This window comes from Sceloporus undulatus, chromosome 2, assembly GCF_019175285.1.
Source record: "Sceloporus undulatus isolate JIND9_A2432 ecotype Alabama chromosome 2, SceUnd_v1.1, whole genome shotgun sequence".
NCBI classification, from domain to species: domain Eukaryota; kingdom Metazoa; phylum Chordata; class Lepidosauria; order Squamata; family Phrynosomatidae; genus Sceloporus; species Sceloporus undulatus.
In genome coordinates, this window is record NC_056523.1 from 239,284,956 (window position 1) to 239,357,044 (window position 72,089).

Consider the following 72,089-nt stretch of genomic DNA (forward strand, 5'->3'; position numbering starts at 1 on the left):
AAAATGGAAGAAAAAAACAGAAATAAGCTCTACCTAATAGCATTCTCTTGGGAGCAAGAATGCATTGGTCCCTGAGAGGTGCAAAGAAATGAGACGGAGAAATGCGGAGCTCAGAATAACAACAACGGTTGTCAGCAGAGAGGAAGAGAAGAGGTGTCTGTGTGCTGTTGCAAGGATTCTCATGCAGATATTAATATACTCAGGGTTATTATAAGGATACTCAGACTGTGAGGCTGGGAAACAGTTGTTACTCTGGTGTACTAGCAGTCAGAATATCAGAATACATACATGCCACTCAACCCTCATACGCTATCAAAAGCAAACTAGAGATTGCATGCTCTGATGTAATTTATAAGGAAAAAAGATCACAATAATTTTTGGTGCTATTTTTTAAATCTCTCTGATAATTTATCCATAAATTTCAAGCATGCTACAGCTACAAGAGGCTACATTAAGAAAACAAAAATAATGACTGAGGTCCAAAACACACTGCAGAAATAATCCAGTTTGAGACCACTTTAACTGCCCTGGCTCAGTGCTAGGGAATCCTGGGAATTGTAGTTTATTGTGGCACCAGAGCTTTCTGACAGAGAAGGCTAAATGTCTCACAAAACTATAGTTCCCAGGATTCCCTAGCATTGAGCCCGAGCAGTTACAGTGGTTTCGAACTAGATTATTTCCGCAATGTGTCTTGGACCTACATAGCTTTAAAATGAATTATGAAAACATTGAAAACTATACCTTGTCTCAGACATAGGTCAAAAATGGAGACTGCTGTCAAGAAATCTGTAACCTATAAAGCAGGATGACCACCCCATTCCCAAGCGGGATCGAAAGGCAGAAGGCAAATAAATAAATAAACAGCATGAATACATAATTTTAAATGCTGATTGATTTAAAGTTAATCCAGGATGGATTTTGCTGCTGCTGCTGCTGCTTGCCATGCCCTTATAGGAAATGCCAGTTTTGTGATGGTATAAATTCTGAGTTTGACTCTCTCTGTCAGTAACAATTTCCACAGTCATTAATTGTTCTGTCAGAGATGTAGAGAGATAGCCAAATCGTCCATATTATTAGTTTCATTCAGAGATTATACTGATTTTTCAAGTTTCTTAGAGAAACCTACAATTGCCATTTTTACAGGGTATTTATTGCTGCTCCTTTACAAAATAAAATCAGTATATTGTGTGGTCTGTAGTTATTTGTGTTTTTATAACAAGTGTTCTCCCCATTCTAAAGCAAGACAACATTTTCTTGCCAGAAATGCAGGTTGAGGCTCCCTTTGTCCGAAATGTTTCAGAACAGAAGTATTTTGGATTTCTGAGTTTTTCAGGTGTTAGAATATGTGCATATACATAAAGAAATATCTTGGAGATGGGACCCAAGTCAAAACATGACATTCATTTGTTTCCTATATGCCTTATTCAAATAGCCTGAAGGTAATTTTATACACAATATTTTTAAATATTTTTATGCATGGAACAAAGTTTGTGTACACTGAATAATTGAAAAACAAAGGCATCACTATCTCAGCCACTCCTGTGGACAATTTTGGATTTCGGAATATTTTGGATTTTGAATTCCAGATAAGGGACACTCAACCTGTATCTGGAAGAGAAATTACAACAGGAGAAATTCTAGCAGAGGCAGCATTCACTCTCCGTTGACCATTTGAACTATTGATTTTTCATATTTTAATATTTGCCCCCTCCCTGACTCATTAATGCAAATTGCAAGGCTTTTAGTATTGGGAAAATTTAATCCTCCATTTGGCATCAAAGCTATTACCACTAGCCATTAAAAAGAGCAAGCACAGTAGCAATAGTCCATAGTTGTGATGGCAGTACAAGACATATATAACTGAATCCATCTTGCTGTCCTATATGTCAAGCCTCTTCTGTTGTCTGTATCCACAGAAACAGAACATTGCATTCATTAAAACTGAAACAGAAGTGATGTTCTCTGTTGTTTTTGGCTAATAGAGCAGAACCTACCTACTGGAACCCAGTATCCATCACAAGCTTGCAGAGACTATGAAGTCCTCTTTAAATGGATTCATCTCCACATTTGGTGAATGTGTGGAGGGGGGCAGCAGGATGGCACCCTTTGCCCATCTTCCCTGTGGCTATGCCATCCTTCTGAATGTTCAGCTGAACAAATGAAAGAGACCCTTGATGTTAGCAAACTAGTCATTTGCTAATTTCGTTCTTAAAGGAAGCAAAAATTTTTTTACCTTTTTCTTCATTTTTTCTGCAAAAAAAGGGGTCTTCAAAAACTTCACTTTTCAGAGATAATTGTGCCAAATCTACAGGTAGTATTTTTGCATGGATAATGCAAAATACTAGTTCTAGTTAGTCCCCTCCCCCCCCCGATGGCCAATGATGTGCTGGCTAGTAGCTGATTTTAATGTATATTTTAATGTGCTTTTGGTGCTTTTGTATATTGTATTTGATATTGTGTTGTACACCGCTCTGATTGGAAGAAGGGCGGTATATAAATAAAGTATTTATTATTTATTATTAATGTAAGGAAGCAGCCTTTCTGTGCAGAAATATTATTTTATGTGCTGATAGCACTGCTGTCTGAGGAGAAAATGCTATAGATAGGGACTATGAGTAAAATTTCCTTGTGGGTTTCTTGTGAAGAAAACCATTTTGTGCAGGAAACATTTTCTGCACATAAACAAAACAATCTTTATGTGCAGAAAGTTTATATTCTGTACTGCAAGCCTGTACTGCAAGCCACAAGCTTGTGAGTTCAATCCCAGGGGCTCCAAGTTCCACTCAGCTTTGTAACCTTCCATAGGTCATGAAAATCAGAACCCAGCTTGTTGAAGGCAATTAGGTTACACACTGTAAACTGCTTAGGGCAGTGATGGAGAACCTTTTACAGACCAAGTGCCCAAACTGCAACCCAGAGCCCACTTATTTATTGCAAAGTGCCACGTCCCTCTGGCTTTCTATTAAGAAACTCTGGCAAACTCTGTGCTAGGGCAATAGCACGTGTGCCCACAGAGAGGGATCTGAGTGCCACCTCTGGCACGCATGCCATAGGTTCGCCATCACTGGCTTAGGGAGTATTAGTTCACTGATAAGAGGTATAGAAATGTACATGCTATTGCTATATTTGTTGGCATATTTATTTGTCATAAAACTAATAGGACGTTTGGTAAGTATTCTAACATCATGATCTCTATGACCAACACATCTGGTAACTCACGTAATTACTGTCTTGTTGTAAGATTGTGGATTTCAACAGGGAGGATTAATGGGTCAGAGTGAATGCAAAACCACTTTTGTAATCCATTCTGTTTTATACTCTTGTTTGTGCTTCCAGTGGAATTGTTAGACAATCTTCATTAAGTCTTCTAAATGGAACAAAAGCTGGTCACTGTGCAATCTTGGATGCCCAGTGAATAACAGGATCTAGTAGGGCTAATGCAAAAAGGTAGAGCAATCTTAATCTGGGCTTTTCTTTCTAACATTTGCTAGCTGTCTTTCTCTACTGATCCAATGTAGGAGCAATGGACTCAATGTCTATCTGTCAGTATGTTAGGCACTGCATAACATGTGCATAACTGCATGTGATAAACACAAATATTAGGAAAGGCCATAAGCCAGTGCATGACCTCTTTAAAGCAAACCAAATCAGAAAAAGCACTGCAGCCTTGGAACTTCTGGCTGGCCAAAGAAGAGGAATGAGCATGGCACTGTAGTTTTTTTCCAGGTTATTTTTTCACCTGCTCACCCAAGTTTTTAAAATACTCAGGTGTTGCATTTTTATCACTCTCAGTTTTGCTATATAGAAAAAAGTTTGAATAGTTCATATATACCAGCTCTAAATATATTTTCAAATGAAGACACAATTTATATGTTTATTTTAAAAAATAGATTATATAGTGGAGCTATCCCGTTCTAATTAGGAGTTAGCAAACTTCAGGCTTCTGAAATATATTTTATCTATTTTGCACACACACACACCATTAAAATAGTGAGATCTACCAATGGGGAGCAAAGTGCAACATTGGCTGCTGCTATGCTGTAGAAATAAAGCAGTTTGATGCCACTATAACTTCATGACCCAAAGCTATAGAATTCTGGGATTTGTAGTTTGCTAGATATGTAGTCTTTCCTGTCAGAGAGTTCTGGTGCTTCACCAAACTACAAATCCTATAATCCTATAGCACTGAGGCATGGAAGTTGGTGTCAAACTTCTGCATTTCTGCAGTCAGGCAGCAGCTATAGGAGCTACATTGAGTGGCCTTGTGCTAAAATGGAAGTAACTGGGTGCCTTTAAACACATGCTCAGCCAAGGAATTGGCAATCAGAATCAGAATCAAATTCACATGTTCTTTCATATAAAAACAAAAACAAAAACTGCTCCTTATTTCCTTCCAATGATATTTTTTTACCCTCTAGAGCTAGTTGTCTATAGAGCCCAACGCCCTGTTCTATATCATATTTAGCATACTGGTTACTTTAGTTCTCCAAAGAGAGAACAGCAGAGCAGAGTTGCATATGTGGATCATAGCTCACTGTGAAATAGAGGGGAGAGCTGGGTTAAGAAAATGAGTATCTTGGCCTTGCTGGAGGTGGCTGAGTACCGGCAGATGCTCCTCAGAATGTTCCCTACAGCTGAGCATCTGGCTTCCTCATACACTCCTCTTCCAATAAATAAGCAAATGTTCCCAAATCTGGAGCATATGTTCAAAGAGACCTCAGGCTGCTTCAAATTAAGCTACCCTAACGTAACAAATACTAGACGTTGCTGGAGGAATTCCTTGTTTTCTGACTGAAACTCAACAGTCCTTCCTTCACTCTCTCCATAGAGCCATGCCTATTTCATCTTAAATTTTCAAGCCCTTGGCAGTGACACAAAAGATACTGAATGACATTAAAGTGGTGGTTGAGCAGAATTTGATGCACCATGAGATGAACGCTTCTTTGTTCCAATGGCTGCATTCAAAGTCACATTCTTCCACTTAGAGAGAGTTTTGCAGCGTGCACATTGAAAGCACAGTACTGTTAGATTGGAATGACAGCAGTTCTGTGTATTTATACTTGCAAAGTAACTTGGTAACCTAGAAAGAGAGGAATGTCAGTATTTGATTAAAAGGAGGAAGCCACATGTGGATGCTATTCTAGAATAATACTATGGGAGAGTATCTTTTGGTTTAAAATTGAGCCAGGATTTCAACATAAGGGGTGGCAATAGGGAGAGAATTTTGGTTTGTCCATTTTTTTTAATCAAAAGTTACCAGAATTCACAAAATGTGAGCACAAAAAACCCCAAGAAACTGACATAATTGCCCATCTCTAACAATGGATGAAAAGTTCATTTCAGTTTATTTTCCCCCCAGAATTTACCCAGATTTGCAAATGTCTGTTATGGGAGGAAGAAACTATTTCCAGATATGCCAATCACTGTGAAACAGGGGCACCATTAGTTGTCAATGAGATACCTAGCCCTCTACCCCACTGCTTGGCTGCTGGTGGCATTCATGTCAATGGAGGAGTGGAAACATTCCAGATATAATTTGAAGATTAAAGTTGCTATCCAAAATGATGCATTTATTTTTTGATGATAAGTTTCAGCATCTTGAATTTGTTATTGTCTCAACCTATGCTGACCCTATGAATGAGACATCTCCAAAACTAGAAACAGGGAAATGTTATCAGCATCCCAAGGTACCCACGGAACACTTCTCCAGCACCATGTCTCAAATGAGGTTTTCTTCCTATGGGCTTTCTTCACCATCCAACTCTCACAACCAATGCAATGGCATAACGATCCTAACTTTTGTAACCAGTGATATAACTTTGCAGTTTAGAATCTTGTCCAGTTCCTTCATAGTGAGGAGGCATTGCACAGAAAGCACTGTGGAGGGAAAAATGTATATTTCTGCACAGAATAATTCCATGGAAGATTTCTCAATATTGGGAGAACATTCCACAGAGATATGGAGATTATTTGTCTTTGCATGCAAGGATGAAGGATGTGAATATTTACAGTCCTGTGGTAACTGTCTGCTTTGAAAATGTTCTATAATGAGATGCACAGCTCTCATTCCATCAGGAAAAGTAAGAAAATGCAGCGGTGGCATCACCATTAAAGTGGGGCCTAAATTTGATCCCTGTCTATGATTCCATCTATTTATTATTATTATTTCTCCCTTTCCTAATTCCACCATCAGATATGTTTCTTGGTCACAAAAAAGCAAGGAGCATCTGCATAAAGGGTTGAATCCACCCAATTCCAACCCATCTGTGTTGAAGAACAAAAGAGACAGTACTGTATCTCATGAGCAGAGTAATTAGTATTTGCAAGCAGAAGATTAGCAACAGCCAGTCCCAAACCACCACCACACAAACACAGTATCTAGTAGAGAAATACAGGAAGCTTAATTGTCTCTGGCTTAAAAAATTAAGTACTGTAGGTTTATTTACAAATACTAACAGTTTCAAAACATCTTATGGTGAGATGCTCTGTAACATATGTTCTTCAGCATGGAGCAACTGTTGCAGGCATGCAAAGGTAGCTACTTCTAATACTCGATAGCTGAGGGTTATGTACCACATTTTTTTTTACAACTGTAGTAACATTCTAGTCACTTTCTTTTCTTGCACTGCTTCAGGCTTTTTTCAGATGTGGTCCAGGCAGCACTTTAACAGAGAATCTTGCATCCTGGAATATTCTAGAGGTGCAATCCTCTGTCTTTGGGGCCAGATTTTTATGGTGGGGTGTGTCCAGGAAAGGAGATGACCCTTCTTCTCCACAGTTCCCACTCCTGCATTAGAGTGTGACAAGATAATAAGAATTAGATTTGCATACATCATTATTACAGTGGTACCCCGGGTTACGAATTTAATTCGTTCCGCGGCGCCGTTCGTAACCCGAAAGATTTCGCAACCCGAAAAAAGGCTTTCCGCTAGCGCTGGAAAGCCGCGGCTTTTAAATTTCGTGCCAAAAAGCGCCGAAACACACCGAAAAAATTCGTAACCCGAACAATCTTTCGTTACCCGGAACAGTTTTTTCCAAGCTAACTTTTTCGTACCCCGGAAATTTCGTAACGCGATCAATTCGTATCCCGGGGTACCACTGTATTATTATTATTATTATTATTATTATTATTATTATTATTATTATCCTTTATTTATAAAGCTCTGTAAATTTACACAGCGCTGTACATACAATCTTTTTAATTGGACGGTTCCCTGCCCTCAGGCTTACAATCTAAAAAGACACAACACAAAGGGAATGGTGGTGGGGAAGGGGCCTCTCTAGTAGGATAATACATATAAAATACATAGCAATACAGGAAATGATTCAATAAAACAGGCAACAAAAGAACATCAAATAGCAAGTGACAATTATGCAATGCCTGGGAATGCTGCCCTGAACAGGATGGTCTTCAACTCCGTTTTGAAGCTGGTTAATGAAGTGATGGCTCTTGCTGGCGGGGGAAGAAGGTTCCAGGAGTGAGGGGCAGTGAGTGAAAAGGGGTGAATCCTAGATGGGGCAGAGGAAATTCTGGGCTGGGACAGCAGACCTTGACTACCAGAACGGAGAGCCCTAGTGGGAAGGTGAGAAGAAATAAGGTCTGATAAATAAGGAGGGGCCAGTCCATGGAGGGCTTTAAATGTCAACAGCAGGAGCTTATACTGAATGCGGAAAGGGAGGGGGAGCCAGTGAAGGGATGCCAACACAGGAGAGATATGGTCAGAGCGGTGGGTGGAAGTGATAATGCGTGCAGCTGAATGCTGAACAGAGATTAAAGGACGGAGGTGAGAAAGAGGAAGTCCAGCCAGGAGGACGTTACAGTAATCAAGTTGTGAGATCACTAGGGCATGGACCAGGATCTTGGCAGTAGAGGCAGAGAGATAAGGTCGGATTTTGGCAATATTGTATAAAAAGAATCTACAAGCCTTGGCTGTGGTCTGGATCTGAGGGATACACGACAGAGAAGAGTCAAAGATAAAACCAAGACTGCGGGCTTGCTGGACTGGTTGAATAGAAATGTTGTCCACAGAGACAGAAAAGGAGTGTTGAAGGTTGGGCTTAGGAGGAAAGACAAGAAGCTCCGTCTTGGACATGTTGAGCTTCAAACGCCGATGGCACATCCACTGTGAGACAGCTGTGAGACAAGACGAGACTTGCTGTTCAAGCCTTTGAGAAAGGTCAGGGGTGGAAAGATACAGCTGGGTGTCATCGGCATACAGATAGTAGGAAAAACCAAAAGAGCTGATGAGTTTACCTAAGGACAGTGTGTAGAGAGAAAACAGAAGGGGACCCAGAACAGAGCCCTGGGGAACTCCAACAGATAAGGGAACAGGAGATGAAGTCTGACCACCTGCAACCACTGCAAAAGATCTGTCTGACAAATACGATCTAATCCAGTCAAGAACAGAGTCTGAGAACCCAAGGTCAGAGAGTATGTCAACTAGGAGACAGTGATCAACGGTGTCAAAGGCTGCAGACAAATCAAGAAGGATGAGAACAGAGTAAAGGCCATTAGCCTTGGCCTGTAAAAGGTCATTCGAGATCTTAGTGAGAGCTGTCTCTGTAGAATGCCTTGGGCGGAAACCAGACTGAAAGGGATCGAGAATGGAGTTGGCTTCAAGAAACTCAAGACAGCGAGAATAAACAACCCGTTTCAAAACTTTAGAAAGAAAGGGAAAAAGAAAAATTGGATGATAGCTAGACAAAGGGGGGGGGGTCAAGAGAAGTTTTTTTCAGAATTGGGGAAATGAGAGCATGTTTGAAGTCTGACGGGAAGGAGCCAGTAGAGAGAGAGAGATATGGAGAAGCAAGGGGAGAAAAGAAGGAGTGATAGAGATTAGAAGACGAGTAGGAATTGGATCAAGAGAACAGGTTGCAGGTTTGCAAGAGTTCAGGAGTGTAGATAGTTCATCCAAAGAAGCAGGAGGAAACACTTTGCCTATCATGGGAAAGTCTCACCTGGAATGTACACTGATACTCTGTAGGAATCAGACAAAGGTATCTACAGTGAATCCTCTTTCTATTTAGTCATATCTGCTCATTGAATTCAGTCTCTTTTTCACCTATTTAAGTGGATACTTAACAGCTGGTTATTGTGGTTTTATTTTACACAAAAAAAACCTTTGAAATTATTTTTAGCACTATCTTTTGTTCTGAACCTAATGGCAGTATATAAACGTTGGCCAGAATCCTATATAACTTTTCACTCAGTGTAAATTTGGGTAGCAAATTTGGGTAGATATCAGAGGTATTACAAAACCTGAGTTGCCAACATGTGTCACGGGATATCAGCAAGAGTCACCGATGCTCATAGGAGATGCCCCACATGCTTTGTGAGCTCAGTGGAGATCAGGAACCATAGCACATTGGTCCGAATTCACTTTAGTCCCATTGTGCATCAGTCCTTTTGCCAGCTTTGCTGCTTAGTTGCATTAACAGCAGCCCTCTACCATCAGCCCTCCATATCCATGGATTCACAGCTTGGAAAATATTTTTTAAATATATAAATTTCAATAATCAAACCTTTATTTTGAGTATTAGGAGCCCTGATGGCGCAGTAGTTGCATGCCTGTACTGCAGCTACTCACTCAAAACCATACGGTTGCGAGTTCATTACCAGTGAAATGGCTCAAGCTTGACTCAGGCTTGCATCCTTCCAAGGTTGCTAAAATGAGTACCCAGATTGTTGGGGGCAATTAGTTTACAGTTGTAAACCGCTTAGACACTGTTAGTTCAGTATGAAGTGGTATATAAATGAAGCTGTTTTATTTTGCCATTTTACATAAGAGCCACTATTTTACTATGCCAGTGTATTTAATGGGACTTGAGCATCCCTGGATTTTTGTATCCATAGGAGGGCCCTGGAACCAAACACCAGTGGATACCAAGTGCCCATTGTATCTACACAGACATTGCACATCTTCACAATTCTCTTTCTCACTGATGCAAGTCCACTTATTAGCACACCAGAGCCTAAGAGATTCCTGGCCATTTTAAAGAAATAAATAGAATAAATAAATAGAATGAGAGAAGATCATGGTAGAATTTTTTTAAAATGCTGTCAACTAGCCTTCATGTCCAAAGCTTAAGACAATGTGGATTTCTTCAGCACTCTACCCTATAAACAATAGATTACCTTTCAGAGAGCCTTCTATTGTGTGATGTACAAATTCTTTTTACTGGGAGAGCGAGAATACAGAGGAGAGGGAGGGAGGGATGAGAGAGAAAGTGCACATTTGAATGAGTTCGGTGACATTTGCTGCTGCACACGCACACTGGAGCGTTTCCAGCCACTGATTCAGTGCTCTAAATATCTGCCCAACCTTGTTAGCTCCTCTTTCAGCCACTGTAGTATCCCAGATGCTCAGTAAACGACTGCCTTCGATTGCTCACTTGCCTTGACAACTGAGCTCTATAAGCTGACCGCCAGCAAAACTCAAGTTGAATCAAGGGGCTGCTTGAATAATTTATATGATTGTTACTTTTACAACTTCAACACATTTAGGTTTAAATCCAGTGCACATGAACTGCTGCACAATAATCAAGTCTGTGCAAATAGGGCCGAAGAGGAATCTACACTTTTTCTTGGGGTGAGGGGAGGGGGATTGAGAATAAGAGAAAGAGAGAGAAAGGCCAGGAATTCAATTACATTTGGGGCTTGTTCTACAATACCAGCTGCAATGTACCTTGTAATAGGAAAATAATAGATAAGTCTTGTCAGTGACTTACCTAGCTCAAGTACCATGTTTAAACTTTCCAAGATTCCAAGTGTGTCTTAAAAAATATTTGCCTGCCACCCATTGTATGTGTTAACTGCTGTCCAACAAGAAACTGGCAAGCAGTGAACTTTCAGCAATTATTAGAGAAGAACCAATTATTTTCTTGGTACTTTTGTGAGAAGCCAAGCTCTTCTAGTGTACTTTGGGGACTCTAGTGACTTCAAATGACAGCCATATTCCCATGAAATCTGAACTAATTGTTATCATTTCTGACATATAGCAGAACCAAAGTGACTGCACCTCATGATTTTCTTGGTGAGATTTATTCAGAGGAGGTTTGCCATTGCCTTCCTTTGAGGCTGAGAGAGTGGGATTGCCTAAGGTCACCCTCTGGGCTTCCATGGTTCAGAGGGGATTTGAACTCTGGTCTTCTAGAGTCCTAGTCCAGCAATCAGATGACAATACCACACTGGCTCTCAGCTACTTAGTATTATGAAATAATGTGGGAAAGCAGATAAACAACTGTTTTAAAACAAATTTCATTTCATTTCATTTTTTTGGAGCCCCTAGTGCCAGAACTATTTATAAGGGAGGTTAATTTCCCTTCTCTGTATCCCACCACCATTAGAAGAACAATGGAAGGAAACAAGCCAGAGGGTCTTCTTGGTTACTAGTCCTAAACTGTGGAACTCCCTGCTCCATTTTTGTGGCCCTTCTTCTGCAAGCAATTTCTGCAGATATAAAATGTTCTTGCATGTTACTGTCAGGAGTATACTCATCTAAGTGTGTACTTTCTGCTAATACACATTTCATTGCATGTCATTTTAAGTACTGCATTATAAAATTTGGAAAAGTGCAGTTATTGAAGTACAGCCATATTTGGTTCATGCAAATTAGTTTTTTTACCCTCTCTTGTCCTCACAATGTTCAAAATGCCTTATACTATGGAGCTAATTACTGGCAGCAAACTTACTTAAACCTATTGGCAACTGAAGAACTGAGAAGGATAGATTAAAGATGCAATCCCAACTTGTGAAACATTCCTTGCACTTCTAAACTGCCCTTCCACTATCATGCAGCTAGTAATCCCTAGGGTCACTGTAATATTGCATTATGTTTATCTGATGGATTCATACCTTCATTTTATTCCACATTCTTAGACTGCCAGAACCATCTAGCTAAAGTTTTATAACAGACTAAAAGGAGGTATGGGGAGAAGAATGCGGAAATGGATATATTTGTGACTGGAGCTATTAAATTCCCTTGACTATCTTGACCTTTGCTGGTTACTTTTATGGGCAGAGACACAACAGATTGAGGGCAAGCCTAATAGTTTGTTTTTATTTCTCTCTCACTATTCCTGTACTAATCCTACAACATGGTGACCAAACAGCACATTCTTCCCCTTAAATGATTCTATTTCCTACAAAACCAACCTCATTTTGTACTTGCTGTTGTTCCTGTTCAATGGGAGGGATACACTGCTATTCCGTAATGAGACTATTCAGCAAACACAGTAGCCTCTTTCTATAGTGGCTGGTTGCATGCCAGTCATCCCTCACCAGTCACGAGTTTCTATTGTGCACTATCTGTAGCAGCGGTGTGGGAATAGAGAAGGAAAACAGTTTGGGGCTAATGTGATACAATATTCATGACTGCATGCCATACAAGCAGCATTCGGGTTTATAACTTGGCTATTGCATGGCCAGCATTCATTCCTTCAACACACATTCATTCTACTTGAAAAAGTGTACTTTACAAGATCAGTCCAGAAAGGTGTTGCATCTAATAATGGAACAAACCCTCTACCATTCTGCTATACAAGGCATTCTGGAGAAAAGAAAACCACAACCATATGTCCTCCAGGAAAGTTCTTTTGGTTTATGACCAAAGCAGCAGCACCAGCATTGCTTACTACCTATTAATTAGTTTATGTCATTTTTACACAGCAGACAGTGCCCAAAAAAGGCCACAGTAGGCAATAGCTGATCAGGAACTGAAAAAAATGTTTACCATTTACTGGTGTGTAGATGATCAGCCTATTAATAAGCATTTATATTTGGAAGTCTGATCCTCCCCTCCCCCCAATAGCACCAGTCACAAGTCACATGTTGGTGTGACTTTTGTAATAAAAAAATGTACAAAATATATACGTTTGACTTATTGATGCATAGAAATTTGCAATACCACATAATATGTAGTCTGGTATGAGAACTACTGTTGCTAAGTGAAGTTATTTGAGACAGCTGCCATGTCAGTGGGGTTGTAAGTCCACTCCAAGTTTTAATGGGAACCCTGTTCTCTACATAGCATCAGCAGCTTCGATAACTTTACAGTTCACTCTAACACCCGATCCAAATTACCCAGCATCCTACTGACTTCAAAGCTATCAGATGCCACTGGCCATACTGCACTTTTTTTAAAAAAAAAGTTGGGGACTTTAATATGTATGCATGCCTATTTTTAACACCTGTATATACATGTGTCCAGGAACCTAGGTCCAATCAGTAGTGCTAATGTATAAAATTGTCCTGTGTTGCCACTGATCTAACAGTAATTTTTTAAAAAAATATATACTTCTTGGGAGTATTTGCATCACCACATGCCATGTACATAAGCCTTTTTGGTTAGGGTTTATAATGACATCGGTGCATAGGAGAGCATTCCTGAACCAATATTCTATTAACAAAAAAAAAAAAACTGTGTAAGAAGTTGGTATGGATGTTATAAGACAGAACACATATTACTTCCTAATTTAACTCATCAGTCTCTCAGCACCAGAGCTCACTGTGTCACTTTCACTTCTCACAGACCTTGAAAAAATTATTATTGGACAATTCCCAAGATCCACTGGCTAACATGGCTAGCAGCCATATTGTCTGAAGGATGCTGGAAGCTGTGAGCCAAAAGTAACTTATCCCATCTATGATTTGTCTTTCTCATTGCCTCCCCCATCCTTATCCTATCTCCTTCTTATGTCTATAGAACCACAGGGGATTTTTTTAACTCTTTGTGGTTCAAGAATGGAGCCTTATAGTAGATTTAACTCGGCAGTTTATTCAGTGGCATGGTGCCAGGGGAACTCTGGCTTAGTAGCCTTAGCTACAAGCAAATAAGTTTATATAGGTTTCATATAAAAGGCTGCAGTGCCAGCAACTGAGCAACCAAAATTTACAACATACAAATGAATTCACCAATAAGAAGTAAACATTATTTCTAAGTTATGTACATCACCCTTGTTTTTGGTCTTTTATTCTGCTGTTCTCGTTGTTTATCAGCATAAGATGGTTAGATGTCTTGGAATGTCACTAAGAGTGTTTTTGTTCATCTTTAATCTAACTTGAATTCACTAGAAACTTGCAACAATTTCTGCATTTAAGCAAACTATAATTTTCAATATGGTTTTACCTCATTTAAACCTTACTGTTACATTTTGACTTTTCTACTTCACTATGCTGGAAGACTGTTGTTGTTGCTGTTGTATGCCTTCATGTCATTTCTGATGTATGGCAATCCTATTATGAGATTTTCTTGGCAAGGTTTGTTCAGAGGGGAAGTTGTCATTGCCTTCTTCTGAGGCTGAGAAAGTGTGACTGGCCCACAGCCACCCATGGCTGAGCAGGATTTCAAACATTGGTCTACAGAGTCATGGTCCAGAACTCAAACCACTACACCTTGCTAGTTCCTGCTAGAAGATACGTGGGATATTAAACTAACTTGCCTGCCATTGCTGATGATCAGGGGCTTTGGAGAGTATACCATCCATGTTGACCTCCCCAACCCCAATCTCTGTATTTGGAGTTGTATTTTAACTTGACCAATTTGTTCCTGTGGAATCATGTATATAGTGAGTGAAAATAAAAATGTCAGTGCTGGTGAGGAGTTTTTTATATGGCAAACCGGTAATAGCAAATAAAAGGCACAATGAGAGCATGACATATTCTTTAGTCAGCTTGTGTGATAAGAATATAAGCCAGGATACATCTTGCTGCGTGTATCAAGTTTCAGGGAAACGTACCTACACCTCAGGCTGCATCTACACTGCAGAAGTAAAGCAGTCTGGCACCACTTTAACTGCCAGGGCTCAAGGCTATGGAATTTTGTAATTTGTAGTTTTGTGAGATATTTTGCTGTCTCTGTCTGAGAGCTCTAATGCCATGACAGTTAAAGTGGTGCCAAACTGCATCAATTCTTCAGTATGGTGGCAGCCTTAGATGGCAGCTGAGTATGAACCTCAGGGGAGTGTTCAATCAAGCACTCAACAAGATGGCAGGTACTTGGCCGAAGTCAAGCTGGATATTTCTGGAGCAAGCAGCCTGCACAGCCACTGCTAGTGTTGCGTGATTTTACACATCATAAAACTGATCTTGCAGCAAACCTCCACATGGACCAATTTCACTTGTCCAACTCCTCCTTAAATCATCTCTTTTAAAGGCACAGTCGGCATTTTGTCCAGCTGGCAGGATTCTCTGACATCATGTTGGCAGTTGCAACCAAGAGCAGAATTTGGCCACTGTGTTGTATTTTACTATAATAGATACATGTCAATTTAACCTGGTCTTTTGCTCTCAGACATGCTAGCCAGGCTGTTGTTCTGCTTGAGGCTGGCAATAGTTGGAAGTTCACACTGACCTAGTTGTTTCTAACTGGCATTAAATTGTACCAGTGAATTGGTGACACCAGTGCCGGTGGGCTTCACAGGATTATGTGAGGTGGAAAACAGGTATTACGAAGCAGACAAGCCATTATAGCCTAGTTCTCACAAACAGAGGCCTTTTTTGTTTGCCTCAACTGCTGTGTTGAAAAGGTTTTACAGTATTAGTGGCAGGGAAGGAAAAATTGCTCTCCTCACATGCTGTGGTCCTGATCCAGATGTTTTCTCACATGCAGAGTTCCTGATTTTACAGAGTTACTGATTTCAAATTTAGGGATGGGGAATAGGCACAGAATTACATTCCCCAACTTTAACATTATTTGTAGTTTGATCCTCCGGTATCTGTTTCACCTCACTGAAAACCTGACATGTATTGAGCTTGAGATGGATTTGTTCTTTAGCATAGTGAATGAAAAGAAGCTCCTTTGTATAATGGAAGCCTCTGAAACCTTCAAAGATGGAACACAAGGTACTGACAGAACAAACAAACACGGTTTGATCCGCAGTTTGTTTTCAGGTAAGAGTTGGCACATTAGGGAAGAGGAAACAGAAGCAATACCACCACCCAGGGAAGACAGCAAACCTGCTGCCTACTGCTTGTCTATTGGTCTGGGTTCCTGCCTCTCTTCCTATGGATTTCTGCCTTTCCTCCTCCAAACCCTCTCTAATCAGAGTACTAAGTCAGCTGTTGGCAAATTATCCAGAGCACCATCTGTCCCATTTTGAAAGGGAATATAAACTGTCTGCCTGGGGAGACAGGGTCACTGCAAAAAGGGGTGACACCAAAGTGAGTGACCCCAAGGGGTTTTCCTTCTGGGGAATTGTTTTGGTGCTGCTGGAGAAAAGATGAGGGCAAGTCCCCTTGTTCATAGGGGGAGAGGAGGCCCCTTTTTCTATTAACTTTTGATCTTTCATCAACTTGCCATCATCAGTAATATGTTATACAGAAAGTAGGGGAGAGTAAGGAAACCAGGGAGTGGCCATTGGTAGAGTAGTGGGCAGAGGGAGATATGGTGTAGGGAGACAGTTATATCACCATGAGATCAGAGAAAGCCAGAGTGCTGGTTGCCCCCAGATTGTCTGCAAGTTTAAAACTCTACATGGCCTTGCCAACAAGCCCCTGGACTAAAAATGTTGTTGCTCATTTCCAAGTTAGTACAGTTGGTCCTCTGTATCCATAGATTCTTTGTCCACGGATTCAACCATCCACAGCTTGAAAATATTCAAAAAATATATAAATTCTAAAAAGCCTTGATTTTTTCCATTTTATATTAGGGACACCATTATGCTATGTCATTATTTTTAATGGGCTTGAGTATCCATGGATTTTGGTACCCAGGGCAGGGGTCCTGGAACCAAACCCCAGCAGATACCAACGGCTGACTTTAATGGAAAAAGGAATCATCCTGAATGGGTATGCCAATCTGTCTTGTATTATGGAAACCTGGCTAGATAAAGCTGTGAGGAGTTGATCTTCCCCAACTTTCTCTGCCTAGGTTTTCTATACAGCAGTAGATGAGGCACAATGAGATGGGAAGGCAGATGTGTTGCAGCCTCCTGTGATCCAGTCTACCTCAACTATGTCAGCGAGTGATTTTGAAGGCAGGAGATTAGGACAGAACAGGTGTAACGCTTGCCTTGCTGCACAAAGTTTGAGCTGGTGGAGTGGTCTCAGCAATGGAGCATTTCAAGAGGTCCCTGAGGGTGGTTGTCACAATGTTTCCAGATAAAGGGAAACAGTTGGACCTATCTCTGCTGCTCCCCTTGCTTTCCATCAGTAACTGGCTGTCAGAGGAAGGGGCATTGCAGAGAAAATGTTTCATCAGGTGACATATCATAACTACATTCTGGCAATATGGCAGGGGGTTGGACTGGATGGTCTGTGCGGTCTCTTCCAACTCTATGATTCTATGATTCTAATATGTCTCCTGGTGTTTGGCCAATGTTTTTAATTTGTTTGCCTATTTAATTGTTTTGAACACTTAATACTACTTGATACTGTACCCAATGAGAGCTTTTCCTGATACAGGAGAATGTGGGTACAAGATCTTTTTGTATTCCTGCATGGCAGGGTGCTGGACTGGAAGGCCCTTGTGGTCTCTTCCAACTCTACGATTCTATGATCCTCTTCACCCCGTTGGCCCTGAGTACTTCTATGTAGTCATGTGGATTTCCTTCTCCTCTTCTACTTCATATGCATGTTCTTAAAGTCCATGTATCTCAGTTTCCCTCCTTCTGTAGTATGGGCTTATCAGGATTTCCAAAATACTGTTTTGCTTCTGATGACCCCAGTCTCAGCCTTCCCCAGCTCCAGCATCAGCTGCCGTGACCTGGAATCTATTAACTTCCTGAACAAATTACCTTTCTCCTTTGGATATAGACATTTGAACAATTCCCCATATGTCTGAAAAATCTGCCCTCATGTGTTGCCTATGCCACTTGCCCATCATACGTAGACTCTTAAAGATCTGTCAGCATAATCCACATTCCTGGATTCCATGCCCTTGAATGCCCTGATATATTACTGACAATAACATTCTGAGTTTGCACTAAAGATGCTAAAAACATGAGCTTGCTTTCTGGGCTATTAAAGATCTTTGCTACCACCTGAGCCATCAGCTATGCTGGAGGTGCTAATACAGCAGTAGAGCATGTGAGGATAGCAGCTGTTTGTTGAGCAGCAGCTGCAGAAGCCTTAGATGTTGACAAGGAGCACATCAGGCTTCCAATGCCATGGCTGCTTTTTAGCAGAGAAAGGATGCTGCCCTGTATCTGTGTACATATAACAGAGAGAGAGAGAAAATGATGAGCAGAAGGAATGTAAATATGACAGAGAATGGAGAGAGGGAGAAAGAGAAGAACTCTCTTACAAATATCATTTATAAATAAATTAATGAGGCTGGGATTATTTTTTTAAAACTATTACAGCATGTACTGCTTCTAGGTGAAGAAGGCAGGGTTTTCTCTTTCTGTCCTGGGCGTGGGAGACACATGTGTTGTTACAAAGGCCTACAAGACAATTGAGATTCTGGGAAAACAGAACACCTGAAGGCACTTCCTTTAAACTGAATTTTAAAAATAAATCAAGCGACTGGGGAAAGTAGTGGTAGTAACTGATGAGCTGGGCAGAATGACTGGCACTCTCAGTTTAAATATGCACACTGCCAGATCTGTCTGCACCGGCAGCATAATGTAATGTTTACAGATGTTGCACTAAAGCATCAGATGGGAGTCTGTACCTAAACATTTATCGACTAGGACAGCCACTCTGAAGACTATATATTGCCAACATTTTAATGCTATATCCTATATTTATTATACCATCAACTTCACATATGCTCACTTAGCAAAAGGATACAGAGGAAGCTGCATGCATCTGTATCATGTTTCATCTCTGTCCTGTCCTGTAGTATTGGAATTACCAGTATCCTTGACCCTTATCCCCAGAGTCTACTTTCACTGGCATAATTATACATGGATACTTGAAAAGGGAAGAGCTTTTGATGCCTACATCTGCTGTTCTTCCTAGGCTGCTCCCACACTGCAGAAATAATCCAGTTTAATTTGACTGCCACGTCTCAATGCTATGGAATTCCGGGATTTGTAGTTTTGCGAGATACTTAGCCTTTTCTGTCAGAGAACTCTGGTGCCACAACAAAAGACAAATCCCAGGATTCCATAGCAGTCAGCCTAGGCAGTTAAAGCAGTGTCAATCTGCCTTATTTTGACAGTGTTACAGCAGCCCTAGATGTTGATGCATAGCTGCCATATAGATCTAGAAACCATTCAAGACTGGCACCAGTGCAGCCCATTGTGTTAGACTCATTCAGGCTCATTCTCTGTTGGGAAACATCTAGTCCTCCAGATGTCATTGGACAGCAGTTCCCATTGTCCCTCAGCATTGGCTATGGCTGAATAGAGATGATGGGCACTGCAGTCTAACAGCGTCTGGAGGGGCATGCATGCACTCCTCAGTCCCAGCCTAAGCTGTATGGCATGCTTGCTAAACCAAATTAAATTGGCTCATTTTGTTATAGACATTTGTGAATTGTCTGTATCTATCATTTATTCAAATTGCTCAAACATGAAATGTGAAATCCCAGCAGGAGTTTAGTTTCTGTCTGAAAAACCATTTCTTTAAAGAAGTGAAAGGTGTTTATTTTCATGGGGTGGAAAAATATTTCTACCCTAGACATATTGTATTATGTTCAAATTAACTAGACAACACAGCTTAGCATGCCAGTAATTGGGGAGAAAATAAAATCTGTTCAACTGAATACCCAGTAGCAATTCAGAATAGGAGGATCTCATCCAGATTTATTGCTGTATCTGGGTAAAGAGCTGATGACTGAGCACAGTCAGGATACACCTAGGGCAACATTTTAATATGTAGCTGGGCAATTTAATTTGTCGTCCCTTAAAAAAAAAAGATAGACTACAGGCATAAATGCATTTGCACAAAGAAATACACTGGCACTTTAAAAGCAATTAATTAAGTATGCAATTTATATGAAAACAATTTACCCTTGGACATTATCTCTGCACCCAAAATGCACATGCAATTTTCCACGCCTTCCAATTTGGAGCCATAATTTATTTTGATTGTGCAATTAGGAAAGAAGTGTCTTATTAATTTCCATCTCTCAAAGAGAAGCAAGACAAATCTGTCAGCCAAAATTTTGAGCCTTTAAGGAAAAGGATAATGTAGTTTCTGCACTGGGGAGGTAGAGGGATGCTACAAGAAGTTTACTCAGGGCTCAATCATAATTTAAAAAAAACCACGGTGAGGGTACGTGGCTAGTGTGGGAGCAAGATATATAGCTAACAGCTCTTCCTCATAACACAAGATGCACAAAATGACAAAAACATTAGAAATTCAAGAAAGATCACTTAAGAGAAATTATGAGCTCTAGGCTACTATTTCCTCCCACTGATTTAAATATATTTTTATTTGCTTCTTGAGAAATAGTGCCTTTTTTCTTTGTGCACTTACAGGCCACATCACATTAAAAAAAATAAAGTGTGGTTATTTAGTGAAGCAGGCAAGAATTTGCTCATCAAATTCAGGACCAGTAGAAAAAACTGAAAAAATGTACTTTTGTTGTTGTTGTTGTTGATAAATAAATAAATAAATATTTTCTGTGAAATATCTGTCTTATAACAGACATTTGTGAGACTCGCACTCTCACAACAACAAAATCACAATTACAGTAAAAGTGCAGTCAAAAACAGTAAATACAAATTCGTTGATCATATATATCAATAAGGTTGTGATGTTTATACACAAATAAGAGCAAAGTTCCTAAAGAGTCCTGTTTCATGATCATGTTAGCATTTTTGAGTGAGTCCAGATCAGCCTAAAAAGGTTTGGTGACCAAACTTTTATAAAGCAGTCAAAAAAAGACTACTTTAAAAGCAGAATGCAGTTCTGCAGTGTTAAATAAATGAAAAATCCAACACATCTTTTGATTTTCATAGAAAACTCTGAGATTTCTAACCCATGTTTTAAGCTTGGTATTATTTAATTATTTTTTAACTTTGTAATCAATGTTTTAGCTTTGTCTTTTTATAATATTGTAACTCGCCTTGAATTCCATTGTGAAGAAAGGCAGGATATAAATCTTGGAAATAAATAAATATGATATGATATGATATATTATATTATATTATATTATATTATATGCTACTTTTTATATTTTCTATCATGTTTGGGTTGAATGCTGCCAACATTATAGTTCAGTTGCCACAGTTCTTGTGCAGTGCCAGAGGCTCTTCTTGGTGGAGCAGTTTTGTTTGGACTCTGGTTGATGTGCTTGATAGTCATTCTTATATTTTCTGATTCAAGAGAGCTTTTTATCACTACAATTAAATTTGAAAATCCTTGTCATCCCTTTGTGTGTAGCACAATGGACAGGGATGTTAAAACGATATAGGTTTCTTCTCAAGTACCCTTTGTCTTGCTGCTCTCCTGCACAGCCTAAGAACAAGTACATGGTGTTGGATGCTCATTCCATAGCTAAGTTCATGACAAAAATGTTCAAAGATACTCTGAAGAGATAGCACTCAGCCTGTACAGTTTCATATCCCCAGCTAGCCAAAATCCAAAGTGGGAGATGTAAGGAGTGATACTTTATAAGTTTCGATACAATAGAGTAATAATAGAGCATGCCCTTAATCTTCTGAATGATGTCAGCCAAAAGCAGAGTACACTGAGTCAGACACAACAGTTCCATCTCAGAAGTGAGGCAGAGTTTTCACTGAAGCTCTGAAGACATTCTTTCTGACCTCTTTCTATTTACAAAAGAAAGCTCTTTTGCTCTCTTCTAGCTGACTTGGGATATCATGACACTGTTGTGGAAAAGTCTGTTTTGGAACCAACCAATAATTGTGAGATAATGGACAACATTGTTGTTTTTGTTTTTAATTCCCCAGTGTGTCCTGTACCCTTATAGATATATATTCCCAAGGGCCTTCAACAAGGATTAGGGAACTGTGGACTTCCAGATATTGTTTGACTGTAACTCCTATGGTCCTTGGATATGCTGGCAGATGCTGAGGCAACCTGTAGTCCAACAATATCTAGAGGGCTGCTGATTCCCTACCTGTGGTCTATAAAATTGTAGTTGTATATTTTGTATTATCCATATTTTGTAGTACCAATGCAGTGGCTTCGGGGTTAAAACACCAATTCTGATGATCGGAAGATCAGAAGGTTGGCAGTCCAAGGCCTGAGTGCTACATGATGGACTGATCTCCTGTCACCAGTCCCAGTTTCTGCCAACCTAGTAGTTTGAAAGCATGCAAATACAAGTAGATAGATAGGTACCACTTAAGTGAGAAGGTTAACAACATTCGGTGCAGACATGCTGACCACATGACCACCATAGCAGTCCTCGGACAACTCTGGCTCTTCGGCTTAGAAACAGATACGAGCATTGCCTCCTACAGTCAGTTACAGCTAGACATTCATGTGAAGGGACTACCTTTACCTTTTATATTTGGAGTATCCATAGCCACACATGAGCCATTGTTCTCTTACCTCAAGCGTGTGTTGTGTCCATTGAGACAATCAGTGGAAAATGATTGAGAATGTCTGGCAGCAGTTCAGTAAGAAAAGACACAGTTCCCAAAACATTGAAAAGTGATGATGTCCTTGCACTGCTAAAACACACAAACAGCTATTGTGGAAAAACACTGGGTTAATAGGATTTATGTAGGACAGCCCTCCACACAACTCTGATGCCCTCCAGGTGTGCTGAACTACAATGGAGGGCATTTGGGGTCAAAATCATTTTTTTAAAATAGGTTTTCTTTTTTACCTGTGGTAGGCAAGGCTTCCAAAATTTGAGGATTTTGGAGCAAAAAACTTTGAACCTCAGGGATGCACAAAAACAGCCCTGGGGGGCATATGTAGCCCATGGACCACACTATGGCCACCCTTGCACTTCAGCTTTTGTCAGATCTCAGTGCTGACTGTGGGCAATGGCAATTGCCAGTCTGGTAGGCATCAGGTCGGGGAAGCTTATTAGCAGACACTGTGTAACAAAACAGATTGTATTGTGGGCTATCTGTGTATACCATTCTATGGTGAGAGATGTTTGAGATGGCCAAAAGACCTGGTAAATAGTAGAATAAATACTGTATTTTCTTTCTTGATTTCACAGTTCATGGCAGCTGTTCCCAACCCGGCATCCAATCATACTGTAAATAGAACAGGATTTCATCCATATTCTTTGTGTCGCTTGAAGTCTATTTATCTGTGGGCAGGGCTGCCTTCCCTCCCAGTCCTCCACAACATCAGAGGGTGTCTTCTGGCCACACAGAAATAGAAAGAGAACTGAGACAATGGAAATGGATGTTGGAAATTAACTTCCGAGACAGAAGGAAAACCATCCCCTGCCTTGAGTTTGAAAAGTCACATCTGGTGCTGGAAATGCATGGAGAATAAATCAAGAGAGGAGCTATATTGTTTGTTTATCTATTTATTTATTAAAAAAGAAAATCCCAATCAGAGCAGGTGTAATGCCTGCCAAGGCTTTTTACCAGTCCAGATGGGCCCTGAGTAAGAAAGTCTTTTGCAGACACTGTGTAGCTAAATGAATAAATTGAGTCCACTGTTTCTGTCTAAATTTGCAGCAAGTGTTATCCAGGAGATACATAACAAGTCAAAGGAATAATAATTAAAAAAATGTTTGAACATGCCTCCATTTATTGAGGGCCTTCCCCACATCCATTTTTGAAAATAGGCATTTTCTGATATCTTCACCATAGCAGGAGAGGTTACAAAGTATTTAAAAGGTGAATTGCCACCTCTGGAGGCTTCCAAGAGAATTCACCTTTTGTTCTGTCCAGAAAAAAAACACTATCTGGGGAGACTGGAGTGAAAAGGGGCTACAAAAGGGCCCGAGGCTGCACTCTCCCCCTCTACCTTACACTCCACTTTACATATGTATCCAGGATCCCACAAAACATACCCTTCCTCAGTGGAATTTATGGGCTCTAGCCGGGAGGAATAATTTGGATAACCAGCTGCCTCTTACTTCTCAGGTTTGAAATAGTATCTCTCTTTTCTGTGTCAGCAGATTTAGGGAGATTAATATAGAGGTTCACAGGAGATTTGGGTGTGATTTTTACAGTAGATCCATTTCTTGATGTAAGCTTAGTTTCTTGGAATGTCCATCCCATATTTTCTGCCATGTGCTAGGAAGACTAGAAAAATAGGGCTGTGGCCTTGTGCATGGCAGGAACTACAGAACAATGGTTTGCATCTTTGGAGTCTCTCAAGAGCCTAGACTTGGGCCCGTTACAGACGGGCTAAAAAGTACATGCAGAGCACGGACTAGGGTTAAGAGGGGGCGGTGCTTTTGCACCGCCCTAACCCTAGTGTGCGCTCTGCGCGCACAAAATGGCGGCGGCCATTTCACACGGCCGTCGCCATCGATACGTGACGACCACACCGCCTCCAAACGAGGCGGTGTGGTTGTGACGTATTGGGGTCGCGGCAGGGCGCCCTTTCCGCGACCCCGGAAGGAGCTCCGTTTCAGAGCTCCTTCCTGGTTTGGTCCACTGGACGCAGCCTTCAGACAGCTGCGCCCAGCGGACCAAAGGAGAAAGGGGCCAAACGGCCCCTTTCTCCTTCTCCCCGCTGCTGTGGGGTGTCCTTGGGGCTTGAAGCATAGATTTGGAAGAGACCACAAGGGCCATCCAGTCCAACCCCTTGCCATGCAAGAATACTGCACTCTCAACAGATGACCATTCAGCCTCTGTTTAAAAATTTCCAGAGAAGGAGACTTCATCACACCCAGAGCAGCATACTCCACCACTTAACAGCTCTTACCATCAAGAAGTTCTTCCTTATGTTTAGGTGGAATCTCTTTCGTTGTAGTTTGAATCCGTTGCTCCAGGTCCTATTCTCTGGAGCAACAGAAAACAGTATAACATCCCTTCAAATAGTTAAACATGATTATCATTTAAGTAGCATTCATTTTGAAATAAAACTTTTCAGAATTCTTTAGTGAAAAGACATGCGTGAAAAAACAAGAAACACACATTCTTTCATGACTATGATGATACTACCTCTTCCTTCAATAAGAGGAATTGCTCTCTGATCTAAAATAAAGCAATGTTTACCAGTTAAGTGGTTGGATCTCTGAGGTGTTCCTGGCGAAACACCTTTTATAGATTGGCAGTTTATTTGTAAAAGATCTTGAGTTTTATTGATTTACTCTGGCCTTCTGTTTGGGGTCCCATAGTTCAAAGACAACACACTGGAAGGTGATACCACAAATGTTTTAAGCTTTGTGTCAAGTTTCACTCCATCAAAATACTGACCACTAATAGTTCTGTTTCATTCTTTTTCATCTCTATCCAAGAGTTCAAAAAACCCAGAGGAGTCCTTTTATGAATTCAGCTGAATGACTTTGGAAAAGGTAATTCAAAAGGAAGATTCTAATGCCATAAAAAGATATCTTTCATAATTTTAACATGGCTAGATGAGCTTTTCACGTAGTTGGGGGTCTTTTGAAATTAATGCCTATTATGCTGGTGGTGGGGAAAGTGCTCACCTTGAGGCTATTACATTTTGAATCAAAACTTTTTGAATCAAAACTTAAGAAAAAGGAAAAAGTAACTTAAGCACTGCAGAAGTAATGCAGTTTGACACCACTTTAACTGCCATGGCTTAATACTGTGGAATTTGTATTTGTATTTTTTGTGAGACATTTAGCTTTCTCTGTCAGAGATCTCTGGTGCCACAACAAACTACAGTTCCCAGAGTTCCATAGCACTGAGTCATGGCAGTTAAAGTGGTGTCAGAATGGATTATTTCTGCAGAGTGGCTGCACCTATATAGGATTTTTCATTGGCACCCCCTAATTATTATTATTATTATTATTATTATTATTATTATTATTATTATTATTATCATTGCCCCGCCTCTCCAATAAGATCAAGGTGGCTTACAGTGATAAATGCATATACAGTGGGGCCTCTGCATATGCAGCCTTTTTTAAGCGGCTTTCAGCGTATGTGCTCAAGCCGCTGGGCGCGCGTGGGGCGAAAAGGGCGGCGCGTCCCATTCAGTTGAATGGGCGTGCGTGCCCGTTGCGCCACGCGCGCCCCCGTTGCACCCCGTGCACCTCCGCGCCGCCGTGCACGAGCCCCATTATTTACAATGGGGCTTGAGCATAGGCGGAAATTGCCATACGTGGCGGGATCCGGAACGGATCCCCTGCATATGGCGAGGTTCCACTGTAATACAATAAAATAGATTCCACTACCCACTCCCTCCTTAAAACAACAACATAATAATTGCACATACAATTAAAATTATTTAAAACAGTCAGAGCCAGGGAGCAGAACACATGGGGGGGGCATTAGAATAATCCTTATCAATCTATATCTATTGGACCCCTTTTGCAACATCAAAAAATTCAGGGCTGCATATGTTCCTCCTTAGGTTCTTTATAAGTGTATCAGGCACAATATTCAGAAATCTAAGAATTCCAGCCTTTGTTTCTATAGAATCCCCCCCAACCCCACAGCTCATATAACCACAAAGATAGGCTTGGAAGTGTGAATGATATATGACAAAAGGCCAAACAAGACATGAAAGAGGGAGCTCTGCAAATAGAATCTCTTAAGGTAGTTGTTATTTACTTGTTAATAACATTTGTGGGAATATCCTAGTCAGAAATATGATCATGACAACAGATGTGGGGAGAAAGTAACCATATTTCTGTGCCATATTCCTGGGGGAAATCACACACACACAAGGTATCCTGTGCAGTTAGCTCCAGGCTGCTGCATTCGAATCCAGATTGAAGGGAGGAGGGGTCTCAATGGTGATTTGGACTTTTAAGAAAAATTGGCAATAAATCTTTTTAAAACTTCAGCTATGAGCAAAGTCTACATTATACAGAGCAAGATGGCTGGCCACCATAGATAGCTGATTCTCTAAATCATAAAGAAATGACAAAATTTTAGTTGTTTCCTTTTTATTGTATTTTTATGGGCAAGGAGAGATGCATGGGAGATTTTCTACCTCAGGTGCAGGACCCAGATTTAGATAGATACCATTCTGCCTTCTCCTTTAGATAGCAAAATATTTCCAAACAGGCCTGAGTTTTGATTTCAGAAAAAAGCAGAAAGATTGTGGTTGCTGCCACACTGCAGAAGTAATGCAGTTGGACACCACTTTAACTGTCATGGCTCCATCTTGTGGAACCCTTGGATTTGTAGTTTGTTGTAGCACCAGAGCTCTCTGACAGAAAAGGCTTAATATTCTACAAAACAACAGATCCCAGAATTGAGGCATGATTGTGAATTTTAAATGACAAATTTTAGATGTGGATTGTTTTAATATGAGCACATCTTATTTGTCCTTTTAAATTGATATGTGTTTTAACCAATGTGTTTTAGACGATGTTGTTGTTTGTTATTTGATATTGTCCCCCACCTCATTCCATGCAGATAGGCAGGTAAGAGATGTGTGTGTGTGTGTGTGTATAATATTAAACTGCATTAATTCTGCAGTGTAGATGCAGCTTGATTTGAATTGTTTCCACATTACTATAGGTCCATTCGATTCTTCCTGAAGCAGTCTTCTGGCAGAATGAATCTAGTTCTCCTGATATCTACTTCTCAGCTCCTTGAAACTAACAGCTTGTACATTTAAGTTTTTGTAAGATGCCAGCTAGTCATTCCATAACGGTTCAATTGTCCTAAGGAGCTGATAGAATCGTTTCCTGGCTTTATATAAGAAGTCCCCGATTCTTGGTTCCTCCATCTAGTCAACTTGTCTCTGAGAAAAGAAGCGAAAATGATTATTTGTCTTGCTTTATTCACTTATCTTCTTCCTCAGAAACCTGACCATTAACCTATCTTGGACCATGACATCTGTTTCTTGTCCACTGCCTATTTGTTCACTGATTCCAAAACGTGACCATTGGTCTCTTTAGAACACACATTTTGCTTCTGACTCTGCTGGATTCTATCAGTTTCCACTATTCGGCTTCACTCCTTCATGATACCCATGGGATCTTGACTCTGTTCCACCATGATGTTCTTTTTTCTTCTGTCATATAGGATTAGCTCACATAATCAGTGATCCAAGATAAGTGTACACACTATAGAGCATCAGGCCTGGGCAAATACTCCCAATTTCGCACATGCTGCAACATTATATCCAGTCATACACCTGTATCAACAATGTATTCAGTTCCTATCTGAGAATTTGTTTATCTTTCCCACTGAGAAAGAGTACATGAATTTTGGTGGTGGTGGTGATGGTGGTGGTGGTGATATTTTCCTTGTGGTTTGTTGTTGTTGTTGTTTTTGCAAAAAATATGGTTAAAAAACTGTATTTTGCACCATATCCAATCTTTATGTAAAAACACTATGTTTTGTGCAAACAGAATGTGCTTTTATGTTTGTAAATTGTACTACAGCTTTTCTAAAGGCATTTCAAAATAGTCCCAAGAATGCCACACACAGTTTGAAAACTCCTGTAAATCATCAATACTTGTGATACTCTTTCTTGGCAATCATAAGAAAATCTGCAAATATTCTTTATAACCTTATTTCTATATTCTTCCTCCTCTTCCTCCCTCTGCTGGGGTTTATTGTGGAAGCTGAATATATTGCATGAGTAAAACATATGTGTGGTAATCCACATCACATGGAGGTTGTATATCTGGTGCTGGATTACTATGCAGCCCTGCAACTCAGCATTTTAGGAAACTTCTGAATTACAAATTGGCCATGAGTGATCTCTACAACATCTATGGTGTTCTTTGCCTCTCTTTATCCACCTGATGTGTGATTAAATGGCCACACTGACCATACCTTTATCCTAAAACAAATGCTCTCTCATGATTGCATCTGAATGCATACTAATATGTATACACTTGATGAAAATGGCACACCAAAAGGCATATATTATGTGAGATGACTTGCAAAACAGCATGTATTTGGTTGGGGGGGTGGCAGATGTTAAAAGCTGTTTGGACTTTTTGATGTGGCACTTTTTAAACACCAATTTTCAAACTGATGCAGAAGCAGGGTGGAACAAGGCTGTGCATGAAAAAAACATGAGCAGAATAGAAACCAAAACAGACAGATTGATCCCTCCCTAAGAGCAACCCACAAGAAGAGCGTATCATCACAGCTGACAGAGAAGTACTGATGCTAATGCTGTAGTGTAAATTCTTCCTTGAATGTAAACACGATATAATCATTCTTATAGCTGATCTGCACATTGTGCTTTGAATCCTAACTTTTTTGCCATATGAATGAAAGAAACTTCAGTTCAATTGTACTCACAGAGAGAGTGCTTTGAAAGAGCAGATGAGATTTGAGGACAACAGATCTTGGATGAATGGAAGTTCATTCGTTTTTTGAATGGTGTGTTAAAATCCAAACCTGTGCCAATGGGGTTATGCTTTTGTTTTCACAGCCAACAGTGTGGATGTCATGCATAGCATTTCAATGGCTCAAGACCAAGTATCTGGAACCTCTGGGTTACCATGTAATTTAGAACTCCAGATTCAGGGAGTAATTTGGAAGGATACCTTAAAATAACATCTCATAGTCGAAAATAATCTTAAATAATACAGAAGTATCCTTCCAAGGTGCCAAATGAGCCATTCTTCATGTTGAAATACCACTAGTTTAGGAAGCTGTGTGCTATAAAATGCAAGGTAGTTATCTTCTGAATCTTAGCTAAGTCCTTTTGATTATGCCACTGAGATAATGATATACAATTGTTGTTGTTTTTCCCTGCTCCCCCCTTTCCCCAGCATTAGCCAGTCCAGGATAGGCAATTATAGGGCCATTTTGCCTTGCAAAAAGAAACATGAGGCTATATGATACCTTTTGCACTGAATCTCTTATTTGCAAATGTATAGAGTGAGTAGATGGGGAGCAAAAACTCATATCTGCTTACCATAGGTACTCCTCACAAAGCAAAACTGGTTGTTGGTGGTAAAATTACAGCAAGCTGCATTTGGCAGCTGGAAATCTCTGAACAACCTCTTCCCAGCAATCTCCTGACTCATTTTTTCCCCTGTTCACATACCAACCCCACAAATGGCTTCTTGCCATACCAATCTTTGCCTTGACTCTGGGAGGAGAGTGTCCTGCCCTACAGAGTCTAGGAACACCAACTGGCCCAGTAAGTAAGCATCTTCAGCTATTACATGAAAAGCCTGCAGGGCATCATCTGTTCACTCAGCAAAACAGAACCATCAAGGCTCAAATAAGTTCTTGCTCCACTTTCATGTTCAGGGAGGCAAAGAAGAAGATTGATCTTTATAAGATGCCCACAGAAAATAGAAGCCGTGTCTCTACTGTAAACAAAAGGCAACTTAAAATGAAAATGAAAATTTAGTGTAATTTTTTTAAAAAATAAAGAAATGAGCACATTTTACTGTAGCAGTGGAAAAGAGGGAGGAATGAAGGTGAATGAGCACAAGAAGCAGAAAACATGGCATAGCATAGCCATGAAATCAATGCTGGAGGCAAAGATAGGAACAAAGAGGATCTGAAGAAGTACTGATAAGAGCTGAGCACATGAACTATAATAAAGTACTGAGAACAGGGGAACGGGGGGAGGAAAATGCAAAGAAGGAGAGTATAGGGAAAGTGGGACACTACTGAGTGATATTTTCTAGTGGTGAGAGATGGTTGAATGGACTGGATGAGGGCAAACAAACTGAAGCTTAATCCAGACAAGACAGGTGCTCTTGGTCAGTCAAAAGACAGATCCAGGCATAGGGATTCAGCCTGTGTTAGATGGGGTTACACCCCCCCCCCTGAAAACTCCTGTTTGTAGTTTGGGGGTACATCTGGATTCAGAGATGAGCCTAGAAGCCCAGGTATCAGCAGTGACCAGGAGCACTTTTACACAGCTAAAACTCATGGACCAACTGCATCTGTTCCTGGAGACGTCAGATCTGGCCATGGTGTTATATGCCTTGGTTACATCCTGTTTGGATTACTGTAATGTGCTCTAAACAGGGTTGCCTTTGAAAAGTGCTCAGAAACTTCAGCTGGCTCAAAGAGCTGCAGCCAGGCTGTTTAGTGAAACTGGCTACAGGGACCATACAACTCCCTTGTTACAACAGCTCCATTGCCTGCCAGTTCATTTCCAGGCACAATTCAAAGTTCTGGTTTTGACCTATAAAACCCTATACGGCTTGGGTTCAGGTTATTTGAAGGAACATATCTCCCTGTATGAGCCCACTAGACTCTTGAGATCGTCTGGAGAGGCCCTTCTCTCTGTCCCACCAGCCTTTCAGGATCATTTGGTGGGAACAAGAGAGTTGGCCTTCTCAGTGGATACTCCCAAACTTTGGAACTCATTCCCTAAGGAGGCTAGTGTGGCGCCATCCTTGCTATCCTTCTGGCACCAGGTAAATACATTTTTGTGCAGGCAGGCCTTTTAAGCTGCTAAGGGCTGGGTTTTAAATTTGCAATATAAATTTTAAGGTTTGTATTTGTAACATGTTACATTTTAATTTATAACTGTTTTAACTCTTAAAATTGTTTGTTTTTTTTAATTTTATATTTATATATTTTAATGTCGCACTGTTTATAAATTGTATTGTTTTATATTTGTTGTTTGCCGCCTTGAGTCCTTATATTGGGAGAAAGGTGGGATATAAGAAAAGAAAATAATAATAATAATAATAATAATAAGTAGTGAGTTCTTACTACTGAAGATCTGGATCATTGCAGTGCAATGAAAAAGGCACAGTTGGTGACAAGGTGCAAAATGCACCAGGTCAAGTGGGGTTTGTGGTGCCCCCCCCCCCCCCCGCTGCAAACTGCACCATGTGTAGTTGAGGGGAGTGTGAATGCAATGGAAATAACTCGATTTACACACCAGATTATTTCCTAGTGTGAATGACCCTAAAATTCTTTTTTAGTTTTGTTTGTTTGTCTGTTTGCTTTCTTGCTTGTTGTTTTTAGTTCCTGGTAGGTTGTACCTTCTCTACATATTGAAGTTTTTGAGGGAAGGATGGGATTCTCCATCCCATCTACATTAAGTGGAGGGAGATGCTGAAAAACCAATAGAGTTGTACACACCCAGGAGTAAAAGGAGTAATCTACAGCTGTTGCTATACTCAGCGGAATAATTACCTTACCATTCTCTCCTGTATCAATGAGACCCTGAAGAAAAGAGCCTCAAAGGTTTTCGGCTGTAATTTGAAATATGTTTTGCCTTTTATGTTTTACTCCCTGAACTAAAATTATACTCAAGCTAAATGAAGAGAAAAGGAAGACAATATAGAAATACAAAATGAACAGTAATCAAGAACGTAATATAATTGTAGGATTTTCTTTCTGCACAAAGAAATCTACAGAGAGACAATGCACACTAAGGATGTTTCACTATATAAATAATAAGTGTTAGCATTACTATTGGATGCATTATGTATGTATTATCTAACAGCAATAAGAGTAGTACTATTACAGTTAGTGTGCTGTTCTTTTATCTTCTGTACTAAATTTTAAATGTGTTTAAACTCTTTTAACATTCTATTATTAACAGAATTGTTTGTGTACTTCTTTCTTAATTTTTGTATTAAGAAAGTTTTACCTGTACTTTTTTTTTTCATTTGTTGTAAGCTACCTTGGGTTTCCTTACCAGTAGAAAGATGTGATATAAATTAAACAACCAAACAGATTGATCTTTCTTTCTTATGTTGACTGGGTTTTTGTATGTTTTCTTTTGTTTTGTATGTATTCTTTTATTAGTTACTCAAAGAATGAATGAATGTCACAGACAATATTCCTTCTCTATTTCTATTTGTTTTTTCTCCCAGAAAGGTACCAGTTCTAGATTAACCAAACTACAGTTTATAATAAAGGGGGCCGGATTGTACATACCTTTCTCTTTTTAATTTCTTTTTATTCATATAACAGAAAAAACAGAAAAAAAACCACTTGCTATACAAAACACATTTCTGAAAATTTTAAAATACATCCACCCACTAACACCAATACATTTATCACATTCATATAATTAATACTAAATTAATTGCTGAATAATATAATTAATACTAAAAAAAGACTAGCATCAAAGTATTCAAAATGTTCCTTTTTCTTATATATTCCCTTTTTATCCATTTCTCGATTTTATTCTTTTTAAATCCTTCACAATTATTGTTCCTATGTCCCCCCCAGTACTGCTTTAAATACACCAAAAATTCCAAACAATCTTTCTTAAACGTTTCTATTGACCAGTTTCTTATTAAACACATTTATGTATTAATTTCAATAATTTTCATACATTTTAAATTTTCAATCTAATTTATATTGCTTTTTTATTATTATTTTTCACTTCTTGCTGCTGTGGTGATATAAAATAGCCTCTTTTCATATTTGTTGTCAAGGTCTTCCTGAAACATTCCTAATAAATACAACTTGGAAACCTTTTTAAAATTGATATGTGATATATTATACATTGCTTGATGAATCTGTGATCTTTGCTTTTTCACATGACCACCACATATGATATAGCATACCTTTTCTTCTGCTCGTTTCCAACATTTATTATTAGTATTTTTTATATATATTTGCCAGTCTATCTCAGATTGTGGATATCTTTCAACAGGAGCTTAACCTTTGTCATCTTTTCCAGGGACTTAGGCCTTAAGCAGACCTGCTCTTTGTGCCGCCTGGGTCCAAAAGTAGGGCTAGATACGGCTGAGTGGTTACACACGCCCAGCACTACTTTTGCCACCCGTGCACCATCTTGGTGAATGTTCGTCCATACAGCGCACGCCATGGTGACGCACAGGTATCAGAGCGCCCAAATGGTGCTGGCTGGAAGGGGCATCATCATGGCGCGCAAGCATGCCTATGGCATCCCGTCAAAGAAACTGCCAAGGGCAGTTTCTTTTTAGGAAACAGGTTGGTGTTGCCCCAACCAGGGGCAAAGAGGGGCAGCTAAAAGCCACTCATATATATAGACCTTTAGTAAAGCAAATGTTGCTATGTGATAATCCTCTTGGCTTCTGCACATTGGTTTTTATTTAATATATTTAGCATTCTGAAATTGTAACAAAAATAAATGATGGTACCTAATCAATAGGCAGTTAATAGCCACATTCCCATACTTAGGAAAGTGATACTGTTGTATACAGATCTAATTGGCATTGCCTATAAGTAGTTTATCCTGCCCTCACTTTATGATTTTCCCCTTTCCTTGTTCAGTTATTTATCACACAAATTACAATATATTGTGCATGTCAGATACAATTTCGGCAGTTTGAGATGCTATTAACATGAGAAGCTAAAAATGTTCACATTGAAATACTGATGAGCACGAAAGCAGCAGTTTATATAGTTCTCTGGTGAATGCTTATTTTGCTGTTGCACCTCTAAGTAATCATAAGGAGCAAGCCCCAAGATACACCATAGTAATCTGGAGATTAAAGGAGCCTGGCATCATAGTTTTAATAAAGGACAAATTGTATAACATAATCAAATGTTACAGATGAGGCACTGATGTACAACAAGATTAATGGACTTAATAGAAGTCCTTTTGGTGCAGCAGCAAATTATTTTCTGAACTTTACTATGCAAAGCTCTTTCCCAAAACTGGAAGGCAGATTGGTGTTCACATTGCTCCCATTAAATTCTGTGTAAACTCTTTGAGCTGCTATATAAGTTTCTTTGGACACAAACTTTAGATATTTTTGTGCAAATTCACTTTATTCACAACCACATTATCTCATAGGTTTTATGGCTTAGAAGTGATAGTTTGCATCCTGCTGATGACATATGCAAGTGTAAATAAAATGTATACCCATGTGTGTGTGTGTTTTTGTTTTGGGTTTCTTGTTGTTGTTGCTGTGGAGGTTGGTGTTCTTTTTCTCACTCTGCAGTGATGAAAGTCCTTCCCAACCCTGACCCTGGTCTCACAGTTTTGCTGTGATTTATCCACCGCACACAGACACTAAGGCCAGAATCAGAAAAGCATCCGGCTATGTCCTTGTAACCAGATGCAAAATATGATATCATATGGTGAAGCCTCTGGAGGATCTTGGGAGACCTTGTTGGAAGATACCATCAATCTGCATTTGGCTATGAGGTCACAGACAGCTGCCTCTCCAATCCTTCTCTACATAACCCCAACTACGGAATGACTATATATTGTGTGGGGCTATCAGACCAAAATGTAGAGTCCTGAAGGTGATGAAAGGGGGGGGGGGGCAATAATGTAGTCCAGGGGTAGGCAACCTTTTTGAGCCAGGGGCCGGGTTGCTGTCCCTCAGACAACTGGGGGGCTGAACTCAAAATGGCGCCCGGAGCTGCGCGGAAGCTGCGGCCCGCGGGCCATAGGTTGCCGACCCCTCATGTAGTCAACCCTGACGAACTGAGACAGACTCTCAGCCCAATTTGCATCGTACTTTTGCATATTTATTCTAATGTATAGATGAGGGTTCCCGGTGTTTTTATTCAGTAACTGGAGACTACAATACAGAATGGAGTGCAAACTAAATGACATTTTCAAGTGCCAAAACATCTAGGGCACAGGCACTATTAAATATAGAAAGTGTGCACTGCAAACAAGACCAGATGGACTCCAATGATCCAGATGGATTTTCTAAAGAATTATGGGCCTCTGGGGAGGAAAGCGAACTTCAGAGTAGACTACCCCTTGGGGATTCTTAACATCTCTATACATTACAGCTAGTCCATCTTGTCAGGATTTTTCATATATCACTGTTTTTCTTTCCAGGTTAAGATCTCAGGCATTGTTCAGTTTTTAACTTGCCATATATATTCATATATATTCAGAGAGCCAGTGTGATGTAGTGGTTTGAGCACTGGACTACAGCTCTGGAGGTTATGGGTCAAGACCCTGCTCAGCCATGGAAATCTACTGGGTGACCTTGGGCAAGTCACACTCTCTCAGCCCCAGAAAACTGTGATAGGGTCACCATAAGTTGGAAGTAACTTGAAGGCACACAACAACATCATTATTATGCATTTGCTTAGAAGGATATAGAGCAGTGAACAAAAATCAGTAAGAATGTGTGTGTTTTTTTGTTATTACACTGCTGCTGATGATATCAAAAGTCTGTGGCATGATCATATGCTCACTTTTCTCCTGGCCAGTTATCCCTGCTCCCTTTTTAAAAAAATATATTGGCAAGGTTGTTAAGATCAATTATATATAACATATAGCAGCTATCTATTTTTGGCTATGAGAGGCATTAAACCTTTTCAACACAACATGTAAAATTAAATTTCCAAAGGTGCATAGCATAGTGAAGTCAAAGCTAAATGTCACCAAAATCACTTAGATGATGAGAACTGTTCCTGTGCCAAATGTCAGGTTCCAATCTCTTTCCGCTTAGCTTGTAAAGTGGCTCAAAATATTTTTGCAGTGGATTGTTTATAATGAAGCAAGCAGTTGTTTATACTTTCCACTGATATACTAAAACACCACCACCACTTCATCTAATGCTTTTGAAATAAAAAGGTGCATGTAAACCACAGACAAACATGGAGTTCAATGCAATATACTGGTCCCTTTGTGCACCCACTCAGAAATAATGAGGCTATCACGTATTTTTAACTATTTACGAAATTTGTAACCTGAAGAGAATCCTCTCTACTGTGGAAGAAATAGCTGAGGCCAGAAATCCCCCTCACCGTAAAGGGCAAGCCACCTGGGCTATATTTATCACAGCATATCAGCAGCCAACCATTCAAATGGGGGTTCTGCTTTACTCACTATCCCTCCTCTCAAACCCTAAACTTTAAAGGGAGATGTATGATGAGCCAACACCAATGTTCATCCCCTACCCAAATAATAATAAACCATCAGATCTTTACTCTCAAGGGGCCTTATAGCTACTGCCCTAATCCCTTCCCATCCTCTGCAGCTCCTGCTCCAGTGTGATGTTTTGGCCCAGCCCCTAAAGAGCCTTCTCTAAATGCTTCAGGGGCAACTAGTGCAGAGTTGGATTCCTAGGAATACTGCACTGAGTCGCTTCCTTAAATACTGTATATGCATGTATCTATGTTATTCTGTTTAGCCTGCCACCCTCTGCAAAGTTCTGTTCTTCAGCCTCATCACTACATGGAGGTGATCTTGGTTTCTCAAAGGCTGTGGCAACTGAACATAAGCTCTGGAACCAAGCTGATAGGGCTTGGAGTTTTGCCGAAACCTAACAAAGAAGCTTCATTTATATACCGCTTCATACAGCCTAAGCAGTTTACAACTGTAAGCTAACTTGCCCCATCAATCTGGGTACTCATTTTAGCGACCTCGGAAGGATGCAAGGCTGCATCGAGCTTACACTCTTTTGCTGGTCTTGAACTCGCAACCGTATGGTTTTGAGTGAGTGGCTGCAGTACAGGCATTTAACCACTGCACCACCAGAAGCTCATCACCAGATGGTTGACCATCAAGTGACAAACTAGCCACAGCAAATTTGAAAACAATAGTGTTGAGTAGTTACAATGGTTACAAGTTATTCAGTCAAAGTTAACTCATCCTTTCAGAATCCACTGTAATATGGAGGTTTTCTTTCCTTCCCCACTACCATCTATGTCTCTCTTCTTTTGAGGTTTTATTCCATCTGAGATTTCCCTTGAAACCTTACAGAAAAATAGGAAATCCACCCTGGCAAATGCAGAGCAGCAGATCACAGGAAAATAACATATACAAGGTGAGGAGCATCATTCTGATTTTGCTCTAAGGGGAAAGCTGATAGGGTTAGCAGCTGGCAAATCAGGTCTACTTTGTGAAAACTAGGAGTGGTACTACACACTAGGGACAGGGGAAGATACTATTGCCTGTTGTCAGGGATTCCAAGGCTTGAACTGGTCATTGACCAGATAATAAATAACTGAAGACATTAGTCTAAATCCTTCCATTGGTCCCAATTAGAGCAGATCATTCAATCAATAAGATTTTCTTAGGTGTTGACTCAACTAACCAATAGTTGACTCATTAGGTCTAGTTGGACCCAGATTCAAAATTAGAACCAACTTGGTGAATTCAGGTTGGTATGAAGGGATTACCATCTCATAATCTGATTAATGCAATATGTTTAAGACAACAAAGTCAAAATTCCCCACAACAGTGACACCTTTATAGGATCAAACTAAAATGCACAAAATATCATGCAAGTTTTTGAAGCTTCACTGTGTCTTCTTCATCAGGGAAGGCTCTTGACAGGGACGTAGCCAAGGGGGGGGGTCCTTGGGGTCCGGACCCCCCCTCCATTAGAAAAATGAATGGTGTGTGCTGCTGCCCCGCCACACCCAAGCCCCATTATAATGGTGGCACTTAGTCTGGACCCCCCCTTCCCAAAATCCTGGCTACGTCCCTGTCTTGGAAATAATACAGGAGAGGAAAAGTGATGGTATTACAGGTCACATACCTAGTTTTGTCTCTGGTGTTACTTCTGTTGTCAGTTAAGATGGTCTGGATGATATCAATGCAGGCAGAGGCCCCTCCCCTTCTTGGCCATGTGAACACAGGCAATAAAAATCTCTAATCCACTAGCAGCAGCAAAGTAACTTCCATTGAGATCCAAGTAAACTGTCCTTTTTGGTCTAACTCCCCCTTTCTTAGGCAAGGAATATTGAATTTCTCTGTTTGTTACATCGGGGGGGGGGGACTTATAGGTGCTATAGGTAAAACTTGCCAATTGTAGTCCAAATGAAAAGTTTTACCTTTGCTGGAAACCTCAAAAAGTTAAGTCCTAGTCCATGATCTCCCTCTGTTAAAGTTTCTCCTTTTGCAGTAAAATTCAGTACAGTATTGCACATTCTCCATGAGTTGGCTTTCCATGGTTTCAGTTACCCGCAGTCAGGGATAACCTTCTGGGGCCCTATCACACCACAGAATTATAAAACTATATTACAATTTATTGCCATGTCAACTTCCTATGTGGAATAATGGGATATGTGTTTACAGAGGGTATTTGAGGATTGTCATCCACAGAATGCTTAATGCCACACCAATACACAACCTAGGACTCCTTAGGATGCAGCGATGGCAGTTAAAGTGGAATCATAGTGCTATAATGTGTGGTGCAACAGGACCCCTGGTAGTACCTAAGCTATTGAAGTGTGATCAATGACTGAGAACAGAACTTTTTATGTTAGTACACCACCCTCTGGAAATTCCTACCAGTCCAAATTAGACAGATGACAGCCCTTCACGGTCTACTGATAATGTCATTGTTCCAACTAAACTTTCTCAGAAACTGTGACTCTTATCCCTTGCTCTCCCACAATTGCCACATTTAGTTTTATAAAGTATTCTGTATTATTTTATGCAGCTTAGGGGAAAAATGAATTTAAGCAGCTCATTAATATTGACAAATAAGTAAAACAATACAAAAAATATACAAAAATAAAAAGCATTGAGCAGAAACTTGAATATTTTGTTTAAACTGCCTAAACATTCCCAGATGCTCATGGAAATTGCCCACTAGACAGACTGTATGACCCATAAAACTATTCTGGGGATGCTGAATCATTCTAGGGGCACGGCGAAACTAGTTTTGGACTAGCCTAAACTGACAGGTTCAAGGGTCATTTTGAATCCCAAAGAACAATTTGCTAAATGCCCAAGCCAGGTGTTCCTTGCTGTAGGCACTTGTGTGACCCATTTTATTTTAATGCTCTAGGAATTGTCTAATATCCCTGCCGTTTTTTAATTATCTTGACAACAATGTGACTGAAGATAGATCAAAAGTATCCTTTCTGTGAATGCAAAAATTTTTCACCAAATGAGCTCTCAAAGATCTTCCTCAATTAAAATAATTGCCTGGTCTATATTGCCTTTATTGGGGCTGTGTGATAGAGGCAGATTGCAAATGGGCATAGCGGGCGTTTGGGACTGGAATATGAGATGTGAAATCTGAAAGCTGGCTGTCACTCACTGATATACTAGCTGAAACTTCCGATTTTTAGGTGAGAGTAGCATTATTAAATCCTGTGCTAACTCATTTGAGCAAGGTGGAAATAAAGTGAAATAAAGAAATTCCTCTCTGGATCGATCAGAGCCAAGCACTTTTTGAAGGACAAGGCTGTTCTACATTGGGGAAAAGCAGTTGTCCATTAAGGCCTCCTCCTTTAACCCACAATTGTTAACAGAAAAGAAAATCAAACTATTTGTGGAAGGATAGCATTCCTATTCACTGTGTATTCTGAGTTCTTTTCAAGAAATGTACTTAGAGTAGGGGAGAAATTTATTTGGCCTTCATGTGACCCAATGTTCTCCTTTTGAAGTGATATAAAAACAATAAATCAGGCATCTCACACTTGTCTGAATTTTGCAGCTGAGTTCTCCAAGTTTTTTTTTTAATGCTTATTGGAAATGCATGCAAACATGCATGTATCTTGTATAAAATGATAGCTTGAAGACATGATTATATTAGGAAAATTTCTTACAAAAATGTGTATACTAGGCAAACATGTGTGCAGAAATTGTTATATTCAGTGCCAGGGGGAACATCATGTAAACCTTTTGATGATGTTGGACTGTATTCCTCTCCACTGGCTATATTGGCTAGGGCTAATAGGAGTTGAAGTTCAATAACAGCTGGAGGACCTGTATGATTCTGACCCCCACTGTAGCCCTTCCAGTCCCATCCCAATCTCTCCATTCACATTCTCTCATGTTGATTCACCCCTAAAACTTTTCATATCAAACCTAGTCTTCCTACTATCTCATCCTATTCTGATAGGTCTCCCATCCCAGTTCCATGTTGTCATCTGCAAGCCTTCTCCACTAGCAGGCAACACCAGTGGGGTGCACCTTTCCTTCCCATTTCCAGCCATACAGCCACAAGTGAAAGCAAAGTGCTTGCCAGGAAGTTCACAGATTCATCTATCACTACTAAGATATATAAAGGATGTGGTGGCTTAGTGGCTAGGATGCCTATTTTGATGATTGGAAGATTGGAAATTCAAGGCCTGAGTGTTGCATGAGGGGCAAGCTCCTGTCACTAATCTCAGCTTCTGGCAACCTAGCAGTTTGAAAGCATGCAAATGCAAGTAGATAGATAGGTACCATTTTGGTGGGAAGGTAACAATGTTCAGTGCAGTCATGCAGGCCAAATGACCACCATAGTAGTCTTCAAACAACGCTGGCTCTCCAGCTTAGTAACGGAGATGAGCACCATCCTCTACAGTCGGTTATGACTAGACATTCATGTCAAGGGACTACCTTTACCTTTACTAAGATATTATTGAGATCCCACCCCCTGCTAGAAATTGGTGTCATTCATTTCTACAGTTCTCCAATTAGCAAGGAATGGAGCACGTGTTTATGGATTCCGTGAATGAAATATATTAATAGGAATGGAATGGAGACAGTCCCTAAAGTCAAGGATTCCAGGGGGACTTTAATTAGAAAGTGCATGTTCTCAGGCTGAGACCTAGTTTAGGGAGTCTATACAGTTTGTTATGTATGAATGTGTTTCTGTTTCAGGAAACTGATGGATGGATTCATATGGGCAAGAAAATTGCATAAATGAATGAGCATTGAAGAACTAAGCCCAGTATAGAACTATAAACTGACCACTGAGTAGCTAGCAATTTTTCCCTAGTGTGTCTAGTTTTAGCATGTAAATAAAAATAGAAAATAGGACAGCGAACCTATGCCTAGAGCAAACTATGCACTTTCGAGATATAGTCAGGTTTTTGTTCGAGGAGAAGGATAGGGAAAAGCTTGATCACAACATTAAAACAGCCGCAGGCATGAGATCTGTGCCTGTGGCAAAAAGGAAACGTCAACCCGTCTCTTGTGTTTGGCTACTCACAAGCATTCAGGACAAGACTTTCTCTAGGTCCTATTGTTACACTTGGGAACTCTGCAAAGGCATAAGCCAGAACTGCTCCCAAGACAAAAGGATGACTCTGAATACAAAAAAACTCCTTTCCTTGATAACTGATACAGCCATTGCTATCAAAGTGAAAGAAAGGGCCATTAAAAACCAGGGGCAATATTTTGTCTTATGTGTGCATTCAGAGCTTTTGTTCAGAGGAATAAAGGCACTCACATTAAGATGAATCTTTGGTGCACATTTCTATCATTAGCTCATTTGATATATATGTTTTAAATATTGTTAATTTATTTTCTGATATTTAAATTGCTTATATTAGAGTTAGACTTCCCTCATGTTAAGGAACTCCATATGTATGGCTCCAGTCCAGCATATACTATCTAATATATAGTATCAAAAATAGTAGATAGGAACTTTTTCCTGGACTGTACCAGTTGAAGTGAGGGCTTACATATTTTCCATAATATCCCATATAGCAAGCACCTCTGTATATGCAGGTGTCTATTATGTTTTATTCATGACTGACCATGATTCCATGCAGTGCATTGAAAAAGCTTGCTTCAAAGGCATCTTGATTCAAGAATGGCAAACAATGCACCCTGGCACACATGCATATTTCTTAATGGCAGTGGCAGCCCACAAAGTTGAAGTGTAAACCCATAATGCAGCATAGCACCAAATGTACAGGAACCATGTTGGATGAGAAGGCAGGATTTTCATGAGTAATTTCCCTTAGGTCCTTCCACCACAATGAAGTTCATGAGTGTATAGAAGGTTAAGGAAACAATTCAGGATAGAAGAGTCAGTCTTTTATATGCAAGTTCCAACAGCATATGCATTTTTTTACCCAACGCATGAGCCAAAAATTGTATCTCAAAGGTGTGATTCAAAATATAGATGTGGCTTGGTCCAAATGTTGGTACAGAAACTGTTGGCTAGGTTGTTTACAAACGTGGACCAAACAAAATTATCTCATATCCCTGAGAGCAGCAGTGAATTTATTCAAATTGACAGCACCACATTACTCTGCAGAAATGGAAAAGGAAGGGGGGAAAGAGATAGACAGACAGAGGTGACTTGTGTCTTTATGAAGTGCTGATCCTAGCATAAGATACCCAGGGTTGCTTCAAGCAGCAAAATATCTTGAATTCCAAAGTTCAATTACATGTGAAATATATTTAGGATTTTTTGTTGTTGTTGTTGTTGTTGTGTGCCTTCAAGTCATTTTCCACTTACACTGATGCTGCTGTGGGCTTTTCTTGGCAAGATTTGTTTAGACGGGCTTTGCCTTTGCCTTCCTCTGTGGCTGAGACACTGTGACTTGTCCAAGGTCACCCAGTGGGCTTTCATGGCCAAGTAGGACTTTGAACCCTAGTCTCCAGAGTCCAACACTCAAACCACTATACAACACTGGCTATCTTATTTGGGATGCAAGGCCTAAATTTGTCTAATGAAATAGACTAACATTGTGAACTTTTCCATTTTAATAGCACATACTGTAAAAACCTTCGTTATTTGGGCATCAGAGAGTTTATTTCTGTTTTAGTTTGGAAAACAATCACAGATTAATTAGAATGCCTTTATTTGTTTGGGGGTGATTAATAATACACAAGGAAATCAGGTTTTACATAATTCATCAATCTGACACAAGCCAGCACTCTCTAGTTCTGTTGAATAAAAACCAGTTATTTAATGACACTTGAAAAGCAACCTTGCATTCATTCACTGAGTTCTTTGGAAAGTGGCCTTAAGAGTCACACTAATTCACTTTCCAATTTATAAATCACATTTCCAAGAGGAAAAAAGTGACATATCTGAGTATGAGATGTTGCCAGGGAAGACATATGTTTAGCATCTAATAGAAATGTTTAACAGTGCGATCCTATAGTCATTGTAAATTGTCCAGTGATGACCCATTAAATAGATTAGAAATTCTTCTCTGGGGTCAGAGAGAGAAGAGGCCAGCAGAATGTGTGGAAATCTCCTTTCTGTCTCCTGGGTCAGGAGGTTAACCATGTTCCATGTGGACTGTTCTCAGCCAGGTAATCTTGCAGCTGGCATCTCTACTTTGCCTTTGTTGTAGGTTGTCTTCCCTGGCTGAAGGGAACCTGCACATGTTGAACCCTAACCTTGACACAGACATGAGCTTTAGTAAAGAGGATAGAGCCTGTGCTTGGGCTGGGATGGGTTAACCTGCTCCATGTGTTTGCTCTTAGGGGAAGCTGAAGAGCAGATGAAGCTGATCTTCCCAGACTAGATAACATCAAGACTGTATGCCCTGTTGTCCCTACCTGACAGAATCTGAATCACATACCATTTAAATACCCATCCCAGTTTTAAAAAGCCCAATGGCACAAAAATATTTTACCTGCCACTGAAAGGAGAGCAGGGATGGGGCCATCCTGATCTCTCTAGAAAGGGAGTTCCAAAGTCTGGGAGCAGCCACTAAGAAGACCCTCTCCTTGTTTCCCACCAAATGAGCATGAGACAAGATCCTCTCCAGATGATCTTATAGCTCTAGTCTAATTGGTTCATTAGAGACACAGTCCTTCAGATAACCTGGAACTTAGTAATAGAATGTCAGATGAGGACTCTGTAAAACCAGGAACTTTGTCGCACAGGCCCTGGAACAGGCCTGTCACATTCTAAAAGGGAACATTTTGGAGATGGGAGGCGGCAAAGAACGTTGTTTACCCACAGTGAGAATGCTGCCACTGCCACCGATCATTCCCATCATGTTCCAGATGCATCTCAGAGAGGGCGATTTTCAGGGACATTTCTCAAGCGTTCTCATTCATTCATGAAAACCTACTGAGTGACCTTGGGTAATTCACATTCTCTTAGTCTCAGAGGAAGGCAAGGGCAAACTTCCTCTGAACAAATCTTACCAAGAAGCTCCAGGTTAGAGTTGCCAGAAGTCAGAAATGACTTGAAAGCATGCAAGAACAACCACCACCACCTCAAAACTCTAACTTGGCAGCCTGGAAGTGCCCCAAGAGAAACATTTTTGAGGCGTTGAGATCAGGACACTTTGGGGAAATGATATCTGAGCACTCTCCCAGTCATGGGCTACCCTGAGAATAGGCAACTTGAAAGACTCCTTGGGGTCCTCTCATGACTGCTCATCTTATGGTGTTGTGTGACTGGAAGAGCACTCAGACATCATTTCCCAGCACTCTGATTTCCAGCACCTTGAAAACACTTGCGTTGGGGCACTGCCAAGCTGCAAAGTAGCATTTGGGAGGGTCAGGTTCAGTCATTAACAACTGTAAATGTGATTCTTTGGAAGACATGAGATTGTAAATTGAGTTTACGATCTCATAACTGCTAAATAGGATGCCAGCCATAGTTTCCATCAGTTAGATGGAAATGTACTAAATGGTCCAATGATCCAAATCAGTATAAAATAGCTTCATGCAGGGGTCACTTGTAAGCCAACTTCATATGACTGCACGCTTCCCCTGCTGCTTCAGCAGGCATACAAACTGACAAAAAAAAATACCAACACATTTTAAAAAGGAATCAGTGGGGAGTAAAGAAGGCACCTGAAAGGGGGGGAAGGAAAGCTTTATCCTCTCTTGTTTGGCATCAGTGACTTGAAAGAAAAAGTCCCAGATGGGCTGGCTTGTTTCCATCAGTCGGCCACCCAACTCATCCCCCTGAGTTCTGCTGGTTGCATTTCTTTTTACTCATTGAAGTCTGCAACATTTCATAGCTCAACCTAATTTTTAATATCGTTAAATTGTTGTTTTCCATTGCTTCTAACATAAATCATGCTACATTTTAAATACAAAGCTACCTAAGCATGCTGCTTAATTTGATACCATGCTGTTTGCCATTGCATGTGGTCTTTCAAAAAGTTTCTATTTCACTTAATGGCGTCTGCATAAAAGCTGATCCAAATGCCTTTTGAAAGTAAGACTGAAAGACGCAAAACATCAGATTCCAATAAATACTAGAAGTGCTATTAAATAATATACAATAATTTTATCATTCAGTAATTTTGTATTTTAGAGCCTAAATACCCTAAAGACACTAGATCCTGCCTGATCTTAGAAGCTAAGTAGGGTCAGTCCTTCCTGGTTAGTGCTTGCTGGGAGACTGCCAAGTAATAACAGGTACTAGTGTCTGCTATATTTCAGAAGAAGGAACTGACAAAACTGCCACTGAGTATTCCTTGACTAAGAAAACCCTTGCGAAATTCATGGAGTAAATTGTCAGGCAACATGAAGGCACATGCATAAGGGTGGCCCTTCCATGTGTGTGTGTGTTTGTTTGTGTGTAAGGGGTTCCCCCACTCTCTTTCCCCCTTTTAAACCCTCATGAGAGATTGGCTTGGGCTGCATCTGCATTGCAGAAATAATCCAGAGGAGAAAGGAAGGAAGGGACCTGGGAGGAGGAGGAGGACGGGGGACACATTTTTTGTGTGTGTACATAAAAGTAATCGATGAATCGATAGAATGGTTTGCCTTTGTAACTAGTTGTTTGACCAATATATCGATTTTTCAATTACTTTTCTTTATTTTAAAAAACCACCCAAAATAAAAAGTCAGCATTGGGAGGAGGTGACATCCCTGGAAAGGAATGGTAAACACCCCTCTGCTATTTGTCCTTCCCCTCAGAATGAATCGATTCTGAGCTGCTGTTCCCACTTATTCAACTTCAGAATCAATTCTTTTCAAAAGAATTTCTTTCAAACTACTGCCAGGAAAACCTGGGTTTTAAAAAGTTTGCTCTTCTTTATCACAACTGAAATCAATCGAATAAAGATCAAAATCAATTTCAAGTGGGAATGATGGTCATATAACCAGATCTGCGATTCACTGTAAATTGTGGGAATGAGCCCTATGATGGCATTAAAATGGGAACAACATGCATCACTCCTTTCCGTCTACATCCATTAAAATATGTAACCAGGTATCAGAAACCTACTCAATCCAGGGCCCAGATCATGGTTTCAGCTGTACTTATGCAGAATGCTGATGCATATGGTTGTGTGAATTGTGCTTATATTTAACCACAGGCTCTTGCACACGTTACATTGACCACATGAGAAAATGTTTGTTTTCAGAACAGCTGGATGTTCTTGTTTTCAAAATAGCTACAAGAAGCTCCTTTAAAATTGGAATTGAAACGTACAGTAGATCCACTGGAAGCCATGAACCCCCACTGACTGAATATGCTCCAGAACAATGAAATCTGGAATCTTTTTGGCTTCTAACTGGTAGGGAATTTTGCCTTAATTAAACTGAGTTTAATTCTAAATTGCTTTTAAATGAAGCACTTAGATCGCTCCCCCCAATTCCACTGCTGAATCCTACCTTCTAAAGCTAAGTTGTCAGTCTTTATCTAAGACTTTACATAGCAAATAATCAATACCTTCTGAAGGAAAACCCAAGGCAGCTGGGCTGAAGTCCACATAAATCTCACATGCCGCCGGGGGGAGAACAAATACCTTTCAAATAAATGATTTCACTCAGGGCTTCTTCAGATGTTCTGGTACTACACCTATTTCCCACTGTATATGCTAGCAATTTCAGATTGGAGATAGGGAAAGCAAAACAGACAAAATGTGTATCTAGTTGAGGAGCCCTGACTGCATTCCTCCTTGAGATGGGAGAGTTGGGGTGGTTGTACCAGGTGTCCTTTCACACTGCACAATTATAGCACTATGATTCCACATTAATTATCATGGTTTCATCCAATGGAAGCCTGGGATTTGAAATTTAGGGAAGCGTATTTAGAATTCTCAGCCAGAGAGGTCTAGTGACTGACCAGACTGCAAACCCCAGGATTCGGCTATAGCATTTAAATTGCAAGCAGAGCACTATAATTGTACATAGTGTAAAGGGACCCTTAGTGCAGAGTTTGCTTGCACTAGAGATGACATCCTGGGGCAGTACACATTACATTCTGAGCTTGTACAAACTCTCAGCATGTACAGGGCGGTCTTACCATTAAACCCCCCATGATCACAGGTGCTAGGGAAAGCATTCCTCCTAACCCCGCTTCCCATCATTCCTCTGCCTTGGAGGTCTAGGCTCTGTGTTCCATATAGCCCATCCTGGACCAATTAAACTATCTTACTTACTTCTTATTTCATGAATGGTGGTGGCCCCATCCCATTTCTATATTTGACATATCAGCTTCTAATCATGGAATGGGGGGGAGGCATTTTGTCCTTTGCATGAAGCAGCAAAATGTCTTGAGTCCAATAGATAAATCATTTCTCAGTCCCTTGCTTGGAACCCAACATTGGTATAGTTTCCAGGCAGAACACCATTGCATGTGAGCACTATTAACGTGGCTATCTGCTGATGCACAAAAACAGTGGAAAAGATGCTTTGTAAGCATGATATATTTTCCTCATAGCTGGAGGCAGGGATTCATGAACCCAGCTCAGAATGGGAGTCATCACTTCACTAATCCTCTGTATTGCTGTATCCTTCCCTCATAGTAATCCCCACTCTTCTCTGCTCTCATTTCCAGTCCCTCTTCATCTACAACAAAACACTCCTCATGTTATTTCCTTATTTTGAACACCAACCTCACTAGACTTCTCCCTGCTCTTTTACTTTGGTTGCTTGCACCATATTATGTTCTCCAGTGGCATTCATCTCAGTGGAGCTGTGAGTCCATTCTGGGTTTTAATTCAAACTGTAAAGCACTATCCTAGCCCAAACCCTATTCTCAAGATACATTCAGCTCTGCGGATAGCTCCTTTAAAGGTCAGAGTAAACCTGGTTTAAAGACAGATTACTACCCCTCTGAGATGTAGTCCACTATCTGCCACTGACCTTCTTCCCCACCACACCCTATATGCTCAAATGACTTTCTTGAAAGTGAACAAAGGAGGTATGCTGTTTAAATGATGCATGCATCCTAAGAATCCGGAAGCTGCACCAAAGCTGCACTCCAGTGCTTAGGAATGGAGTGTGGCTTTGGCGCGACCGCCGGACTCTTAGGACCCATGCATCATTTAAATAGCATACCTCCAAAGAGACCTGAAGCAGCTTTATTTTAGCAGTCTGTAACAGGCCAAAGTGTGGCTCCCCTGCAGTGTCTTCCTCCAATTCCTTGCTTTAAAAAAAATGCACCCAACCAGCACTGCCTGACTTGCAACTGGATCACCTGATATTCTCAGAAAGTACCTTTCCATCATACATTTCTGGTGCAGATTTGTGTGTGTGTGTCAAAAAGTTAATACATAAAGCAAGAACTCAAACTTTTGCAATTTAGATTTAACTCCTCAGCTGTTCCTTTCATGCAAGGATCCCATTTCTGATTTCCCAAAAACTTTTCATGATTTTTTTGAAGTTAAAAGACCACCCAGACCATAGAAACAGCCTGCTATAAAAATGCTTCAGTAACTTCATCTGACATTTACTAATAGCTTGCTTTCTTGGTTTCCCTATTTGATCCAGCTCCTGCAGTAAAGTCAGACTGTTTTGGAATACAGAGCAGGGAGAGCTCAGTTCTTTTCTTAGGATAGAGTGGCAGAGACTACCTCTAATCCTCCATCATCCTCAAATTGACTCATGTCTGACACTGTCAGGCTTGAGAACTAAAGGTACTTGCCAGCACCACAGACTGAAAACTATTTCATTCTAATCCTAAATAAATGTAACTGGAGCATTACATACACTGACTACTTTTTCCTCCCGGGAGGAGGAGGGAGAGAATGTTATCAGAAGATGTATACATGATTGAAAAATGCTAGAAGTTTTCAGACTTTATTGATGTGCTGTGCATTTTACAGCTTAACTTTCAGGAGTAGGAAAAGATTCCATTGAACCTGCAGTACTGTAAAGTTTATTTATTTCAGGAATCTGTTGACTTTATAGTAGACGGGGGGAGTAGCAGGAAGGAATTTGATTAGTCATTCAAACAAAGGTGTATCTTATGGGAGCAGAAGAGATTATTAATAACCTTAAGAGTCCATATTTAACCCATGCTGATTCCAGTGAAAGAACAGGAGATCGCAACAACAGGAAACACCTCTATGTGAGGTTTGTAGAGATTCATTGTCACCATTCAAGGTTATAGTAATAAACTAGAATTGGACATCCCTCAGTAGCAGAGTCACATTTTAAAAAATACAAGAAACAAAACCTGTCCTCCATCACTAATGATGTCTAGAATCTAGGAAGCTTTTAAAGAACATTTTATAAGGACCCTTGATACCTCTGCATCTACAACAGTCGGTTTTATGTTTCCAAGGTCAGATGTCCAAACAGAAAGGAGCCCTGTTTTAGCCAGTGTGTTCCTCTAAATTTAGGATCGAGAGAATACTTGCTCTCAGCTATACATCTTACATTGCTCTAAGGAGGGACATAGCCCTTGTCCTACGTTTATGGGATCTCTGCAAGAAATCTAGGTGAGGAGGTATTGCTAGCCTTTTTGCAAGATAGGTTTGTAGGGGAAAGACTCTACCATACTTCCAACTCTGTTCCTGCTTCTCCCTACATATGTTTTTTGTCTTGTTTATTCCCTATTCCTTTTTTGCACATAAAACTGGGTTTTGTTAAAAACAAAACAAAACATGTTTTTCTCTGCAGAATAATTCCTTTGTAACAGGATGTTTAGCTACAGAGAAAATACAGAAGAGAAATATCTGTCTTCTCCTGTAGCGGGAATGAAGTTACCATAACTGTTCATCCTTCCATACAAGGGCAAAATAGTTGAAGATTTACATCCCTAGTGTGCATATACCTTTGTGGTTTGAACAAGAAATCTGATTTGTCAATAAATTCATAATGAAAATAGTAAGCTGAAAATCTGTTTCCATTTGGACTAACCACAATATGGGAGTTATTTATGTTTCTTTAAGAAGTTCCATTGTCCTCTTTAGGGGGAAGATATAAATCCACAGAAAATTTAAGTACATCCATGTTTTCCCTTGGGTTTGTAAAATGAAAGAAAATTTCTGAACAGCTTCTTTATGATACAGAAGCAAAATTGGTGGCTAAGTGGTAACTAAATTTTGGCTTTGAGACTTTTGTGTTTGTTACGTAGTATAAACCAAGCACTTGTGTTTTGCAGAAGTATTTCACAGAATGGTTGGTTCTGCACAAAAAAGGAACTGTGCCAACCCATTCATCACAAAACTTGTTGTGGGAGGATTTGTGCTCATTAACAATGCAAGCCGGAATCTGATAAAAAGAATACTTTTCTGAGAAGCTATTTTTACAACAACTTGAAAAACACTTTATCTTGAAACAGATTTACCAGTGTTCAGTTGTTCATGCTATCTATTGCATATGGTGGCAGAATTTATATTGTAACCAGAAAATTGCAAGTTTAAATATTTTCCATTTTTTATGATTTTTATGGCATACTTTAATTCAACTGAGTGACATTATTGGTTCTTACATTTGTGGAAATCATAGGGAAGCAAGCAAAGAGTGTTCACTTGTATGCTATTTGTCAAGTGGTTGCCTATCATACGTCTTCACTTGGCCTAAATCCTATTATTAGCCCTGATTAGATTAGACCTATTAAATCTACTTATATGTTGTAGATATGCCTATATGTTGAATCGTATGTAGTGGTTTGAGTTGACTACAGCTCTGGATATCACGATTTGGTTCCCAGCTCAGCCATGAAACCCACTGAGTGACCTTGGGCAGGTCACACTTTTAGCCTCAGGGGAAGGCAATAGCAAACCTCCTCTGAACAAATATTGCCAAGAAAACCCTCTGATAAGGTTGCCTTACTGTTGCCATAAGACAAAAATGACTTGTAGGCACAGATCATCATCATCATCATTATGGTCAACTCTAATTGAAGGTAACTGAAATCAGACACCTAGGACTCAGCTGATCTAACAGATTCTGGGATGCCATGTAAAGCTGAATTCAGCCTGTGCAGTTGTGGGCACACTCCTTGTCTTTCTATTTATTTATTAATTGCCTTCAGGTTGACCTTGACTCGTGGCAACTCTGTTAATGATACAACTTCAAGACCTCCTATTCTCTACTGCTCTGCTCAGATCCTGCATATTCAGGCCTGCGGCCTCCCTCACTGAGTCTAGCAATCTAGAGTACAGTCTTCCTCTCTTTCTACTTCCTTTCACCTTTCCTAGCATTACTGTCTTTTACTGAGTTGTGCCTTCTTGTGATGTATCAAAGTATGACAGCCTCAACTTCATCGTCTTGGTTTCCAGGGACAGCTGAGGCTTAATTTGTTTTAGGACCCATTTGTTTGTCATTTTGGCCATCCTTGGTATCCTCAGCACTCTTCTCCAGCACCACATCTCAAATGAGTTTATTTTCTTTATGTTAGCTTTTTCACTGTACAGCTCTCACATCCATACATTCTGATGGGGAATATGATGGCTTGGACAATTCTAAATTTAGTGCTCAGTTTTATATCTTTTCACTTTAGGATCTTGTCTAGTTCTTTGACAGTTGCCCTTCCCATTCCTACTCTGCTTCTCATTTTTTGAAGGAGTCTCCATTCTAATCCATGTTTGACCAATGTATTGGCAATGTTTATTTTGATTTTGCATTTAGTGGACCATTTTCTTTGTCCCCTTTCAAGACCATAGTCTTCTTAAGGTGGCTTTAGGTATTAAAAACATGGTAAAAGAAATATTCATAAAACATAGTAAATAATAATTTCAGTTACCCTAAAACCCAACTGCAAATGTTCATAACCACTGAATTAGCAGTGATTTGTTTGTCATTTTCAATTAAAAGCTAGGAAGAATAGCTATGCCTTTTAAACTATCTTAAAAGCAACCACAGATGGGTCAATAGTATATATGTCAGAATGATGTTACCAGGTATGTTTTTAGTGCACATGTATGAAATCATACATGTACTGAGTATAAACTCTAGTGAGGCCTTAGCACTAGGGCATCATAGTACAACTGAGCCCTATTAAATCATATCTATACAGAGCTATCTAAATTTTATTGCATGCACTAAAATCTAAATGTATACACAATGATTGAAATAGGGGATATCAAATATTATGTTGGTGGTGGTGGTAGTGGTTGCATGCCTTCAAGTCATTTCCAGCTTGTGACAACCCTAAGATGAACTGTCATGGGCTTTTTTAGCACATTTTTATTCAGAGGGTGTTTTTTCATTGCCTTCCTCTAAAGCAGTGAATCCCAAACTTTGGTCCTCCAGATGTTTTGAACTTCAGCTCCCAGAATTCCATGCTGCTGGCCTAGCTAGCTGGGGCTTCTGTTAGTTGAACCCCAAAACACCTGTAGGACCAAAGTTTGGGAATCACTGCTCTAAGGTCTAATGTGAACTGCAGAATTAATGCAGTTTGACACCACTTTAACTGCCATGGCGCTATCCTATGGAATCCTGGGATTTCTAGTTTGTTTCAGCACCAGAGCTCTCAGAGAAGGTGAAATATCTCACAAAAACTACATATCCCAGAAATCCACAGCACTGAGCCATAATGATGATCATGATGAGGGAACATAATTTCTCCTCTTTCCACCTCAAGAGGTGGGAGAGCTCAGATTACTGAGGATCTGAGAAATGCCAGCAACAAAGACTTATTTTTTATGTCATCTTTTGGCAACTAACCACTAGAGAACGGGCTTGCAAGAGGGGGAGTGGGTTGCAACTTGCTTTCCTCCTGCCTAACCCTGTAATTTTAATTTTTAAAATGATAATTTTAAATATATATATTAAAAATTTTATATACATAAAAAGCTTAAATGATCCAAAACACACTGCAGAAATAATATGGTGTGAGACCACTTTAACTGCCCTGGCTCAGTGCTAGGGAATCCTAGGAATTGTAGTTTATTGTTACAACAGAGCATTCTGGCAGAGAAGGCTAAATGTGCCACAAAACTACAATTCCCAGGATTCCCTAGCATTGAGCCAAGGCAGTTAAAGCAGTATCAAACTGGATTATTTCTGCAGCATGTTTTGGACCAATGGCTTAGTCTGCTGTCACATTTCAAAAGTAATGCAGGTTGGCATTGTTTTAATTGTCATGGCTTCATCCGATGGAATCCTGGGATTTGTAATTTGTTGTGGCACCAGAGCTCTGTGACAGAGAAAGAGAAATCTCTCACAAAACTACAAATCACAAAATTCCATAGCATTGAGCCATGGCAGTTAAAGTGGTGTCAAACTGCATTAATTCTGCAGGATAGATACAGCCATAGCTGTAGCGGCCTAAATACTAATCTAAAGGCACCAGATCACATCTGATCTTGGAGGCTGAGCAAATCAGCCCTGCTTTAGTACTTGAATGGGAGACCACCAATAAAGACCAAGTACTATAGGTCAGAGGAAGGAACTGGCAAAACCACCTCTGAGTATGTCTTGCCTGAGAAACCCTATGAAATGAATGGGATCACCATAAGTGGACAGGTGCCTTAAAGGCAGATGCACATATACGTCTTAGTTGTAGTTGTTTTTTAATCACACTATGAGCTTTCTATTGGTAGAAAGCTGAGATATAAAATGATATATGCAGTTATTCTGGACCTTACGATCAACTTTACGTAGGCTCTTCTTCACTCAGACTTCAGGTCAGCAGTATGTGAAGTTCATATGGAGTGAGACTTTATCAACAACATCGTCTCCACAAGAGTAGACCCAAGAATAATGAGATTTTACTTGAGTTTGAGTCTGTTCATGATTAACTTTCCATCATTTGCACTCTGCTTCTAGCCCTTCTCCATTTGAGGGTGTGCCTCTGCTTCAATTTTTCTCCCTGAATATCTGTGTTCTAATCAGCTATCAAGTCCAAGTGGAAAACACTCTCAAACACTTCTGTTGCAATTTTGACCAGGTCAAGCTGTATTTTTCATAGACTGCTTCATTACTATGGGGTAATGTTTTCTGATTGTACCAGCCATTAAATGCCTCTTATGTGATAATGGAATAAAACGCTTTGACATCCTTGGAAGGAAGGGGTCTCAATTTCTGTAATCGGTATTGAACTGACCCTTGAACCTGCTATCAAAATAGCAGCACCAGTAATTCAATATCAAATAAAACAGTCTTACCAAATGAATAAAAGTGTTTAAAGCAATAAAAAAAATCATACTTAACATTTCCAGGAAGCATTTTATTCAGGTAAAGAAAGAGAGATTGAAAGAGGACAAGAATGTAGAGCTTCTAATTCTGACTCTGTATATCATTCACACACAAGATTGGAAAAGTTACCTTTCCCTGTGACAACTGCAAGGCTTCCATGACCATACTCTCTGGAGGGCTCTGAGACTTGTCTCCCAAACAACTTGTCGTACAGGCTGATGGAGCACCACAGAAGTGTTTTTATTCCCCCATTTTCACATCAATTCTTCCATGCAGTCTGTGAGTCCAAAGGGCCATTTTAGTGGCCCCCAGAGCCCTGCAAGTGTCAAAAAGATTCTGTGCAAAAACAATTAATTTTGCTTGATCATGCCCTTTTAGTAGTGTGGCAACCTAAATTTATGGCATCATGCCACCTGTCAGTGGCATCATTTGGGGAGTGCAGGGGGTGCATATTACACCAGGTGACACCCCAGAAGAAGGGTAACTTCTGGCCGAGCACACACCCTGCCCAGCCGGCAGGGAGGGAGAGTGCCCAGAGCACCCTCATCACACACAATTTTACTTATGTCTAGAACAGCAAGGTGAGGGGACATGCCCTTTTGGCCCTGCACCCTGGAAGCACCACACCCACACACACTGTGTGACACCCCAGGCAGTAACACCATTGCCCCCCTATAGTGGGTTTGGATAAAATATTGATTTTTGTTGTGGTAGTGGTGTAGCCATCCTCCAACACCTGTCCATTCACCCAGACCACTGCTGAAGGGGGTGGCACTGCAGCCTCTGGAGTGTCCATCAAGAGTCTGGTGTGGCTGCTCTCTAAGAACTTTATCACACACATGTTTGTAAACGTTCCGAGGTCTCAATGTTAACGGAATGGAATGGATTTTATCGCATAGCCTCGTTACTGAGACGTTTGCAATGGGTTCCCGTTCCATTCCGTTCGCGTAAAATGTCCCCGACGATTCTCTTCTGTCCTCCCTCCCCAGTAAATGTTATGAGAACGTAAAATCCTCTGTGTGTGATATCCTAGGCATTCCAATTGCATCCCCGTCTGATCCCTACAGTTATGACGGGCCATGATATCTTTCCCTTGGCAGTTTCCCTTCCAAGATGTTTTAACGACATGTCGCTATATCAAAAATACAGCAGGAATCAGTGTTTGATACCAGAAAAAGATTTGATAGGTAGGATAGGGTTGCCAAAATTGTCCGCTTTTACCAGGGAGAAAACGTAGGACAAATTTTAGACCAAACTATAGGACAAATGCAGGACAAAACTCAGCCCAAAATGTAAGACGTTTCAGAAAAATGTCCTACACTTTCGGCACAGTTTTCTGAACTGCGCATGCGCAGAGACAGGGGATGGTCAGGGCGTCATCGGGATGAGACCTGGCTGTGCAGTGATATCCGTTCACAGCGAGGTCCAAAAACAACAACAGGTCATTGTCTCCGTTAGTGGTGTGCGATAGCAATCGTTCTTTTCACGTTGACATAACGCTAAGAAGACTTAATGTGATAGTGTTTGTCGTCAGCCCGTTTCCTGATCTGCCCGCCTTGTTAACAGGAACAGAACGGGAAAACTGTGAGTGTGATAAGGTCCTAAGCTGCTGTACTGGACTCTGAAGGCATCATACCCTCCCCATGGAAAGGTCCTCAGTATTCAGCACAGCTTCTTAGAGTGCATCCATGCCAGACCCTGAAGGCACTGCTTCCTCAAGCAGCTGCCATTACTGAGAATAGCAGGTGCTGCAGCCTCTGGAGCGCCCATTTATGGTCTGGTCAGTTACTGGGTGATCAGGAAAGGGAGGCAACGTCCTCTCTTGCTCACTGTGCCAGTCCCTCCATTTGTACTGTGACACCACCTAGTACAGTTGGCACCCCCTGCACCCTATTAGTAACACCTCTAATTTCTGCTAGATGGAATAAAAGTAAACCATCAGATCTCATGACAGAAGAAAGATTCCTAAGATGAACTATGAATTCCACTGTACTTATTGCAACACAGAGAAGACACAACTTTTTAAAATATGCAAACAATTTTTATTATTCTAAAGTCACTGCAAAAGTCCCTATATGCTTTCATTCTGTGATTTCAGGAGATAAAACTTCATAAGAGTTTCCTAAAGAGAACAAGCAAAGATGATTAGGAAAAAGAACAATAAACAATTTATACCCAACATAGCATAAGTCCATAGAAATTTGTGTTGATTCCTTTACAATACCATACTCTGCCTTTTAAAATAAGGCATCTTGTCTGTAGACTATGGTACCGTCACAGAATGTATGGTTTCTAACTACAAATCCCCCAAGGAATAAGATCTGTAGCTGCTGAACCCCCCAAACCATCTGGGGCTAATAATATTAGAGACAGATTTAAGCATCGTATACATTCCATTGATCCTACATAAACAGAAGTAAGTTGAAAAGAAGGCCAAAACTCACGAACAGAGCACATGTGTACTGCATTAAGCAACATGTTGTCTCACAATCAACCATCATGAATGTCTGGACAACCACGCTGACGATTTAACGGGAATCCAAATAATATAAAGTGAGGACAGTGTTTTTCTAAACACAATTTATTACCAGTATAAAAGTTGTTTACCCCCACCCCACCCCGCTTACCACAAAAGGCATATCAAGAAATAGAAAGAAAACACTCTAAGAAACAGGCCAGCCAGCTCGTCTGTTTGAAAAAGCCACCACAGGAATCTGTATGACGGGAGAGCCTTAACCAATAACAATACCCCTGGAAGACTACCAAAAGCCAAAACCGGGCAGAATGAATTGTGGTCTGCACCAGGAAAAGGCCAAGATATTTTACTGCCTCAGCAAAAGCCACAATGGCTTTGCATTCATGTGTGCACACACTCACATATATCAGAAGCCAGCTGGACTGGGAACTGAATCTTACCCTGCACAGGGGCATAGCATCCTATCACACTGGACAGTAGAAGGCTGTGTGTAGGCAAAGCTGTGTAGCATACACAGTTCTGTCCTCCACAAGAGAAGAATGCCCTGGGAGAAGATGTGGGGCAGCCATGGCTACCCTTTGAAAATCTGCTGCTTCAGGGAGTTTCCTCTATCTGCTTAAGGCTGGGGTCAATCCTGACCAGAATCAGAATTCTGATAAAAGGAAAGACTTTTACCAAGGAGGCACCACTAAGGACCAATATGCATGCATAATATGACCTGTGTTCCAGCTATTTGCAATTGTCAGTTCCCTGCTGTAAGTTAACACATGGCACCACTATCATGCCAGACCATGGGTGCATCTACACTGTAGAAATAATGCAGTTTGATACCACTTTAACCACCATGGCTCAACCCTACAGAATTCTGGGATTTGTAGTTTTATGAGGCACCAGTGATTTGAGCATAGGGCTAGGATTCTGAAGATCAGGGTTTGATCCCCTGCTCAGCCATGAAAACTCATTGGGTAACCATGGGTGAGTCACACCCTATCAGCCACAGAAAATCCCAATATAGGGTCACTTTGGGGTTGCCATAAGTCAGAAACCACTTGAAGGAACACAACAACTACTACAACATAGGCGCCAGCACTCTTTGGCAGAGAAGGCTAATGACCTTGTAAAGCTACAAATCTCAGGATTCCATGAAATGGAGCTACAGCACTTAAAGTGATGCCATACTGCATTGTTTCTACGGTGTAGGATGCACCCTAAGTTAGCCAAACTTCATCCCCATTGAAAGCAAAGTGTAAGTGAGCCATTAGGTTTATTTGAGTTCCACTGATTTTGGGGGAACCTAGGTGTAACTTATTTAGCCAGGATCCAAGCCATAGAGCAGTGGTGGGCAAAGTGCAACCCCTGAGAACTGTTGTGGGTAGGACTCAACCCCTCTGGACTCCCTGAACCTCCCTTTGCCTGGCTAAAAAATGGTCTCTCCCCTGGAAGATTGTGTGGGTCCTTTCAAGATCATAGCACTATGATTGCACAGTAATATCCATGACTGCATCCTACTGAATCCTGGGGTTTGTAGTTCAGAGATGCATTAGACGTCTTTGGCTGAGAATACACCCCTCCCCCAAACTGCAAATCCATAAGATGAAACCATAGCAAGTAAAGTGGTATCAGAGTGATACCACTGTGTGGTGAGAAGAGGCCCCAGGACTGGCAATTCACCTTTTAAACAGGTTGTGGGGATGCTGTTTAACATTTAGAAAATGGACAGTGGCTGGTCTGGAAGTATTTCCTAGCGAGGGTGGAATAGCTCACACCATGCTGTCTTTTTGAGAACTGAAGGCCTTTATAGAAAGAGTTTTTACGTGTATGGTGTACTGTTTCAATTTTACTAGTTTTTAAACTGTTTTTTAAATTGTCTTAGCCTTGTTAATAGTTCAATTGCATTTTAATGCTGACCATCTGTATTTTAAAAAAAAAAAACAACGTGCTGCATTTAATGCATAAACTGCCTTGAGGTTTTTTTTTGGGGGGGGGGGAGGTGTAGTGTTTGTAATTATAATGGTAATGGTGGTGATAATGACAACAGGTGGTGATGGTGAAGGTGGTGATGATGATGGCAGGAATTAAATATTGCAGTTAGAGATGTATTACCTTGAGTTATGCATGTGCAACTAATTTGTGTACGCAAACACTTTGTAGTTATAATCATGACACTATTGTCACAATCTTATTGTCACAATCTTAAAGGCCTTCTCTAACCAGGTAGCCACCAGTTTGGATAAAGGAGATCCACTCAGCTATTGATGAGGGCATAGAGAATGACATTTCCACCCAGCTCCCACAAACCAGTGAGTCTGCAACAGTCAGAAGAAAGACCCTGTTGCAAACCCTTATTTCAGCCTTTTAGCTTCTGGGAGGCTGGAAACATCATCTTCTTGCACCTCAAATACTAGCTGAATAGACCTCCTTCACCCAATTCCATCAGCTTCCTTTTTATTTCATTGGTATCTGGAGCAATCCATGTGGTCCCTGGTGGGTCTAGAAGCCAAATATTTCCCCCTGGACCCATTACAGTTGTCTATCTATGGCATAGGCAAGGGATTGGTCCTGTGATATAGGTGAAGTATAGCCATAAATACATCTTTAGTTCTCTAAAGATGAAGTTTTTTTTAGGTGTCTGCCAATATCACAACTGCCCTGGCAGCAACATTTCATACCAGAGGACTACTGCGATTGGGAGGTCATTGAAGGGTTTCCCCCATAAATAAAAGGGATGCCCTGACCATATGTCAGAACTCCAAAGCAATCACTAATCAATATTCACATCCACTTTAGTTACTGTTCATATTGTTGTGTGTAATTGCTTTAGCTGTAGTCCTGCCTGCTTAGTTGGGGGATGGGGGTGCTAGTTAGCTGGTGCTTGGGAATGCTTGTAACAGAGGGTTGGAATGCATTGTTTAATTAGCTGGATACATCTGTGAGGCTTCTTCAAGGTCAGGTTGGTTAGCTGGCCTGGGAAGCAAAGGGGGAGGAATTGGAGAGTAAAAAAGGTGGGGGCTGGTGCTTTTAACTTAGCGTTTGAGGTTTGGCTTTTAGATTTCACTGAAAAGTTTGTCTAAGTCACATCTGCCTGTATTCCTAATAAACTTCACTGCTTTTAAGCAAGTTGCTGTTGTGGGTTTCTGGTGGAAGTTGCTGGATCTTACACCATACTTTGATGGCACAACAGCTACAGGTTGGTGGCAACATTCTGTGATAGGTATTACCAAAGCTGTTTTTCCCAGCTCTAATCACAGTTTAAAAGCAGCTTCTAGCAATCTCCTAAGAATCTATGGCTGTGCAATCATAAATTTTCTGGACCTTTTACTACCTGCTTTTTACAAATAAAAGCATCTCCACCCACCCAGTTCTTTCTACTGTAAGCTAATAGGCAAATTTCAAAAACCACATGCAGTTCAATACAGCAATTGTGGGCAGAAACAGTTCATGGTAACATTATTCCTCTGGCTTCGGTTGTAACGTATATTGTTCTGAAGATTTGTTAAGCCACTAGTAACAGTTCACTGAATTTGCTCATCAGGGCCTTACTGTATCTGCTTGGTTTCCTTTCATTATCTCTTTGCTTACATTATTCCCATTATTATCTCTTTATATTTATTATTCCTATTTGTTTCAGAACTCCTTAAAACCATTTAATACAAGGCCCCATATAAAAATGTAAGGAGACAATTCCTAATGTGTCAGACAAGGGCATCACAAAGATACAAGGAGTGCATATCCAGCTAAAGTTGAATACTTTTGTTGTTGTTATATGCTTTCAAGTTCACCCCAGCTAGCTTATTCTAGGCAGAATGTATTCAGAGGAGGTTTTCCATTGCCTTCACAGAAATCTGAGAGTGTGTGACTTGCCCAAGGTCACCTTTGAGTTTCTATGACAGAGTGAGGATTCAAACACTGTTATTCTGAAGTCCAAATCCCAATACTTGAAGTACTATATATTTAGTTTGCAATTGCATTCCTCTTGGGCTGAAAGAGAATTACTTCCCCAGGGCCTTCCATTTGGTCTCAATGGCTGAGTCTGTCAGATTTCTAGTCAAATCCTGATCTCACAGAGTCCTAATGCAACAATGAAACTATGTTGGCTCTCTAAAATACTTCTAAAATACTTTTAAGCCAATAAAATCTAGTTCCAAGGCCGCCATAACCTCCTAGACTTAAAAAGACATATATGTCCATATTTTATCATTGGAATGGATTAGGTTTGCCAAATGTCCCTTATTTCATTTCATTGCCACCTTTCTCCCAGAAAGGGATCAAAACGGATCACAGTTAAAATCATTTAAAAGATTTTACAATTAAAAAATTAAAAACAATTAAAATCAACTAGCTAAAAACAGTATAAAATGACATAAAAACATACATTGTTTTTTTAAAATGTCTAAAGCGCACACCCTGTACAAAAATCCCATATGTTGGGGTGCACTCTTTAGAAAATGATGCAGTCGGGTTATGCAATCAAGCCAGGTATATGAAGCTCACCATCAATACAGATAATTAGCATTCCCATCCCACCTCTCCTATGTCTTAAAACTAGTAGATTCCCCCCCCCCCCCCCCATCCCCCCAACAACCCATCACAATGAGCAGGATGGGGTACAGAAGAGTCTCCAGCATGTGAATATAGACTTCCTAGCTGTTTCCTGTCATTCGCAGCACACAACGTGTTCCAGGCAGAAGTTGACCAAGCAGTCATAAAATGTATCTCACAGGCTGTGATTGGGTGCATAGCTTAAGAAAAGTGAGGTATACTCTGGGAGTTGTAGTCTAAAAAAGATATGTGTGTGCATGTGTGTGTGAAAGAATATAAGTGTGGGGGAGAGGAAAGAAAGAAAGAAAGAAAGAAAGAAAGAAAGAAAGTTATTTTATGAGTGATGATCAAAATCCATAAAAGACATAGGACCTTATCACATGAGGCACTTACCATGCTGGAATTGTGGCTCAAACACTTCAGAAGCACAGAGGTGAGATCGCCAGTCGTGCTTTGAAGCATCACTGAAGCACATCCCACTCTTCTCCCATCGACGAATCATTCATGGAGCAGCCATTTCTGTAATGACAGGATCTTCCATTATGCAAAAAATGGCTGCTCCGCAAATGCTTTAACAATGGAAGAACAGCAAAATGATGCTTGAGAAGCGCGACCAGTGATCCCACCTCCGTGCTTCTGAGGGGATGGTCCACGATTCCAACACAGTAAGTGCCTTGTGTGATAAGGGCCATGTACATGCACATGTGTTATTCCCCCCCCCCATGCTCACTCAGTGTGCCACACCAGACTGTTTCAGTGAGCCCAAAGTAATATAACATCACTTCCAGCTGACATTTATGGTCCATTTTTTCTTCTGGGTTTTGAAGGGAGTTGGGGAGCTCGGGGGGGGGGAGGGGTTAGAGGAAGAAAACCCTGTTTTCAGACCATTTTAGCAGCTTTCGGTTTTTTGTTTTGTTTTGTTTTGTTTTTGTTTTTGGAGGGGTGGCTAAAAAACCAGCTCAAAATTTTCATGGGGCACACTTAGAAATCCAAAAGGCCACACTTTGCCCAACTCAGTTTAGCCAAATGGGTGATGATAATAATAATAATAATAATAATAATAAAATTTTATTTATATACCGCCCTTCTGAAAAATCAAGGCGGTGAACAACAAGAAATTACAGTACAATTATACAAAACCAAATAAAATACATTAAAAACAGTTCAATAAAAATAATAAAAAATAACATGTCGGCAGCACGATGCTGACATGGGGGGGAAGAGTTACTGGTCAGGGTAAGCTTGCTCAAAAAGATGGGTTTTTAACCCCTTCCTGAATTGAGGTAGGGAGGTGGCTGAGCGGAGCTCGAAGGGCAGCGCGTTCCAGAGGTTGGGGGCTGAGATGGAAAAAGCCCTCCTAGAGGTGGAATTATATTTCGCCTCTGGAACACTTAACAATAGCTGCCCTGAAGATCGAAGTGCGCGGGGCGGATTGTACGGAGAGAGGCGGTCCTCCAGGTACCCTGGGCCCAAGCCATTTAGGGCTTTATAGGTAATTACCAACACCTTGTATTGCGCCCGGAAGCGAATAGGCAGCCAATGTAAGTCTTTAAGGACTGGAGTTATATGACTGGCCCTGGCAGTGCCAGTGACCAGACGGGCTGCCATATTCTGCACAAGTTGCAGCTTCCGGGTATGGTACAAGGGTTGCCCCATGTAGAGCGCATTGCAGAAATCTAAACGAGAGGTTACCAGGGCGTGTACAACAGTTTCAAGGTCTCCCCGGTCAAGGTAGGGACGCAGCTGGCGTATCAGCCGAAGCTGATAACAGGTGCTCCTGACCGTCGCATCCACCTGAGATGTAAGGTGGAGCGACGAGTCCAGGAGCACCCCCAAGCTGCGTACAGAGTCCTTCACGGAAAGCGTGATTCCGTTCAGAACAGGTGGAACCACCGCCAACCCCGGACCGGGGGAACCTATCACCAGTACTTCCGTCTTCTCTGGATTCAGGCTGAGTCTGTTGTCCCTCATCCAGCCCATTACCGACTCCAGACAGGCCACGAGAGGAGAGACGCCACTCCCGGTCATTGCATCAGTCGGGGACATAGAGAAGACTATTTGGGTATCATCAGCGTACTGATAACACCGCGCCCCATGTCTCCGGATGATCTCTCCCAGCGGTTTCATGTAAATGTTAAAAAGCATGGGAGACAGAATGGCTCCTTGAGGGACCCCAGATGTAAGGGCCCTCTCGTCGGAGCGCACGTCTCCCAGCTGCACCATCTGGGACCTCCCGGAGAGGTAGGATCGGAACCACTGGAGCGCAGTGCCCCCGATTCCCACCTCCGCCAGGCGCCCCAGAAGGATACCATGGTCTATGGTATCAAAAGCCGCTGAGATGTCCAAGAGCACTAACAGGGACACGCTTCCCCTGTCCATGCCCAGACGGAGATCATCGACCAAGGCGACCATAGCAGTCTCAACCCCGTAACCTGCCCGAAAGCCAGTTTGAAATGGGTCTAGATATTCCGTTTCATCCAAGATCGATTGAAGTTGGATTGCAACCGCTCGCTCGATCACCTTTCCCAAAAATGGCAATAGCGAGATTGGCCGATAATTATTATGCAACAGGGGGTCGAGGGAGGGCTTTTTTAGAAGAGGTTTTACTATGGCCAATTTCAAATTTGTTGGAAATTGCCCATCCCTCAATGAGGTGTTAATAATCCACTGTAACAACAAGGTTACAGCCGGGGGCCCCTGTGCCGCCAGCCATGAGGGACAGGGATCGAGAGGGCATGTTGTCTTCCTAACACTTCCAAGGATCTTGTCCACATCCTCGGTACTGACAGACTGAAACTGATCCAGACTAACCAAGTTCACGGATGCCCTGGATACCTCTACTCTAGGTTCTGCTCTAAGGCTGGCCTCAAGACCTTCGCTTGATCATGGGATGAGAAACAGGAAAATGCAAATCTATGAAAAAAAGGGGGAGTAGCTGTTCTTGCAGCAAAGTTTTTAAAGAAATCTCACTTTACAATATTGTTGATCCATCCAGATGGGCTTGTTATTTTAGTTAGGTAGTTAACATGAACCAAGAATGTGTTTGTCTGGGATATTTCCCAGGCTGGACAGAGTGAGGTAACCACTTCAGGCCACAGATTTTGGATGTTATGAATGGCAGCATAAATTCTTCGTTATTTAATAAGTTATTATTATATTTTTACCATTAGGGATGGGAAAGCGCAATTGTGGGATGCTCTGTCTCTAGTGCCAAACGTACTTGGTTGGCTTTGGGTATAATGTGCCTTGATTTGGTGTCCAGACGCTGTTCTAAATCAGGCAGCAAAATATCATGGGTTGGCCCTGGCCATTTTTCCATATCTTGCTACTTTAGTATGAATTCACATGCTGGTCGCACAATACCCATGCTCTAGCTATTTAATATCTTTCTTTCCCTCGCAGTTGCCCGGGGACTCAACTCTCAGGAAATGGAAGTTTGTCAAGCATTAGAAGGTTACAGACAGCCAAAGTAAGCCTTGTGTTTACTACAGGGGCCCCTTGAAATCAAGCTGTCTGAATGTACACTAAGTAAAAGAAAGAGATATTGTAGCCTGATAAGCAGTATTTCTGGTTTAGCCCTTTAGTCCTTTCGTCAATATACCTGGACTTTACCCAAAGCCCGTGGAGGCTTTTCATCGAGGATCAGACAGCCCTTATTGATCGGCCAGGAAAAGCAATTAAGCAGGGGATGAGTTAGTTCCACAGCTCTCTCTCCCCCAAAAGCTTTTAACTCTTTAAAAGCTTCAAAGCACATTCTTGCTGCTCTTGGGGTGTGCCCATCATTACAATTATGCCTCTTTCCAGAAAATGGTAGTTTCTTCACTTCCACCCCTACAAAAGAAGACAGAAGGCATCAAGAGGGTACACTGGACTGAGCAAGTTTGCATCTGGACCCAGTCATCAGGGGCTGCATCCACATTGCAGAAATAATCTGGTTTGACACCACTTTAACTGCCATGGCTCAAAGCTATGGAATTCTGGGGATTGTGCTCTGCTGCCCCACCAAACTACACTCCCCAGAATTCCATAACATTGAGCCATGGCAGTTAAAATGGTGTCAAACCAGATTATTTCTGCAATGTGGATACAGCCATGAACAGCACTTAGGGTTGGCTGTGGCAGCCTCCTCCTCCAACCCCACTTTTTCTCTTCCTTTAACTTCACCAGAACTGCTGGCTGACAGCTGCAACTAGTGAAATAGGGAAGAGTGGTTATGATGTCTCAGAACTCCTCCCAATCTGCCATCTCCTGTGCCCAGAGAAGTAGTAGATTTGGGCATAAACACCTGGCACCCCATGGAAACTTCCCAAGTGCTTAGCAGCTGAGTAGTCCCAGCATTCCACAAAGCACCAAAATCTGGATCTGGTCACTCCATATTTTTCAGTGCCTCCGGTATTTTATTTTTTAACTCTAGGGTGCTGTGGGAAAACTGCAGCAGCCTCTCCTAGCTTGTGTGTCACACTCTGATGTTGCTTGACCACAACATCCCGGTTTTTATCTGTGAAATGTTGGAGAGTCTGCCTCTTAGAGTTCTGTGAAACTTACTCCCAAGGACATGATATATTGGTCTCAACAGAAAAACAGCCCAAACACTGATAACATGCACAGCATAAATGTATTTACTTGTACATAGTTTTATATGGTTAGCATGACAAATTGGTAAGATGAAATGGTTTTAAAGAAAATTTTAAAAGAATTAAAAATATATTATTTTAAAAAATAACAATTAGCATTTAATTTTTTAAAAAAACTTGGGGCCTCTCCTTTTTCCTTCCACGAAGCTTCACCCCATGCATAAAACACATTGATGATTTAAAGGGACAAAAGTGAACACTACAGCCTATTTCTACCAAAAGGCAGATGTTTGGAAAGCAAACCCTTAGGGTGTCACCTGGTGAGGCCTGCACCCCGAGAGTGATGTCCCTGGTTCTACTGAGTGCTTTTCATGTGTTAGCCAGATAGAGTTTCTCTTATAATACAGGTCATCTCTTATGGCCATCCTTTATTATAAGAGCTAGCTAGAAAATTTATCCCTTATGATCATTAAACAATACATAAAAATAATCCTGTATTTTTAGATATTGAAAATGATGTCCTCATATTACCACCCACCCTCTGAATCTCTTGCAATTGTGACTGATGACTTCTCTTTCCACATCAATCTAAATAATGTACCTACTCAGTCTTATGCCTGTAAAATCCCATCCCCACCCCATGATGGTTGCTGATGTGTCATCATAAGAATTCCAGGGGTTTGATGGTTCCTATGTGATTTGAGATCTTGAAAGACCCTGGAACTCATGAAAATCATGGTGGGCCTTATATTGTCCTATCTCGCATGTTCAGGCCAATTTTAACTATCCGAAATCACTGGGAGACCCTATTAGATTTGAAGTGTAGCTAAATAGTTTTGGTATTTATTTGGTGGCCATCAATGTCTTCCAACCTCTAGGGCCCACTTCTGAAAACAGTGACTCAAGGACATGAAATATCTCCATCTTTTCTAACCAATCATTTTCTTAGTGATGTTAGTGATCACCCTCAAGATGCTTTATAATATAATCTCCATAATCCTTTACTATAAACCATGTTGGCTGGAGCTTCTGAGAGCTGAAATCCAAGTCATCTAGAGGACCAAAAGCTACCCACAGTACATGATGGTTTTCCGCTCTGTGGTAACTTCTCTTTGGACTAGGAGTGGGACAAGGGAAAGGAGGAAGACAAGTGTAGGCAGAATGGAGGTTTGTTCAACCAGCACTTTAGTTTCTAGAGTCAGATTCAGAAGTAAGCAGAGGGAAACAGATTTTAAGAATAAATCGCCTCATAAAAATCTATATTATTATATGAGATTCTGCAGTGGAACACAGACATGGCACTTCCATTCTAAACACCACTTTTCAGATGCTCATGATTTCCTGGTGGGTGGAATTATCATTATGAGGTAAAGTGTCTACATGAACCAGCCCTCAAAACATATATTCAGTTGCATGACTCCCCCCCACACACACACACTTTTTCTTTTTCTTTTTTGCTTCTGAAGGAAAAATATTTAAGGAAATGGTAGCATACTTCAAAACATGCTAGAGGAAAAAAAGAGATGTAGTTTAGATGTTGCGAGTGAAGCACTTTCATCCCACTTCATCATATAATGACACAGTCAGATCCAATGTTATGACCAGAGCTTGGACAAGTTGCTTTCTTTGGACTACAGCTCCCAGAATCCCTCACCACCATAATCACAGGGAATACTGGCTGGGAGTTTCTGTGAACTGTACTCTTAAAAGGTGAAGCCTATATTGGAAAACCTCTTTTGGGAAGGCCTCTTCTGGTGCATATGGTGTCTTTCTCTACCCTGCAACAACATTTTCTAAATGGGAATAAAGTTACCTAAATGATGTGATTTCCTTACCCAGGTCCCCTAGCCAAACATTTGATGATTGGCTCAAAGACAAAGGGAAAAATCTATGTCTGTTTTCTGAACTCTGGAATCCTTCTTCTTCATCCTAGTCAAAAATATATTCCAAGTCCAAAGGAATGATTACCTCCACCTTCCATTTTAGAAAGGGTCACTCCTGTGCGTTTCCCCTGTCTCTTCTCAAATGAATAGGATTTGGAAGGTGGGGGACATTTGGAACAAAGCTTGGAAAAATTACTTATTTGAACTTGTTGTTGTTGTTGTTGTTGTGTGAGAGTATGCGACTTGTCTAAAGTCACTCAGTGAGCTTTGTGGCTAAGCTGAGAATCGTACCCTGGTCTCCAGAATCATAAGCCAACACTCAAACCACTACATCACACTGGCTCGTGAAGTTATTATTATGCACTGTCAAAGCAGCTTTGACCTATTGTGTACTTATGAATGACAGCACTGCCAGGAAATCTTGTTAACAGACATGCTCAGGTCTTGAAAACTTAGGCTGACGCCACACTGCAGAATTAATGCACTTTGACACTGCTTTAACTGACATGACTCCATCATATGACATCCTGGCATTTGTAGTTTGTTGTAGCACTAGAGCACTCTGACAGAGAAGGCTAAATATCTCACAAAACTACAAATAACAGAATTTACATCCCAACACTTTCAGCCTCCACCGTTGACTTTGATGAGCAAGAACTGTCTGGGTTGCTAATCAGGATGTTGCCAGCTGCAAGAAGCATCTGGAAGCATTGCTAAGGCAGTTAAAGTCAGGTTATTAAGTTGTTCAACTTAAAAAAAGTTTCAGGGGTGGGTGGAGGCACGGCTGACCCAATATGTAAGGACAGAGGGTCCAGCCAGAAGGGGAAGGGAAGAAAGTACAGTGCTTGGTGGAGAAGATGGAACAGTGAAGAAGATGAGGAAGAGTCACTCAGAAAGGAAGAGAAGCACATGTCCAGAGGATATGCCTACAATGAGCAACCCTGGATCTCTCCCAATGCTGAACAGCTTCAGCCAGCAGCTTCCCTGGATTTCACTTCCCTTCAATCCCAGAGAGCCCACGAACAGGAAGAGCCTGCTACAGGTCAAGCAGGTGTGCCACTTGTGGAACCTCAGGCCTGCAAAACCATTTGTTGATCACATTCTGTCAAGACTTACCATTTCTGGAAATCCAGTCCAGCCAACACTCACTCAGGGATGTAGCCAGGATTTTGGGAAGGAAGGGGTCCAGACTAAGTGCCACCATTATAATGGGGCTTGGGTGCGGCAGTGTGGTGGCACGCACCATTCATTGTATCTAATGGAAGGGGGGTGCAGACCTCAAGGACCACCCCCCCTTGCACTCAATTAATTCAGCAGAAGGAGATGAGTAGAAGCGGCAGAATCTTGCCATTCTCTACAGACTCAAGCAAAAACACTGTTTCACACTCTACTAGCATGTGTGTTCTAACTCATTAATAACTTCTTGACCACATGATGATTTTGCTGGGCCTGGTTTTCATCTGTGAAATGTTGGTGGTGAAAATGCTATGGTTAGATCCTTCATTACCTTATCCATGGTAAGAGCTTTTCAAGAAAGAAAGAAAACAAACCTTTGGGGAAGAAGGTAGTGATGGTTCTTCCACACAAGTCCTTCCACACTTGAACCTTCTACTGTAAATTTTTGCTTGCCTCCTCCATTCTCATCTAATCAAAGCTCAGCTCATGTGAGAGCTATGCAAATGCATGCAAAGCATGCCTTTTACAGGCAAACCAAATTTACTGAGGAACATGCGGCAGTAAATAATTTAATAGACCCCATTGTACTTTGGCGTTTGCTGTCCTACTTGATACCGGAAGGAGGAGAAGAGAATTTATACCATTATTTCTATATATATATACATAGTGCATAATGCCATGCAAAGGAACATTTTTACCTAACAACATCTTAAGATTCTCCACCATCTTGTCTTCAGAAGCAAAATACAGATCTTTGCAGCCAGTAATGAGAAATGAAATAAGATCATGCCGAAAGAGGAAAGCTCCCTGTTTTAGGTTTCAGGGTTGGGGGGGGGGGGGGGGGGCGAGCATAATAACTGAACTCTTTTATTTCCCCCAAGGACCATTCAAAACATTTGTTTTCATTTTCTTGATGTTTTGTCAGTGTAAAATAACTGCATGCTCCGCTCTGCTTGTTATTTCCCGTGATGAAAGTGACTGGCTCTGCTGAGGCATCCAAAGAAGCAATGAAAAGGCATTAGCAGAACTATATTCGAGCCCATGATATTTTTTTTCCTTCCTCTAGAAAGCACATCTTTATCATGGGCGTATTTACAAACAATTGCCATCAAAGTGAGGCACCCAAATCAGAAGATTTACGTAGTGGGGACTGTGATGCAGTGTATTTATACTCTTGGATGGGCAGTATTTTATTCCATTCTACTTGCTGGGGATGTGGGTAGAGGATGGGATAGGGAATTACTCCCATGGCTTGCTAACTAATTTCTTTAAAGGGGGGGGGGGGGGGTCAGTGCCTTTTTCATTTTGTTTGCACTTGTTTCTTCATATGCCTTTCCTTTTTCTTTCCTTTTCTTTTTTTCCCAAACGTTAGGGATTTTAAAAGGATAACTAATCAATGAGGCTGGCTGCAGCAGACTAACTTATACCAGCCCTGAGATACTGTTGACAGATTGATGAATTCCAAAGAGGCCTAGACCTTACATTGTCAGAAGGTGGAAGCAAAAATGCTGATTTAAAGAACAATGTCCCAGCTTCTGGAAAGTGCTGCAGTCCAACTCTAGCCTCTAGTGGACATTCTCTCACATCACAAAACTCCAGTCTACAAGCACCAAGTCTTTGTTCAAAGGACATCTTTTCAAGCAAAATTATCAAGTAGACACAGAGCTGCTATTCTGTGTATGAAAAACAGGGAATGAGTTTGCCCATAGGAAAAGCAAGCAGCAAATTGTCTGTCATGGCACACTTTCTTCAATGATTCAAATCTAATCTCTATCTCAGCATTCAATGAAAAACAAAATTATTTTGAGATGCCGAGAGTAGATCATGAATGAGCCCTGTGGAACTGTTAGAGGCATTGGCAAGGGACAGCCCTGAGGCTGAAAAGAACTAATATTAGCTGGAGATGGGTCTCATTATATCCAACAATAAAAAGAATGTCTGTACTAAAGAGCGGTGCAAAGAACAGATACACAAATGAAGTAAATGACAAATACTATAATGAATGAAGAGACAGCAGGTTCTTTAAAAAGTGAGGTGGAGTTAGTAGGTGTTTAGAGGACATTTAATACATAAGAATTAGGATCTGACAAAACATTTGGAATGAAAAGAGGTCTGAATAGGAAATAGTTTCAACTAAGATCATGAGATCCAGGAATGGAAGAAATGTTGCTTATAGAAAGAGATTGCAAGTCTGAGCTTTATTTGGAACTTAACTCAGAGATGACAAGATTACAGTGGACTATAATGGGGAAACTGGGCAGTAACTTTCCTTGGGAATTTTCAAGAAAAGTAGGAGTCAGAACCAATGATATTAGGCATCTTTTGTCATGTGAAGTACATGAATCAATGAAGAATAAGTGATCAACAAGTATTTCAGGTGATAGTTTTTTGTGGGATTTTCGGGCTATGTGTCCATGTTCTAGAAGAGTTTCTTCCTGACATTTTGCCAGCATCTGTGGCTGGCTGATGCCAGCCACAGATGTTGGCGAAATGTCAGGAAGAAACTCTTCTAGAACATGGACACATAGCCCGAAAACCCCACAAAAATCTATGGATGCCGGCCATGAAAGCCTTCGACTTTTTCAGGTGAGTTTGCAAATGGTCTCAGTGTAAAAGAGACAGTGTCAACAGTTTTGTCCACTAGACCCTACAAATAACTGTGTGCATTTGTTTTAAAGAGACATCAACAGGAATGAGAACATTGGCCCTGTCCA